We start from the raw sequence: 71,206 nt of genomic DNA, 5'->3' as shown, positions 1-71,206 counted from the left end.
TCTTCCACTCCTGGCCTGTGCTGCCTCTAGGGAGCTTAACACCACCACCGAGAACAGAAAACCAGTCTGTCCATTAAGAATGAGCTCAACAGAAAAACATCACACTTCCTAGGCACTTTGCACAGGCGGTGAGCGGCTATTCACAAACCTTTGAAGATTCGCTGATCTTGTAGGGTCGAGACACTCGTGTCTGCCGGCTTCCCTCCATGATAAAAGAGGTCACAGTCCTACAACAAGAACAGGATTTCTGAGCACGTAGTGATAGTAATGACTCCAGGTTGTTCATTAATTGCAGGCTCTCCTGGACAATAGCAATGACAAGGGTGAAAGCAGTCACGTGGAGAACAGAGGGAGAGAAAGCAGTGTACTATCAATACAAAGGACTCTTATCCCGAGAGTTGAAAATATCAGGTTGTTAGAATCAGAACATTTAATGAGGGTTCCTTTGGCATCTAAAATCCAACAAAACCATGTCTTTAGCTAAACTACCTCCTATAAATACTTTTTGAGGCTTGATCTCACATAGACCTTTTGGCTAGACCAAGGTTATAATGACAAGAGTTATTTCAGAGCTCAGACAATGACCCTGGAACCAAGCTAAGGGATTTATTTACATGTGCTGTCTCATTTAACCCCCACAACGACTTGACCAGGCTGATGTCACTTATCCCATTTTACAGATGAGGCTGCCGAGTTAAAGGTCACAAAGCTAGTAAATGGCCGGGAAGCGAATCTGAGCCCTTCTCTGTGATGCTCTGCTGCGCCTTTGAGAGTGTCATACTTCTAAAATATCATGATGAAGTTAAAGATGTGGTGCAGTGATGACTGCCACATGTAAAACATGTTCTAGACATAGGTACTGGTCTAAGTGCTTCCTTCATTTAATCCCTACAACAACCCCCCATGAGGCCAGCACTATTCTTTCCCTCATTTGTGGAGGAGGAAACTGATAGCAGTGAGGGGAAGTAACGGGACAGCCTCACACAGGAAGGAGCCGACAAGAGTTGGGATTCCAACCCAGAGTGGCTTCCATGCACTTAACCCCTAGGCTATTTCACCTGGCCATACATTTTTTTTTTTTTTTTTTAAAGAAAGAAGAAAGGGGAAAAAAAAAAAAAAAAAGCCTGCAGGCAGGAAACCTGCTGGGGCCTTTGCCCTGCTTGGGACATTCAGGATAAACAAGCATGTTAACCTCTCTTGACCTCATGGTCTGTCTATGAAATGGGCTGGTGTACCAGGTGATGTTAAGGCTTCTGCAAGCTTTGAAATGCCAAACAACTCACTGATAGTACAAAACCAGGCTCTGGGGGGCTTCAGGGAAAGGGGGTGGGGCACAAAGAAGAAGGACTAAGCCAGCAATACAGGCACAAGTTACATACTGGAACTGAGGGTTTAAGCAGGATTTTTTTCCCCTGCTATCTGAGTTGAGAAGAGTCAATCTGTTACCTACTGAACAAACAGCCTTTGCTAATTTAAAAACAAAACAAAACATTGTAACAAAAAGTCAGCACTGTTTCAAAATAATTTGGGACACAGAGGGGGCTACAGTGTTCCCAAGGAATAACTTCGGGCCCAGCCCACGCTGTCCAGCTCCCTGGGGGAAGGGAGGAATTAGACTTCTTTTGACAAATTAGCAACTTTGTGACAATGGCCAGCTGTACCCACCCCTGTCCTTTCTGACAGACCCTCAGCAGCTTGGGGGCTCAGAGAGAAGGGAAGGAAACCGCATTCATGCAGTGCCTGCTGCACACTTCCTTGTTTCACCTTCACCCTCTGAGGCAGGTGGCACCATCACTTCTGACACCTAGGCTCCGGTGGAAGAGGGGCTCACCCAAGGTCACACGACAGAAAGCTGCAGGTCCCTCTCTCCACCACTCCAGGCAGCCAGCCAAGGCTCCGTTTGCCCTGAGTGCTAAAGGCTTTCTTTTCTAGGCCACGATTTCAAGAGTGTTTCCCCTGTGTAGGTTCCCTTTTGTCTCCGGGCAAGTGGGTTGGGGCCGATTTCTACAAGTGTTGAGTGTCCGCTGCCTTCATGATTTCTGGAAGCAAACGAGGGGGATCAAGGCCATCCACACGGACAGGGACGATCCCCAGTTATACATAAAAGATCTTTTCGTAAACACGGGAACAGAGGGCACGTACGGACAGCAAGGTCCCCAGAGAGCCTCTTCTCCAAGCTTCCTTACCCGGGTTTCGACCCTGAACCTGCTCGCCCTAAGCGCTCGGGTAAACACAACGTTGTGGAGATGAACACGGCTGCCCGCCAGCACTCACCCGTCTCCGGCAGGGTCTCCGGGGACGCTGCTGTGGCTCGCTCGGACTCGGCACCCCCTGGCGGAACTGCCGGCACAACGGCCGCCCGGGCAGGCTCTAGCCGGCTACGAGGAGGCGGAGAGGGCGGAGTCGGGACGCAACCCGGGCCGGCGCCCGCGGCGGGACGCGGGGACACTCACCTGGGCCGTGAGGGCCGGCCGCACAGGCCGCACCTGTCCCGCCTACGGGGGCAGCGGCGCCCCTCCCCGGGCTCCCCCCGCTCCGCTGCACGCCTCCGCTCAGCACAAAGGGACGCTCCGGGTGAGCCGGGCGGGGGTCGCACTCGCAGGGGCTGGGGTCGTTCCCAGGCAGGCCGACCCCCCCCGCCCCCCGACGGCGAGCGGCGCCCGGCCGGTCTCCGGCCGGAGGGCGCGCTTGCGGAGTCCCACCTGGGAGGCGCGCTACGGCCGCGGCGCTGAGAGCCCCGGCGGCGGGGCCGGACTGGCGAGGCGGCGGGGCGCGGGCGCCGGAGCCCCGCGGCCGAACCGGTGCGCAGCCATGGCTCCGCCAGGAAGTGCAAGGCCGAGGGCGGAGGCGCGCGCGGCCAATGGCGGCGGCCGGGAGGAGGTGGGCTCAGGCGGCGCCGAGGCGGGGCCTGCGCCCGGGGCGGGAGGCGCGCGCTGGGCTGCGGGGCCGGGTCCCGGCTCGGTCCGCGGCCCCCGGATCGCCACGGCCGCAGCGTGCGAAAAGTCTACTCGGTGTCACCCACTGTGCCAGGCTCGGAGACACGACGTGGAAGTGACAGGAAAGGTCCCGGCCCTGGGGACTGATCAGTGTCTAGGAGCTGAGTGCTGGAGGGGGCGTCGCGACGGCATCTTCGCCCTCTCACCTGATTCCAGTCTTAAGCTGGGATGTCCCCTGCGTTCACCCTAGGGGCGAGGCCTTGCTGACCTTTCTGTTTAGTCACATTCTCTCTTTCTTCACCCTACTTCCAGCTTTACATCTTACTTTAGCTCCTGCCATCATGTAATGCTCTAAATCATCCCCCCGCCCCACCCCCCCCCCCGTTGCCTTATTGTCTCTCTCCCCCTGTAGAAACCTTCCAAGGCAGGGTCTCTGTGTGCTCAGCCAGGGCTGGCACACAGCAGGCCTCAGTGAATATTTGTGGAATGAATGAATTTAACCATCGCCAATCAACCTGGTCATTTGTGAAACATCTCCTGCTACAGCATAGATGAACCTTGAAACACTATGATTAATGAAAGAAGCCGGATACAAAAGGACATACATTATATGATTCCATGTATATGAACGGTTCAGAATAGGCAAATCCATAGAGACAGAAAGTAGATTAGCGGTTGCCAGGGGCTGGGGGGAGGGGGGAAATGGGTGTGTGTGTGTCTGGCTGTTGAAGAATAAGGGATTTCTTTGGAGGGTGATGAAAATATTCTGAAATTAGATAGTATTTATTGATGATCATGCAACTCTGAATAAACTAAAAACCACTGAATGTTATATGGAACTTTTATCTCACTAAAGCTGTAACAAAACCAAAAGCAAACACAAAACTTCTCTTTCTGTTTTTCTATAGAGCATCTTTTCAGGGCCACACAAAGCATGGCTGGAGGCAGCCCCTGACAGTGGGACAGGACAGGAAAGGGTAGGGAGTCTGCATGACCAGGCACATCCTCAAGACCTTTCTTCATTCCTTCTGTTCTAGACACAACACTCAACCTGTCTCCTTCCCCCAGATGGGTCCCACCAAGGTACCTCATAGCCCCTCAGCAGGCTGGGCCTGGCTCTGCCCCCACCCTCTCCATAGCACCTCTCACCAGAGTCTGCCTCTAGTGCCAAGTAAGGGTACTTGTTAGGATCCTTGTTAGGATCTGTGCAATGATGGCAGGATTGTGTGTCTCTAGGCTATAGGAGGGGCAGACTGGCAAAGGGTGAATCCCATCAATTTCTTCTGAGTGAGCTTTGCCTCTGAGACTCAGTGTCTTCATCTGTGAATGGGGCCTTCCCATTCCTAGTTCAGTTCATTGCCCATCCACATCAGCATCTTTCTGAAAAGTGTTACATTTATGGGATTATTATTATTATTATTTTACTTTTGATGTCTGGGATTTGTATTAAATATTAATTTGTTCAGCCCTGACCAGTGTGGCTCAGTTAGTTGGGCGTTGCTGCAAAGCATATGGTTGTCAGTTCAATTCCCAGTCAGGGCACATACCTGGGTTATGGGCCAGGTCCCCTGTTGGGGCATGTGCAAGAGGCAACTGATCAATGTTTTTCTCACACATCAATGTTTCTCTTCTCTTTTTCCCTCCCTCCCCGTCCCTCAAAAAATAAGTAAATGAAATCCAAAAAAATTAATTTGTTAAGAAATAAAAGTATAGAATATATATATATACACACACATATATATGTATATATGTGTGTGTGTATATATATATATGTGTATATATATATATATATATATATATATAAAATTAAAGAAGTGAGCCTGAAATTACATAGAGGATCTTTTAAATGATGTTGTCACTGCCTGGATTGCTGTCCCCTATCTCCCCTTTTCTATGGGGACAAATACACATTCACCCTTCAATACTTTATTCAGGAATCATTTGTACTCTGAAGACTTACTTGCCCATCTTTGACCCTTCTTTGACCCCTTTCCACCCCAAACAAAGCAAATCCCACACCTTGTTTTATGCCTGTATCTTGACACACAAATCTCTACTATTACACAAATTCATGCACTCCTTCATTTATTAATTCATTCAACAGACTTTTAGGGAATTTCCGCTGTGTGTCAGGCACTGTGGTAGCTGCCAGGGATAGAAAGAAGACACTTTCAGGGATCTTAGGGAAGGAGGCAAACAAGTAAATGAGCAAATTGTGGTTGGTCTTGTGTTAGAGTTATATTCAGAGTTCTTGGGTGGGATGCATTTTTTTATAGTTATAGTTAAAGATTCTCTAGCAATAGATAAATATAAATATGAATATATAGCTATATATATGGATATATCTATATCTATCTATCTAGAGAGATTTAGATAGAGATATTTTAAGAGCTTACATCTTGGCATTGATATTTGTCTCCCAGAATTTGGGTTCTTCATGAATGGGAAGATGCACAACCTTGGAAGGAAGCCTGCATTAAGGGCCTGGGGAAAGCTCAGGAATCCTCACATGACCTTGACCTGAAAAACATGCAGACTTGGCTAAACTGACTTCATCCTGTTTTCCCCAAATACAGTACCACTCAGTGAACTACCCTTTCACTTTCTTTTCTTTAATGAACCTTTTCTCTCTCAAATGATAAAAGTAATGCATCGACTTGAGAAATACAAAAAAATCCCAAAGGAAAAACAAACCATCTACTTTTGCACTATCCAAAAATAATAATCATCAATATTGTTGTCTCTTCATATTTTCCCCTTATATACTGTAACACTTACATGTAGCTCATTATGTGCTAGACTGCTCTAAGCTCCCTGCACATGTTAACATTAAATCTCCTTGACTCTCTGAGGGCGGTACTATTAATTTCCCTATTTACAGATGTGGAAACTGAGGTCCAGAGAAATTAAATCACTTCCCAGGGTCATAGAGCTTATAAATAGCAGGGCTGGGCTTTGAACCCGGGCAGTTGGCTACACAGTCTGCTGGCTTAACCTTGCTCTCTGCGCTATTGTGCCTCTGCACAATGATAAAAGGGGTGCACGCCCCATGCAGAGAACTTGGAAAACACAGACATGTTCAAAAGAGAAAAAAACCACCCACCCGAGGAGAACAGCTGTCAGTACTTAAGTGTATTCGGCCTGGTATTTTCCCCGTGCATATATTCTTCATGCATCTATGACAATGAAGTCACGCAGTGTGAGCCTCCTGGTAACTGCTTTTTTCCCCTTTTGCAAATATCATGAGTTTTTCTCATGTCAATAAGTTCTCTTTCACGATATGATTGTAATAGTGCATGCATCTGATCCCTGGATTTGGGTCATACATTCATCTTCCCGCATTGTTGGGCAAACGGCTGGTTCCACATTATAAGTAATGCCAGGGGAATATTCTTACACAAGCGCCTTTGTACACATATCTGATGGTGAAGTGGAGTTGCTGGGTCAAAGGAATACATATTTGTAAGGCTCTGACCTCTCCCTGCCCCCAGAGGCTATACTAGTAGGAACCCCCTGACAGTGTCTTAGCACCCTGCCACTTCTGAGATTCAGGCACCATCAGATAAAACCGGGGCCAGCTATATAATTGCCAGGGTCCAGTACAAAATGAAAATGGGAGGGTCCCTTGTTCATAAAGCAGGAGGAAAGCTTTTTCTTTTCTTCCACTGTGTCTCTCTCAGCCTGTGGTAGTGCATTTTATTTGCTGCTTCATGTCGTGCTCTCTTTGGTACAGGGATGCGTGTGGGACTTGTGCAGACCCTCACAGGCACCTGGGGCCCCAAGCCTTCCTGCACCTGCGCCCAGGCCCCCTTTGGGTGACGCTGATCACAGGGCAGGGACAGAGGCACAACTGGCCAATAACCATCCTGAGGAGGCAGGGACGTAAGGAGAGGTGGGATCTCATATGAAGCAAGGCTCTAATCTTCTAGTACATGCTCAATTGTCCCATTGGGCTCTGCTTACACAACAAATTCAAAAGATAGAATCATTAAGGATTTTAAGTCAACAGTCACAGAGCGTTAAACCTCAAGTGTGGGGCCTTTCTGAGTGTGGGGCCCTGTGTGACTGTGACCTTAGATGGTACAATTGGAACTGTCACCGAAGTGGAACACATGAGGCTCATGCTGTTTCCATCCTTAATACCTCAGTACAAAAACAAATGTCACACTATTGTAAAGAAGCATGTCTTCTGGACACACAAAATGGCACAAAAAAGGTGAGGGGAGAGGGTCTAGGCAAGCTAGGTGTGGGTTAGTCATGGGTGACGCATAGGCCATGTGCAAATACTTTCTTGATCACCTGTGGAGTCCTCACTATAACCTAATTGTCCATGCTATTATCCCCGTTTTACGGATGAGGAAACTGAGGTTTTGAATGATTGGATGGCACATCTAATATCATGCAGCTGATAAATGCAGCAACCAGCATAAGAAACTCAGGCCATTGTATGCCAGCCTACAGCTAACCAGTTAACCAGCATGCTGGAAGGTTCACTGAAGGGCTGCAAGCTGCTTTTTTTTTCCAGGCCATTGAGTTGGCTCTGACCTGCCTGGTGCCCAACAGGTGGCAGCTAGTACTAAGGTGGCAGGAGAGATGTCAGCGAACTGCCAGCCAGGCTCCTGTGACCACCAGAGACAGAGCCATGAGAACTGCTACTTGCAGCTGCACCTTTCCCTCCCCCCAGGGAGCTTCCTGGAGGAGGAGGGAGGAAGAAGAAGGTGGGGCCTGTTCTCGAAACACTGTTCTCACCAAACGTTGTCCTTGGCTCAGCTTCCCTCCCAGAGGCTGAATAATCTAGAAAAATTGCAAACAAACAAACAACAACAACAAAAAAGAGCAGGCCTAAAGGTCAACCCATATCACGTCCACAAGCGGAGTTCTTGGCTCACTCATTCCTGTAAGTTTGTAACTTTAGACCGGAGGACAAAAAGCAATAGATACCTCGGGAGTATCGACGAGCTAATAGGCAGAGCCACAGTGGGATCCTGGGCCCCACCCTTGGGTCCCTAATCTCAAATGGAAGAACAAGTGCCTCCCTCAATTGGCACTTGTTGATTCTTCCTTCCTTCTTCTCCCCAGTGCTCTGGCCTGGCTATTTCCCAGGTGTATGAAGAAGACCAACTACGTAGCTTTGTTGTGCCTCAGTTTCCCTATCTCCAACTGGGGTAGCATTTGTTCCTCTCTCATGGTATTGATGGAGAGTTAAATGACTCTGGTACATAAAGCTCCATAAATACGAGTTCTTGCGATGCTGCCTGATATACTTGCAATTAAAGAGCTGTCCTTTGGCTTAAGCCTTTGCTTCCTGTTACAATAGAAATCATTTGGAAATGAACCCTTTTCTGTTTGTCATTTATATCTTAGTGTTCATCACCTTCAGGCATATGATCTCCCTCAAGGTCATGTGGTGAGTGGAGGGAGAGGAAGATACCAGCCCCCAGACAGAGGCTCAGAGAAGGAGCGAGGGGAAGCAGGTAGCAGGTATAGTGCGTACAGGAGGCTCTTGGTACATCATGATTTGACCTGTCTCTGTCTCAGAGCCTCTTGGGTCAGAACTGCTCCTCCCTTTCTGCTGAGGTCCCTAACTAAGCTGGTATCGCTCACAGCCCGACCCCTCCGTGACATGCCAGGCTGATCACGTACTTTTCCTTCTGACAGCTGTTAAAACGAAGTGCTTGGGGTGCCAAGGTTTTCAAATTTGGCTGGGGTCCAAGGCCAGCAGCTAACCCTGTCCTCCTCTGGAACTTCTAATCTCCCATGTGTAAAACTAGACGAGGAGGGTAAAAGTCTTCCCAGGATTGCTGGGGCTGGAAAAGCACTAATGCAGTAGCTTGTAGAGTCATGCATTGGTCACACCCCCTGCCCTCCCCCATGGGATTATGACTTGAAATGCCTCTGTGGAGAACCTGGGCAGCATGTTCTCCGAGTCTCGAATGTAGTGTCAGCCTGGGGGAGTCAAACCCTCAGGCTCTAGAACTGTGTTGTGCCCGATGGCTGCCACCAGCAATGTGGCCGTTTTAATTCCACTTAGTTAAGATCACCTAAAATTAAAAATTCAGTTTTTCAGTCACCCAACCCACATTTCAAGTCCTCAGTAGCCACATGTGCTAGTGGCTGCCGTACTAGAGAGCAGAGGTTACAGACCATTTCCATTGTTGCAGAAAAGTGCTAGTGGGGACTGTCCTTGAACAGCTCTTACTAGCTGCATGACCTTGAGCAAGTTACTTACCTCTCTGGGCCTCAGTTTTTTTATCTGCAAAGTGGGAGTTAATCTATTCAACAGCAAATACTTCACTGAATGTCTGCCCTATGCCAGGTACTCTTTTAGGTGTTGGGCATTTGGCACTAAAGAGCACAGATAAATAAAGTCATGGTCCCCATGGAGCTGACCTTCTAAAGGAGGGACAAAAACAACACTTAATCTCTTAGAATTAGTTTGAGAATTAAATGAAATAGAGCAGGAAGAGCATTTATATATGTTAGCTGCTATTATTACTAGTAACATGCCCAACCCCCTTCTCCCATAGTCCTACTACCTGACATAGTAAACATGTAACATTCATGTCCCCACTTCCAATCCCGTATCCTTGACAGACATAGCTAATCAATCACAGCACACTTTCCCACAGAGCCCAGAAGTACCTGTGAGATTCTAGGAACAGAGCAAGAGGCAGCACTCTCAGGCACATCCTTTCGGAACTCACAATCACCCTCTTCCACATTACCTCTGAGTTCCCCTACTAACTGCCTTGCACCCACAATCTTGAATGCTGGGATCCCCAGGTCTTAGGTCTGACCCTCCTTAGGGGAAAGAGCAAGTGCCTGGTCAGTACCTTGTCCGTTGAGTAGCTGGTCCTGCTCCAACCTCGTGCCAGTAACTGGCTTCTTGCTTCACTGCTTCCTGGAGTGGGTCTGGTCGTGTTCTCACCAGGTCTTCTGGAGTGATGAATGCTGTCCCTCTCCTTTACTCAAGAAAAAATGGGTTGTTTTGAGGCTGGGCAAACAAGTTCTGGCCAAAAAGGGCGGAGTGAAACCTGGCCGTGCATCTGTAGTGAGAGGCACAGACATGTGAACACTCAGTTGCAATATGGTGAGATAAGTGGGGAGGGTGAAGGCTGGCCTTTAGCTCTAGGGACCCAGGGGAGGAAGGAGCACTGGGTCCCTGGGAGTCTGCTTCACGGAGGTACCCATCCTGGGTACCTTCTCCACCATCGGCAGCCAGACCGTTGGGATTGTCTGTCCTTCCCTTTCTCTCCCCCACTGCAGGGGTTGACTTGCATGTCCTGACTTGACTCAGCAAAGCTGTCCTCTCTCTGGATCTTGTATCATTTTGGTTTTGTTGGCCACATTCATTCAATCACTCATTCAGTACAGTGTTTGGCAATGACACACTATGTAAATGGTTTGAGTTCACACTTGCTTCTGCCACTTACTGACTGTGTGACCTTGGGCAAATTCCCTAGCCTCTCTGTGCCTTGCTTCCCTCCTCTGTGAAATGTGGTTTACAATAGAGCTTACCCCCAAGGGTTGCAGGGGGGATTTCGAGAGTCATTGTATGCAGAGGGTTCAGCGTGGTGCCTGGGGCACAGGAGTCAGTGCGGGACACTGGCGCACAGCAGCTGTCAGTCACACACATCTCCACTGTCCGAGAGATTTAGAATTCTCTTTTACTGTGTTGCCGTGGTGAATTCTATGAACTGAACTTTTTTTCACACACTAGACTTTCCTGGAACCCTTGGGATAAAGCTTATCTGCTCATGACATACAACTATCTGGACAGTGTCTGAGCTGTGTTTGAAAGGATAAGTGGAGATCGGCAGGCAGAGGAGAAAGGAAAGGGGATCCCAGACAGAGGGAACAACATGTGCAAGTGTCAGGAAGAGCTCAGCTGGCTGGAGCATGGGGTGCTTGCAGGAAACAGTGGGAAATGGGGTCAACAAGGGAGATTGTGGGCTCCATGAGGACAGAACCCCTTCAGTATTGAGCTGGGTGTCTGGTACAGGGTAGCTTTATTTTAAATTCCACAAGTGCACCATGAACTTTGGGAAGATGAAGCTAATTTATTCTATTTTTTTGTTCCACTAAATATTTAAAGTATTTGTTGTCTGTGTCAAAAGTTTCAGCAGCTTTGAGGCTCCTTTTTCCTATAACTTGCAATCCATGGGCTGTTTGAACCGGATCCGGATCCCTGCCTTCTGTGAATATTGGCACCTCCTATCCTAGAATGCTTGAAAGGTTTTAGCACCGCCACCCAACCCCCAGTTGAGGGCAGCCTGCAGCTAAGAGTTGACCAATATCAGGTTGTCAAGGTCTGGCTTCCTTGCCTCAAGGAAGAAGGGACAATTTTGTGGCTCTATTCATGCTCCAGAGCTCCATCTGGGATTAAGCTAAAATCACTCTTACCCAGCCAGACTTTCTCCTGCCCTGTCTGCTCCCTTAGCTCCTTATATGTTTCTCCTGAGAGCTCTCAATAAACCACTGCCAGAGAATCCAGGTCTCCGGGGCTGATTTTCAGACACCCGACCTAAGACACAGCAGATGAACCAATGATTGAAGGGGCAGGGCTGTGAGTGACTAATCTTGTTTTTGTCCTTCTTATAAAGCAATAACCCTGCCCCTACCAGTCCTCCCCACCCCCAGCCTGGGTTCTCCCAGAAATAGACCCTGAGGCTAGGATTCAAGTTCCAGTAGATAATTTGCAAAGTGTAGTAAGTAGTGACGGGGAGGAGGGCAGCAAAGGGAAGGGGTCCTAAGAGCACTGAGGAAGCCTGCTACTTCTGAGAGTGGCTGGAGCTCTATCCACAGGAAATTCTGGAAAGTAGTAAAAAAAACAAACAAACAAAAAAAAACCCAACACACCACTTAGAGCCTTCCCACCCAAGGGGCAGGGCTGACAGGGTACATATAGAGCCTTTCTGGCTCTCAGTTGCTCACAGGCTTAATCATCTCACCCTTCCTGCCTCCAGTAGGCAAAGCATGTTCTGTGAATCTGGGATAAAGCCCTCAATCCAGAGCTGCAGATACTGGCAGCTGGAGAAGTAAGCCCTGAGGAATATGAATGGAACACTGACAGCATCTGCTGCACCTTCCTTTAGGGAACTATTTCTCCCCAAAGTCTTTTCCAAAAGCTTCTGTTGAAGCTGTGGGTCTGAGGGTTTCTGTCCTCGTGGAGTCCAAATGCGGGCACATGACCCATGTCTAGCCAAACATAGTAGCTGATTCCTTGGCTACAGTGATTGGCTCGAGGGGTGGACATGCCATTTAAGCAGGGCCAATCAGAATCCTTTCCTGGGATTTTTTGCACACTTGCTAGAAGAGAGATGTTCTCTCTTTTCTCTGTCATTAAATGGATAGAATGTAAGCTCAAAGTTCTTTGCATGGAAGTAGCTCATCTGCAATAGAAATGAATGTGGCCAAAATGTGGACAAACAGAACTGAGAGATGAAAGAGACAGAGGGAGAGGGTGACAATGATGATATTGTGCCCCTGGTCCAATTGTACCTCTGATTTACATGTGCTAATAAATTCTCTATCTTTTTCCTCCCTGAAGCTATTGGCTTAATTTAAGCTGGTGTGATTTCTTTTTCCTCACTTGCAACAAGTGAGTTCTAACTAATGCAGAGCCTATTGATATTTTAATCCCTCAGATTTAGAAGTGGTGGCATTTTAGGGATGAAGACAATATTTGTTGACCAAAAATCTTGCTTGGATTACGAGTCTGAGTACTAGAGGCCAGGCTGTTCCCATGTTGTTGGTTCCCAGAAGGCTGAGCTCAACTGGAAAGCTTCATGTTTTTCTTTTCCAAGTTACATAATACATATGATTCCAGGAAATAGGAATGCAGGATGGGGGCATGGAACAGGTTGCCGGGCTGGGGACATACCAAGTTGTCCAATGCTGGGGTGATTGTGTGGCGGATCCCATGAAACTTCCTGGGAGTCCAAGAATTTCATCTCAAAACTGTCCACCCAGGAGATGAAAGGGGACACATTTATTTATCATTTCCTGCACCCCTGCTGGTCAACTGCAGCCATGGGCGTTAACCCCACTGCCAAGTTCTGGACTGTGCATGTGGGAGTCCCGAGAAGGCTCTGTGGTACTGCATGCCATGTCTAAGGAGTCCAGGAACTGAAGGTAAGATGCATGTGATCCTGGCTGGGGGTCCCCATTATTTGGCTTTTGCACAAAATAGCGGAGGCCTGTGCAGAATTGCTAAGTGTGCAAAAACAGGGGTGAAGTGTGGGGAGAGAGGGTTTGAAGGGCTTGCACTTCACTAAGTGACCGTTTTTCATCTAACAGATTGAAGACCACTTACCAACACTTTCTTGACTCAGAATGAAAACCAGAGAGTTGTTTTTGCTACACCTCGTTGAACTCTAATCTCTTGCAAAGTCCCTTTTCTGGTCTAGGTGTCATCTTCTGGGAGTCAAGAGGTTTGGCAGGGCTAAGTCTGCCTCTCAGCTCCCTGCCCCTGCCCACTCCTGACCCCCTTGGTGGGCTGGCTCCAGTACTGCCCTGGCTGGCATATCCTCCCCCTGCCACTTTTTAATATTGTAAAGGAGAATTGAATTTTTTAAAAAATGAATCCCAACCTTATCAATGACACCACCCATTGGCAAGCAAGTGGTCTGGTGATTTCCCATTTACTTGCTCCCCACATCCATGATCCACCTGCTCTGTGTCCTGGAAGTCTGGTTTTGATGGATGGCGTCACCTGGGCTTCCCCCCTTATGGCTGCCTGTTCAGTTCAGCTGGAGATTGGAGGGTGGGAGGAGAAGAGTTGGGGCACTTCTCCTGCACCCTCCCTGCCTGGGGCTGAGGTCCTGTCACTGGCTGCTTCTTTCCATGGACATGCCTCCTGCCAGGAGATTCTGTTAAAGAGAAATTATTCTGACACTTGTTGAGGATGCAAGATAGACTTTAATCAAGACCATTGTGATAGCAGAGAGAATCTGAGCTCGCCTCTGAATATAGCAGAGACAGCTTAGGTCAGTGGATGGAGGATCACTAAGAGGAGACATCAAGGGTAGGGAGAGTCTTGCTAAACAGACTTAATAGGATTCTTGTTAAAGACAGGCCAAGGGTACCAAGGGTGGGGGGAATTCTCTCTGAACTTAGTTAGCATGATTCTTTGCTAAAACTGGGTTCAGGAGGCCAAAGACAGAATGGGGCCCAGACTGAGGCCTCATTGAGAAGGGGGCCGAGAGAAGCCTGACTCAGGCTCAGTTAAGGAGTCTTTGCAGTCCATAGCTCCAGCACCCCCTACCCCCTACCCCACCCCCCCAGTAACACCCTTTTCTGCCTCTGTGTCTTTAGGCCTAGGGTCGTGACAGCTCCATTCTTGCCAGCCCCTGAGAGCCTCAGGCCTTGTTGGGTCTTCTAAATTGGTTCTCTAAGTAGTTTCTTATTTAAATTCTCTTCATCTGATGTGACTCTGTTTGCTCACAGCACTCTGGCTCCCTACACTGGGAAATTTTGCCTTTCCATCCATTTATCTGTTGTTTTCCAAAATGGCTTTTAGTTGTATGCTTCCTACCTCCTACTGTCAACATGGAGAACCCGAACTTCTGGTCTAAGGAGAAGATAAATCTGAACCTACAGCTTTACATAGTAGGAAGCAGCTGAGGATCTACAGTCAGGAGTGCTGAGTGTGAGGTCTGGCTCTATTACTTGCCATGTGTGTGACAATGAACATATGATTGAATCTCAGTCTCTCCATTAATAAAATGAGCACAAAAATACTGACCCTGCCAATCAGTCTGCAGCAAGCACTGTGTCTAGTACTGTGCGATAAGGGAAGAAATACTTATTGAAAGAAAGAATGAATGAATGACTGAACAAAATGAACTAATGCAAAAAAGTCACTTCTAACTTCTAATGTCCAAATATTAATTTTTTAAGTATATTTTATTGATTATGTTGTTACAGTAGTTTCATTTTTTCCCCCTTTGCTCCCCTCTGCCCAGTGCACCCCTTCCCTCCAGCAATCCCACCCCCCTTAGTTCATGCCCATGGGTCGTGCATATAAGTTCTTTGGCTTCACCCTTTCCTATATTATTCTTAATTTCCCCCTGTCTATTTTGTGCCAACCGATTATTCTTCTTAATCCCTGCACCATATCCCCATTTCTCCCCCTCCCCCCTCCCAGCTGATAACCCTGCAAATGATCCCCATACCTATGATTCTGTTTTTATTCTGGTTTGCCTAGTTGGATTTTATTTTTATTTTTTAGATTCAGTTGTTGGTAGTTGTGAGTTTGTTGTCATTTTAATGTTCATAGCTTTGATCTTCTTTTTAAGTAAGTCCCTTTGACATTTCATATAATAATAGCTTTGTGATGACGAACTCCTTTAGCTTCACCTTGTCTGGGAAGCACTTCATCTGCCTTTCCATTTCAAATGATAGCCTTGCTGGATAAAGTAGTCCCAGTTGCAGGTTGCCTTTCATCACATTGAATACTGGTTGCCAGTCCCTTCCTGCCTGCAAAGTGTCCTCTAGGAAATCAGCTGATAATCCTATAGGCAGCCCCCTGTAGGCAACTCTCTGCCTCTTCAGGACTCTGTCTTTATCTTTCATCTTTGGCATCACAGTCACGATGCATCCTGGTGTGGTCCCCTCTGGGTCCAGCTCATCCAGGACCCTCCGTGCTTCCTGGACCTGTATGTCCATTTCCTTCGCAAAACTTGGGAAGCTTTCCTCATTTTTTTTTCAATTTTTGCTTCCTCAGTCTGCACTGGTTGAGTGTTTTTTTCTTCCTTATGTTCCAAATCATTGATTTGAACCCTGGTTTTCTTCCCTTCACCATTGGTTTTATGTGGATTTTCCTTCGTTTCACTTAGCATAGCCTTCACTTCTTCTCTTATGCATTTGCTGTGCTCAAGCATACCTGTCAAGCCCGTGAGTATCTTTATCACCAGTGTTTTGAATTGTGTGTCTGTTAGGTTGTCTATATCCTCATCTGTTAGGTTGGCTATCTCCTCGTCGCTTAGTTCTCCCATTGGAACCTTGATCCATTCCCCATTTTGGGACATACTTCTCTGTCTCCTCATTCTGACAGGCTTCTGTATTTGTTTGCCTCTGCATCCCAGGTAGAGCTGTCGCTCCTGTTACATTGTAAGGGGCGGGGCCTTAGGGATTTGTCAGTACAGGGCGACCCATTTCACCACGTTGTGGCACTGTATGTGGGGGAGGGATTTGAGAGGGAACAATGCCACCTGGTCAGCACTCGCCCCTTTTCCAGGCACCTCTGCCACTTCCGCACTGGACTGCCGCCCCTCTAGCTCCTGCCCTGGCTGTCATTTCCAGAGTGGGTGGGTCTGCAGACGTTCTAGAACTGTGGGGGTCCTTTAAACAAGCAGATTCTGCTGAGAGACCAGCAGTTTCTGCCTCCACCCCAACCCCCATGCGTCTGCACAGTCAGAAGCAATGAGGCTTGATTTTCCCTGGTGCTGGCACTGTGAGCTGCGAGATCTGGTAAGGCGCTGGGAAAGCTCCCCGGGTGTTCTTCCTGACTTTTTAAAATGTGTGACTGCTTTTCGGCCGGCCTGTCGCTGCCGCCCCTGTTGGCACCACCACACCGAGTCCTCTCCGCCCCGGCTCCATCCCTCTTCTTTATATCTTTATTTGCGGGACTTCCATGCAGTTTGATTTTCTGGAACTTCTGGTTGTTTCTAGTTTTGAGGAGTTGTATTCCTTCTTAATTGTGAAGGGAGATGCAGCATGCCTGTCTACGCCTCCATCTTGGCCAGAAGTCCCAAATTTTAATTTTTTAACATTTTCTTTTTAATATGCTCTCTCAACCAACTTCCACTTAATTGACTCACTAGATTAACAGATTTGTTCATTTCTTCTGGGAAACACACTAGCATGCTGAACTCTCCACCAATATACTTCCTCTCCTACCAGTTGACCTACATGCTTATCTGGAGTCAGTGTTTGCTTCCAAACTTGTTGATGACAGTTGTGTTTATTATTGTCATTAATTATTTTAATTAAGTGCTACAGCAATTGTGGGAACATGAGAGTAAAAAGGAATATTTTCTCTATGAAAACTAAGATGAAACTCAGAAAGACTTGAAGTGAGTGACTAAGGAAATTGGAATTGAATTTGCTGTGGAAACTGGCAAAGACTGGGTGGATGGGACTTGCGAGCCCTGGGTGGAGAGAATGATTCTGCACGTTGGTTACTCTGAAAGCATCTTTCGGTTCTCCATGTGAGAAACACTCACAATAAAATCACCAGGACACAGGACTTCAGCAGTAGCCTAGGCGTTGTTTATTCATGGGTCTGCAGGGCTGGGCACAGTCAGGGGCATGCGCACCAAAGCAGACAAAGCAAACTGGTTTTATACTAATACGAGTAGCCCCCTCCACCCCCATCTTCCCCTTTCTCCATTACTGGATACTCAGGAGTTACAATCTAACGTGATTAACTAGGGGTAAGGGTAATTTATTGAGGGGTCTGTTTCTAGCTCTTCCTTGCCTTGTGTTTGGGTTTGGTGATAAAGCTGTCCCTAACTCTCCTTTGAAGAGTCCCAGAGTTCCTGCGTTTGGGTTGAATAACTTTCCCCTTTGATCTTAGAGACATTTGTGATGAGCTGCAGAATGTTCTTTCCTGACTTGTATGATAATATTTTCCCTCGCTTTACTGTTGACTCAGAGACCGACCCCTTAATTCAAGATTCAATTACATATGTCCTTTGCTGTTGATTACTTTCTACTGGTTTGAGAGTCACTGGTTTCTTTGTCTTGTGCATCCAGCCACTGCAAACAAGGGGAAATGGGACATTGTAGCAAGAGGGTCATAGATGTGGTCTATGCAAGAAGACACAAGGCCATGCCCATGGAATGTACACTCATATATATTAGGTCAAGCAAATTACATATGGTATAGATGAATTTAAAGTGACTCCCTGAGATTACTGACTTCTTAGATTCATAATTAATTGATTGACCAAAGTCCTGATTTTATAGGATAAGGAAGCCTCCTCATCTCTCTGAAGTTTTCTGTCCAGGTTCTTTTTTCCTATTCTTTTAGTTTCTCTTTTTCACTGCTACTTTTTCCTTTTTTCTCTGTCTATTAAATGTCCAAATACGGAACTGATTTTTTAATTTTTATTTATTTTAAAATCCTCACCTGAAGATATGTTTATTGATTTTAGAGGGAAAGGAAGGGTGAGAGAGAGAGAGACAGAGAGAGAAAGAGAGAGAGAGACATATCAATGTGGATAAGAAACACTGATCGATTGCTTCCTGTACATGCTCCGACTAGGGTTTGAACCTGCAACCTAGGTATGTGTCCTGACTGGGAATCAAACCTGTAAACTTTTGGTATATGGGACAATGCTCCAACCAACTGATCTACCTGGCCAGGGCTTATTTAATTTTTAATTCTTTGTATTTATTGAATTGAATGGAGTATTCTCTGTTAATTAACTTAAACAAGATTTCTTTATCCACTGCATGCTGCTATTATGGGTCACTTAAAGCCAAAGAGATGCTTACTTTAACAAATATTGCAGACAATTGTGGCTTTTTATTTGCATATTGTCCATATTAAGTTCTTTCTTTCTGTGGACTTATAATAATTTCCCTTCTCCAGCATGAAATAAACATCTCAGAAAAAAATCTTATATAAACCTGAATGTATATTTTAAACATTCTAGGGAAAATTATTGTTAAAAGGACTTCTATGGTAGATTTTGTTGTGGTTTGTTTATAGTAAAACCAAGAACCAAGGTTTTTATATATTGTGTTTGCTTAAAGTCAAGCATTATCTACAAACACAGTGCTGTCTGTGAGGAATTTACAACCTGTAAAGGGGAAATAAGACCGAGTTTTTACAAAGCAAGTTGAAAAGTTTAGTGTACGATACAAGATCCTCTGTGTTACTAAAATCTCTTTGACATGCCAAAAGTAGAAAGTAGTTCAGAATAGCAACAGTCACTAGAGCAAGAATTAACTCTCTCCCTGGTCGGTTGGCTCAGCGGGTTAGAGCATCATCCTGATACACTGAGGTTACGGATTTGATCCCCGGTCACGGCACTTACAAGAAGCAACCAATGAGTGCACAAACAAGTGGGACAACAAATGGACGCTTCTCGCTCTCATTCTCTCTCCTTTTCTCGCTCTCTCAAAAATCAATAAATAAAAATTAAAACAAACAAAATTAACTCATTATTCCTTTGTTGTGATGGGAACTCACTAGCTCACACAGGAGCCTATTCCAGCTCCATCAGAAAGAACTTCTTTATATTGACCCTACGTCTGTCTTCCTATAACAGCTGGCTTTGATCTGCTCTCAGGGGGTTCACCTAAGAGACTATCATGGCTGCAAGAGAGAGCCCCTTCCAAGTGGAGAGGCAGTTGTCCTGGGGTCACTGCAGTTTCTTTCCTGCAGGATAACAACACGTGTCTGTGGCTTGTCATCCCCTCCCAGACTGAGCACTGCCCCGATTAACCAGGATCCTCCTTTAAGCCTGATCACCAGCCACATCCGAACACAATTCTCAAAGTGTGGCCTGACCAGTGCAAGGTAGAGCTTTTTCTCTTTCTTTTCCTATTTCTTCCCTAAGTTCTGGGCATAGTGCTGCTCTGGAGCCTGCTGATGTGCTTCTTTCTCTGGCTCTCCTCTGCTCTGAACCACCATGGGGGATGGGTGCAGTGAGGGGAGGGCCTCTTCCTGGAGGCTGTACATATTTCCCAGGCTCCCTGGCCAGTGGCTTCCTGTCACTGGGTTTGGCCAAAAGGAGACACTGCTGGGAGGTAGGAGGGGAATATCTTCCCCTGTCTGAGCACGTCTCCAGCAGCCATACCTACTCTGTGCCAGCTTTCCCTGGGTGACCCCAGCCTCAGGACTCTAGTATCCCCTCCTCCTCTCTCTGTCCCTCCAGCCCAGAGTTGGTCGCCAGTCTCTGCTGTGGCAATCTTCTGGGTGCTTCACCAACCTGTTCCTCTTTTCCCTGAGGCAGCCAATATCCTGCATTCAATTTTTCCTGCTTATACATTTAACTAACTACACATACTCTCATAGTTTTGTTTTGTTTTTTTCCAGTGGACTCTTGTGCAGTGTGCTCCTTCTCGTGACGCTGTTTCAGATTGCATACTGATCTGGGGGGCTGGCACTGAAATACCCAGCTGCTGTTACATCCTTTTACATGCTTCTTCCACATGTGCTCCCACCATCGTAGCTATTTCATGGGAGAAGAAACCGAGGCCCAGGAAAGGCACAGCAGAGTCAGGATTTGGGTAAGCTGCTGTCCAAATCCATCACCATTGGACCACACTGCCCTGCTCACCAGCAGCTAAAACTCCAGATTACATGAGCCCTTCCAGTGTCTTCCAGCGGCGTGCCTGGAACCCAAGGAGAGTTCTCTCCGGGAGACCTGTAATGCCTGAGACAGACCACTCAGGAGCTCTGTTTAACGCTCTCAGTCAGTGACGCAGCATCTTCATTTTTCAAACATTCCTGGGAGCCTCTCTTCAGAGATTTGACAATCAGTGAGCTCTGCACTGATTCTATAAATATCATCTTCTATAAATATCCGTTTTTGGTAAGGCACCTGCTTCAGAATAACAACCACCTTGCTGAGAACAGCAAGTTTCAGGGTTATGTTTTATTCCCATCTCTAATTACAGCTGAGGTGGGATGTCTTTCTTTTTTCTTTTAAATTTATAGCCCCAAGGAAAATGTGGAAACCAGGACACTGATCTTAACATTTCTGTAAGGTTTTTGCAGTGAAAAAAATAAAGCCTATGTAAAAATGATAATCTTAAAAAGCTAGCAGCAATTTTTCTAGTTGTCTCAGAGCACAGGTAGCTGAGCTACTCTAGGGCCAATGTCATAGTCTCCAAACTCTGCTTCTTGGTAGAGGGGCTCAGACCCCTGAGGTCAGGCTGCCTGGGTTCAGATAGTATCCCTGCAATGTTCTAGCTGTGCAGCCTTGGGAGACAGTTTCACCTCTTGGGACCTCAGTTTCCTTATTTATGTCAAGGGGTTAGTGACAGTGTCTCCTCTAATGATGTGAGGATTATCTGAGATAGTAGTGGTAAAGCGCCTAGAGTACAACCCATGGGAAGACATTACTGTTACTAATACTGCATAATCTAGTTACTATATAATGTATATGGTGTGAGTTATTATTACTAATATATATATAATATTATCATGCTTCCATATATATTATTTAACTTGCCCAGCTGGTCAGCTGGTAGGACTCAAAAAAGGCAATAATATGAGGGAGTTCAGGTGCTTACACATACTAGTCTCTGTCTATTGTTTATTTCCGGGGTTGATAGCAGATTTAAACATTTACTGTGGGGAGACTCCCCTCCCCACTTGTAAACACCCCTCTTCTCCCATGGCTAATATTACAGAGGTGGGCCTAGCTTGTGTGTTGCTGATCATTCCCTCTTTCCGGAGACACTGTCCCCTCCCTTTCTGGAAAGTATAGCTCAATCTGCTTTGTAGGCTTCTTTTCCTTTAAGGGCTAGTGATCCTCTGGGCTATGTTATAGGCCTTTTTCTCCTGAAGCATTCTTTCTTGGCCATCTCAAACACCCCTGACCTAATCGCCACCTGTAGACCATGGCTTCAGGCCTGCTTTCTGACCCAGTCTCTGTCCTGCGGGTCTGCTGGGCATCTCCACATTGATGTCCCACCAACCACTCAAATCCCACCTATCCCAAGCTGGACTCTTCTCTACCCACTCAGATGCTCAGGCCCCAAACCCAGGAGCCTTCCTTCACTCTTTTCAAAAAATTTTCATTTAATATATTTTAAGTATACAGTTCAGTGATTTTTCAAGTTTTTACAAATTTGTGCAAACATTATGATAATTTTATTCCAGATCATTTTTTATCAACCCCCAAAGAAACTCCATGCTCATTATCCATCACCCCATGTTCCCCCTCCTCCCAGCCCCTGGCAGTCACTATTCTACTTTCTGCCTCTGTGGATTTGCTTATCTGAATCTGACACTATATGGTCTTTTGAAACTGGTTTCTTTCACTTAGCATGGTGTTTTCATGGTTCATCGATGTTGTAGAATGAATCATTCTTTTTAATGGGTGAATAATATAGTATTCCATTTTATGCATAGACTACGTTTTGTTTATCCATCATCAGCTGATGGACAGTTAGGTTTTTACTTTTGACTATTAAGAACAGTACCACTATAAACATTCAAATATAAGTTTTTATGTAGGTGCGTGTTTTCGTTTTTCTTGGGTATACTCATAAAATTGGAATTATTGGATCATATGATATCTGTACATTTATTATGAGGAACTGCCAAACTGTTTTCCAAAGCAGATACACCATTTTATGTAACTACCAGCAGTGCATGAGGATTCCAATTTCTCTGCAGCTTCACCAACACTTGTTATTGTCATTTTTATTGTAGCTGTCTTAGCGGGTATAAAGTGATATTTCATTGTGGTTGTGATTTGCATTTCCCTAATGACTAGTCCTGTTGAGCATCTTTTCACATACTGATTGGCTGTTTGTAAATCTTCTTTGGAGAAATATTTATTCAACTCTGTTGCCTATTTTAAAATTGGGTTACTTGTTTTTTTATTGTTGAGTTATAAGTGTTTTTTTTTTTTTAATGTGTATTCTGGATTCTAGATTCTTATTAGATATATGATATTTTTACCACTCTGTGTACTCTTTCTTTGCTTTCTTGATGGTGCCCTTTAAATCACAAATATGTCTGTGATCCATTTTGAGTTAATTTCTGTATATGGTGTGAGATAGGGGTCCAATTCATTCTTTTACAGTTAGTTGTCCCAGCATCATTTGTTGAAAGGATTATACTTTCCCCATGAAATTATCTTGGCATCCTTGCCAATGATCAATTGACTGTAAATGTAAGAGTTTATTTCTGGACTCTCAGTTGTATTCCATTCATCTATATGTCTATTCTTATGTGAGTATCACCTTCCTTGACTCTTCTCTCCCTCACTCCACATCTGTTCATGAACTGTGTATCTGTCAGGAACTGGAGCTGGGTTGGAGAGAGGCATACAGTTGTGAGCAATATGGACACTGTTCTTGCTCTCATGGACCTGGCATTCTTCTGGAAGTAGATAGGCAATATGTGAGTAAATAGACAAATGGAAAAGGTGGCTTCGGGTAGTAACAAGTACTATGGAAAAAAAGAAGGCTGTGTGATGGAGAGTGACTGTTGGAGTTTACACAGGGGGCTACTTTATACTGAGATGCTAGGGAAGACCTCCCTGAAGGGTAACGTTTGAGGTCTGAATGAGAAGTCAGACATGCAGAGTACAGGGTAGGGTATGCCAAGCAGAAGGGAGGAATTTGCCTGAAGATGAAACTGATGCTCAAGGGAGGGCAAAGTAGAAACATGCAGGAAGATAAAGGCAAAACAGATGGAAACATATCTGAATCCCTCTTAGCCCTGGGCTTTTCAGTCATTGAGCCATTACTATTCCTCTGATATTAAGTCTATTTTAGAGTTGAATCTTCTGTTGTTAACAACCTATAGTACCCACATCAAAGTAACTGCTTGTCTCCCTCACTAGACTGTAAGCCCCAAGAGAGCAGGGAGAGTTTTTGTTTAGTTCAAATTTGTAAGCAAGCAGCTCTTATATGCCGCTTTTACTGCCCAACTATAATAATTAAGACATTTCCAAAAAAGATTCAGATCGTTTGTGTTTCTTAGACTTTTGGAAGGCTTGGCACTTTCATGCTAAGCCTCCTGCATGGCCATTAGGACAGAGCTGAGAACCAGCAGCCCCCTTTAAATGTCAGTTCTGAAGAAGACACTGACACTCAGAGAGGGCAGGCCAGAGAGGATCACGACTCCAGAAAAAATTTTCTTACAAGTGCATTCTTGGCTCATTTACAATACATGTCTGCCCCCTACAGGCAAGTGAGTTTGTGAGCCCCTTGGATGCATAATCGGCCCAGTGTCAGAAATGAATGAATGAATGAATGAATGCGTAAATTTAAACCACTCCCTCAATTCTCAATACAGTGCATAGCACATAATGTCAAATATTTTGATTTCTTTTTTTTAAATGAATTGAATTAGATTGATTTTTATATTGTGTGGGTCTCAAATATTTACACACAATATTAATTTCTGGTGCACAGTTAATTTTTCTGCCTTAGTTAGGCAGGGTTGACTCAAGTGCTCAAAATCAGGGTTTTCTTTAAAGCCAAACTTTTACATTTTCAGTCCGGCAGAGGGCGACAGGAACAAGGACCAGAAGAAGAACAGCAGTTACAGGTGGAATACATCCAAGGTCTTCCTCCAGCAATGCTGAACCTTGGGAGTCAAATTCAAGATGAGACCCTTTTTGTTTGTTTGTTTGTTATTTAATATTTTAAATAGATAATACATTTATATGATTCAAAATGAAATAAAATAGTATATGGTGAAAACTCCCTCCCACTTCTCTCTCCCTGTGTCTGGCTTCCTATCTAACCTCTCCCACAGATACAACTGTTATTTTTCTCTTGTGTGCACCTCCAGAAGTTTGTATGCACATACAAGCAAATATAAATATCTATTCACACCTTCCTCCACTTTATCCAAAAGGTAGCGACAACAAAAGGTGTTCTGAATGTACTGTTCTGTACCTTGCTTTTCTTTATTCATGATGTATCTTGTAGAATGTTCCATGAGGTATCTTGTAGAATGTTCCATAGAGAGAAGTTTCTCTTTCTCTCCATCATTATCTGTTTTACAGCTACATAATTCTCCATGGCATACTTGTATCATTTTCTATGCATCCAGCTCCCTACTGATGGGCATCCAGGTTATTTCTATGCTACTAGAAATAAAACTCAGTGAATAACATTGAATATATTTTGCACATACATGCAAGTGTATATATAGCAGTGGCTGTCAACTCCAGCTGCACAGGAGAATCACCTAGGAGGACCTTAAAAATCCCAATATCCCAGCCGTACTTCAGAATCTCTAAGAGTGGGACAAGGGCATCCTGGTGATTCCAGTGTCCAGCCAGGGATGTGCACCACTTACCCTTTCCGGGAAATTGATTGGTCAAAAGCACATAGATTGGTAAATTTGCTAAATATTGCCTAATGGTTTTCAGAGGGGTTTGTGCCAACTTGCCCTCCCACCTGCTATGTACCTGGGTCTTCATAGTCTCACCAACCAAGCAGGCTTGTCACACTTTGATTTTTTGCCAACCTGTTTTTTTGTTTTTTTTTTAAGGTATCCCAGTCCTGTTTAATTTTGCTTCCATTATTAGGGCTGATATTGAGCATCTTTTCATATGTTTAAGAGTCATTTGATCTATCTGGTTATATCCTGTGCCTTTTATTTTTTCTTTTCTTTTTCTTTAGGTTGGTTTCTCTATATACCAGCAAGACTAATTCTTTGTGATTTGAGTTGCAAATACTTTTCACTGTTTTGTCTTTTGTTTTCACACTTTACACGAGGTAATATTTTTTTCCCTTGAAGAAGACTTTGAAAAATAAAAAGAATGTATCTGTCTTTTGTTATGATTTCTGAATTTTGATCATGTTTAGAAAGTCTTTTCCCATTCCAGACTTATAATGGAAGCTTCTCGTGTTTTTTTCTGGAACTTTTGTGGTTTCCATTATTTACATTTAAATCTTTGATCCTTTTGAAATTTACCCTGATCAATGGTGTGATGTATAGATCTGTTTTTGTTTTTCTTTCCAATGGCCAATTGTTCTATTACCTTTATCAAGGAGTAAGGTAGGAACTGCTTTGAGCTACCTCAAGTTGGATTTTTTTTTCTTTTATTTATAGTGTGAGGGTTTAGAACAGTCATCCCAAGATATGCTTGTGTGATGTGCAGATTATTTTGAGCAAAGGTAACTGTAACCTCAGGCTCAAGAAAAACTTCCGCCCCTCTCTTAACTACCTAGAAGAACTTGAATTAAGGGCCTTATGCCATTATCAGAGATGACCTTTTTTGACTTATCTATATGGCAGACAAGCATCTGCTTTTCTTATCATCCTGTAATAATCCTTTGAAGCCTCCAAGGCATCTTACCTCATCCCTAGCTCGGAATGTCTTACATACCCATGTTCTCTGTCTCTGAACCTCTTGTATATGTGGGGTCTGACCGTCTCATGTATGTGGGGTTCCCATGCATATGTATGTATTAAATTTGCCTATTTTCTCTTGCTAAACTGTCTGATGTCTATTTGATTATTAGACCAGCTAAAAGAATCTTGAGGGTAGAGGGAAATTTGGTCCTCCCTCACAAATAGTGACACCTGTTCCTACTTTCCTGGTAATGAAGTTCCATCCACCCATTGATGATTAATTGATTTATTTATTGATTTTTTTTTGTTTGCCACTGAGAAATGTATTATGAATTGCACCTCATCCTTGACCTTTTGGGTTTCTATTTAGGACTTATTTAAATTACTTAACCAACAGCAATGACCTTTTACTGAACATCTGATATGCTTGTTTACACATATTTCAATTAAACCATAAACAAACCTCATTTCAATTAAACCATAAACAAATCTATAGTGTCAGTGCTTCTATTATTTCATCCAGGAAAGTAATCTCAAGAGTTTCTGAGACTTGCCTAAGGACCCACAGTTAGAAAGTGGCACTGCCCAATGCAATTCAAGAGGCTGGTCTCCAGGGTCACCCCTTTTACCTGCCTTCACACTGTAATTGGTCTTTGTCGAGTGACTGCATGAGGGAATGAATGAGTGAGTCAGTGAGGAAATGAAGGAGACAGAATGAGTCAGTTCTCGCTCTCAGAGGAACGCAAAGGGGGAGATAAGACCTGAATGCAAATAACCAGAATACAAAGTAAACAGTGATCCCACCAGCATTTTGGAAGCAGTCCACTTTCTATCCCTTCCTATTTAAAATGCCTAACTCCTCCCAATTTCTCACCACCTAGAAACCTCGGGCCAAACACTGGTGAGTGGCTCTCTCCTTTAGTTTGATGCATTAAGTCGTCCACTTGGAGGTTCCCTGTGGAGACGTGGAGCTCTGCAGCTGGTGGGGGAGGGGCGGCTGAGGGACGAGGAAGGGGGGAATAAGGAGGAGGGAGATGCAAGGTAAGGGCAGAAAGAGTAGGGAAGAAGCGAAGGGGAGAGAGGGGAGGAGGAAGAAGACAGCTTGAGGAAGGCCGTGTAGGGAGGAGGAAGGAGCTGGGGTGGGGGTAATGAGAAGAGGAGAGGAGGAGGTTGGAAAGAGGAGAGAGTGGGAATAAGTAGTGGGGAGAGGGGTACCAGCAAGAAGGGGAGGGGGGGAGAGGAGGAGGAGGAGTGACTAGAAGGAAGAAACACAGAGGGGAAGAAGCAGCGAGCTGAGTAGAGGATTGGGAGGAGGAAGAGGACTTCGGAAGGAGGAAATGGGGGAAGAAAGAGTTGGGGGCGTGGGAGAACAGGGGCGGGGTTGGGAGGAGAGGAGCAGGAGGACAGAGGAAAAGAAAACGGGATAGGAGAGAGGAGAAGAGGAGGGAGGAGGGAGAGGTTGGAGCAAAAAGCCCCTTATTCAGCCCCCACTGCGGAGTTGCGCAACCCGCCCGGGCTGAGATTGGTCGCCAATGAGTAAAGATGCCCCGCCCCAGGAGCCCGACGGCCAATGAAAAGTGGGGGGCGTGACGGTCGCGGCCTGGATGACCAATGATCGGAGGGGGCCTGGGCTGTAAGGCCGGGGGGCGGTGCGGTGCGGCCCTGGTGCAGGCGAGCGCTTGCTCTCACTCGCAGCAGCCGAGGCGCTTGGAGCTTGCAATCCCTCGTCGTTAAAGCCGCCGCTGTCGCCCGCCCCGGTCTCTCGCCAGCTTTCCGTGCGACCCCGCAGCGCTCCGATCCCTGCGGCTGGCCTGGGGCGCGCTCAGTTTCTCTGGGCAGAGTGTCCCCGCTGCGGCCCCACGGCGATGGCCACCAAGATCGACAAAGAGGCTTGCAGGGAGGCGTACAACCTGGTGCGCGACGACAGCTCGGCCGTCATCTGGTGAGGAACTTTCCATTGCTCTCCAGGCCCTGCTCCCCGAGCTTGCGAGGGGCTGGTGCATTGAGCCGTCTTCCAGACGGGACGGATTAAGGGTCATCCCTGCTGTCTTCCGCAGCCTTAACCCAGGACAGCGTGGAGAACCAGCGCTGGCTTCTCCCGAGCCAGAGCATCTTTTAGATTGTCCTGCTGGAAGCTCGGCACCTTGCAAGCTACCAACGCTGATGTGTGTGTGTTTTTTCTTCTCCCAACCCAAAGGGTGACTTTTAAGTATGACGGCTCCACCATCGTCCCCGGCGAGCAGGGAGCGGAATATCAGGACTTCATCCAACAGTGCACAGGTAGGAGACGTGCGTTTTGGGGGAATTCCTGATCTTTTGGAAAATCGTCAGCCTCTCGAGGAGGAGCGGCAGAAGCCAAACTGGGAGGAGCCTGTGGCCACCTTGGGTGCCTCTGGCGCTGGAGGAACCAGTTTTGAGCATTTTAAAGTCTCAGAAAGCCTTCTCCCCTCTGGATGTTTAGAGCAACCAGAGGTGACTTCCTGGCTCCTGGCTCCTTATTACCTTTCCAGGAAGGACAGTTCCTTTGCCCCCCTGCGGATCACTGGTTTTCCACAGTCAACTGACAAGTTTCCAAATGCCAGTGTTCAGCTCTCCCACCTTCTTCCCCTTTGGTCTGTCAGTGAGCCAAAACAAAAACAATCCTGGGGCTTACTGCAAGAGAAACAAATTATCAGCTGCACCTTCCTTTCAACCATCATCATTGTCAGTGTTCGGTATGTATATTATTTGAAGAATATAGAGCCAGGTATGAAAGACTACGCCCCATACGATTCCATTTGTATGAAACTGTAGAAAAGGCAATGCTGATTTGTGGGGTGAAAAGTCAGAATAGCGGTCACGTCTTGGTGATAGCCACTGATATGGCAGAGGCACACAGAAGGCTGGGTGGGGGTGGAAAGGTCCTGTATTTTGATCTGGCGGGGGAAGTTACAGAGGTGTGCACATATGTAAGAAATCATTAAGCAAAATACTTAAGATTTTTAAACTTTGTGCACTTTCCTGGTGTGTATTGAACCATTAAAAGAAAAGGACACGTGGTGTGTATAACCATAAACCCTTCACTATAGGCAAAGGCTCAGCATTCTGGTAATAGGACCTTTGAAAGCTGAGTTTGGATCTTTGGCCTCTGTCTCTAGCTTGGAAGCACATATACTCAGACAAAGACAGTGTAGCCTGAAGGTTTGGGTGGGGACTCTGGGCCATTTCCTAGCTACGCGGCTTGGGGCCAGTTACTTCACCTCTCAGTGCCTGGTTTCCTTACCTGTAATCTTGGAGGGCTGTTATAGAATGAGTCAATGTGTGCCAAATGCTCATGACTGTGTCTGTACAAATTACATGGTCATTTGTGAAATAAATAAAAGTACAAAATTGTGCCAAGCATCACATGACTGCTCCTTACCTTAACTGCTTCCTTAATCAAATGGTATTTTGCATTTAGTCTAATTCAAAGAATATGAAGTATATGCTGTGGGCTGGGTGGTATTAGGTTTTTTAGAAAATGTTTTCCCAACTAAAATGTCTCCCCAAAGCACTGCCTCATTGTGTCAAGTGCTCTAGCAACTCAACATTTCATAAGGTGCACAGGGCCTCTTGTAGAGAGGTGGTGGGGTCAGGGTTTGGCCCCAGGCCCCTGCCTCAGGGTTTCCATCCTTCCACCACCGTGGTGAATGCTTTTGCAAGTAGAATAAGCGCAAACTCTTGACTTTCCCCATATTTTGTGCACAACTTGAAGATTCAGCAGTAATTTTTGCCTTGCCAGCTCTGAAGCTTTGTCTCCTCCCTGAACTTGAGGACAGTAAACTAGCCAGTTCTTTCCTCCTGCTGTCCATCCATCACCCCTCCCTCACCCCCATCAGACTGGGTTCCACCTCTGAAGCTATTGTTTTCTCCACTGAGTAGGAGAAGGTGACCTGGGGAGACAGACCATCCGGTCAATAGATTCCTAACAGATGCTTCTGCCAGCGGGCCTGCAAAGCTGGAAAGGGTTGTTGGGGTCAGAGAACACTTCCTTCCTCCCTTAGTCTTTGTGGTTTTCTACTCCGACCCTTCCCCCGAGCACAGGGATGGGAGTGGGGAGTGTCTGGCTGGGGAACTAAAAATGCTTTCCCTGTGGCTTGTTGATCTTATGAATGGACTGTGGGATCTGAAGGCTCCGTCTGCTTTGGCTGGAAGGCTGCCTTCCTTCCTCACCCATCTGTTGGACAAATGTATAGGCGAGTTATGGTTGCTGTGTCTGCTCTTGTTCCTCTTGGAGAATCTTGTTCCTTCCCACTGTCGTGTGCTTATAACACACTGACAAAGGAATCAGAACACCAGCTAGTAACTTTATACATTGGTTGCTGCACTTGGCATGCCCTGTCTTTGTAACTGAGATTTGTTGCCCTTCTACAGATATGTAAACCAAGGCCCAGAAAAGTTAAGTGACTTGCCTGAGATCACACAGCTAAACTGGCTCCAAGACCCATGCTTTTGGCCCTTTCACTCTAAGGAAGTGGTTTAGATTCTTATCTCCAAGCCATGAGGCTTCATAAGTGGTATAGAAGGCTCTGATTGGGACTTGTATGATACTTTGCAGTTACAAAAGACATGTTTACCCACTTGTGTGATGCAGGGAAGTCTCTTTGTGGCCCTAACTAGGCTTCCTGTTTCCAAACATCTAATAAAATGCACAAAGGATGTGGAAGTCTGGAAAACATACCTGGTCTCTGTCTCCATTGCTCTAGGACTATAGGGATGGGAGTGGGGGGTTTCTTCCTGGCTCTCTCCCCTGCCCGAAATGCCCTCCTTCTTCTCTTTCCTCTCTGGCTACTCTCTTCCTTCTTCTGTCCTTCCCCAGCATTTCCCAGAATGGAATATGCCTGTCCAGCCTCCTGCTCTCATCTCTTCTCAGCCCCCAGCCTGGCCTCTCCTTGTCCACTGCAGCTGTTTTCTGGAAGGCTGCCGATCTGGGAAGTCTCTGAGCCTCCTCTCCTGTTTCTTTCTGCTGATAGGATTTGGATCCTCTGTGGCCCTGCACTGGCTCTTCTGGTGCGTAGACACACCTGGCCCCTCCTGTGCTACTTGCTCCACCACCATCTCTACTCTTGCTTCTGCCCCATGCTTCAGGCTTAAGAGCAAAAAAAAAAAAAAAAAAAAAAAAAAAGAAAGATCTGTATCTTTTACCGTTGGAAAGTCCAGGGGAAGTTCTATCTGCAGGTGAGGCTGCCCAAATTCAAGCCCCTTCTCCTCCCATCTCTGCCTTCCTCCTTGAATGCCCTTCCTGCATTCAGGAGAATAGGTTAACCCTGCATGGTGATACAGATGGGCACCAGCCCCCCCAGCTTCCAGGACACCCCGATGGGGGCGAGAGCCCCTTTGCCAGTGATTTCAGAAGGCTCCAGACTGACAAACTCTCCTTGGCCTGGCTGGGTTCATGTGCCCATCCTGAACCAATCAATCCCTGGGACTCTGGCTGGCTGGGCCTAGATCAGTGCCCACCCTTGGAGTGACTGAGGGGTAGCCCCACCCAACACCAAAACCAGGAGACAGAGTGGGGGAGGGTGGCTTCCTAAGGGAAATGTGTGTGCGGGGGAGTGGGGGTAGTGGGTGCACACTGCTTCTAAAAGAGGTACAAACCAAAAGCAAGTCCATTGCTCCTCGCTGCCATCCTTTTATTGCAACAGTCTCTTAGCCCTTGCTCTTTCTGGTCTTATATTCATTCTACCCCCCTACCCCCCCCCCCCCCATTGCTGGATTAACTTCCTGGCACACATCTCTGATCAATTCACTCCTCTGCTCATTAAGCTTCTATAAGTTCCTTCTGTCCATGGAATTAAAGCATTAAAGCACAGGCCCTCTGATGGGCATTCCAATCAGGTTGTCTCCATCCATAGCTCCCGCCACCCAGTAGTTCCCCACACCCTCCTGTGTGCACCTGCACACAGAAGCAGCTTGATGCAAACACTGCCCACCTTCAGGTCTTTGATTTTGGAGATTCCTTCCAGGTGGAACTCCTCTTCTCTAGCTCAGCCTATCTAAATAGGATTCAGCCACCCACCCAGCCCAGTTCGAGCCCTTTTTTTTTTCAACATCTAGGACACTTCAGAATCAGAAAAGCTCTAGATTCACATCCCAACTCTGCCTTTCATTTGCTGTGTGGCCTTGTGCAAGGACATCCCTTCTTGTGTGCCTCAGTCTTCTAGTCTGTAAAATGGGAATCCTGACAGTCCCTATCTCTGAGGGTGACTGGGAGGGCTAGAAATATTACATCTAAAATGAGAGCACAGGCCCCTGAGGTACATTGACTATCACTGCTGTTACTGTGTATCACTGATTTTACTCTTATAGCGTTTACAATGGCATTCTGCTTTCTGTTCTGCGTGCCCCAGCTCAACATGCAGTAGGCACTCATCCCCAGGTTAGCCCACAGTAGGCACTCGAGCCTAGGCTGGCATGCAGTAGGCATCAGTTCCATGTAGGTGTGCACTAAACCTTTGACCCCGGTCCACATGCAGTAAGTACTTTGTGCATCACAAGAGGTGGTTAGCCTCATTGGACGGCCTGGGTTCCAATACTTGCCAGTCATGTGATCTGGAGCAGGTGAGTTACCCACCTGGTCATCCCTTCCGCTGTAATGTGATCATTAGGAAGAATAAGGAAGCAAGTCTGTGGTACCTAGGACATAGTAAGTGCTCCATAAATGTTAATCACTATGATTGTTTTCTTATTGGTGGGGCTTAATCAGTGTTGAAATAGTGTATGTGGTCTGAGAGCACCAGAAAGGTGGGAGGGTGAAGAGATCATGGGGAGGGAATGGATAAAGCTGCTGGAGGGTCTCTGGTTCCTCTGACAGAGCCACTGAGAGGCAGGAGGAGCTAGGGCTCAGCCGACAAAGGTCACAGGAAAGGGACCATTTACCAGACTCACTGGACACATGATCCTTCTGATTGAAGCAGAAGGGGCTTGCAGATCACATATGTGTGACGAGGCAGTGGCTTGGACTATCTATGAGATCACATTCTGTTTTTGTACCTTACATGCAATACCTGTTCCTTGTAGAATATTCAGAAACCAAGACTAAGAAAAAGGAAGAGAACAAAAATCAGATAGAGTTCAGATATATCCATAGTTTTACTCTGTGAAATTTGTTCACTTGTTTGCTCATTTCTTCATTCATTCTCTTCTTCCTTTCTCTCCCCTCTTTCTTATCTCCTTCCCTCCCATGGACATGCTGGCTGCTCTGTAGGGGATGTTAATAGGCACTGAGAATAAGTGTAGAAGCAGAGAAAGCCCCTGTCCTCATGGAGCTGATGGTTTATTGCCCTCACCCATCCTTTAAAGTGGCTACATAATGTTCTCTCATATAAATGTAACACTGTTTAACTGTTCCTTTATTGATGTACCCCAAAGTACTCCGTTGTAAGCAGTTTTATTTTGGGAAGAATCCAGGCATCTGGGAATGAATCCAGTTTTCTGTTGGTGCAAATTTTAGAGCTGATCGGTTAGAGCATCAACGGTGGAGCCACGGTGTCTTGCCTTGACTTGTACCCTTGCTGTGCTGTGTGACCTTAGGCAAATCTCCCAGATTCTGTATTTCTTTGTCTGTAAGATGGGGATAATGATTCCAGATAATGCCCAGGGTCATTGTGAGGATAAATTGACATGCTACATATAAAAGGTGTAGGGCAGTTCCTGGTATAGGGTCAGTGCTCAATAAATGTGGCTGCTGTTAAGGTAGCACCTTCTTGGAAGGTGTTGCACCTCAATGAATAAGTTGAAATAAACTTGATGTGTGGGGTGGTTACCAGAAAAAGTGCACTCATAGAAGGTGGTGTCAGCATGGAGCTTTATTTGGGGTAGATGCCCTGTGATGTTAGCTGGATGATGATCTGGGTGCAGGTGATATTCCCGTGATGCTCTGGTAAGCCTGGAGTGTTCAGCTCAAAACATCACTCACAGAGAGATGTGAAATTGGATGTTTTTGTCTGCTCAGCATCCCATCTTTTGGGGAAAACTTCTCCCTCCTATTTCACAATAATCCTGCTCAGCCAATGTAGTTCCAGTGTGTCTGACTCTGTCTCTCCCTGCTGGGAGGGCACACATGACCAAGACCTGGCCAATTAGAGTAATCTACCCCCTCTGCTAACTGATTGGTTCGGAGTTGAGCCCATGTGACTCAAGTCAAGCCAATCAGATTCATCTTTGGATAGAGTTATTCAGAGAGAATCTGTCTTCCTCTGGTGTTAAGACCTATAAGCATAATGAAGGCTTGGTACTGACAGGACCTGTCTACCATTTGGAGAGAGAACCTGTCTGAGAACTCAGGAACAGAGCCAAAGACGGGGAATGGAGATGAGATGACATAGCTTAAAAAAACTCTTGGATTCAGCCATTTCAAGTTTTTTGAGCCAACTAACTTTTTTCCTTAAGCCAGCTTGACTGAGTTCTTTATCATTTCTATTTAAAAGAGTCCTGGCCATAGTTCCCAGGGTAGGCAGCTGGTAGCAGGCTAAGAGAGAAGAATTCAGGTTGGGTGAGGAATTCTAAACCTTTCATGTGAGAATTGAATGAAGAAATTGGGCATATTTAACCTGGAGGAGTGATACCTCAGGTGGACATGAGTGTTGTCTTCAGATGTTTGAAGGACTGTCATTTGAAAGACATGAACTTCTTCAACCCTATGCGGTAGAAGAGAATCAAATAGTAGATATTTTAGGGATAGATTTTGGGTTCACCTGTGGAACTGTCCTCAAGTTAGATTGTGCTGTCCGTGGAGGTAGTGAGGCTAAGAAAGCGGTTGAAAGAGGCCCTCCTTGACTGTGCACTCTTCTCTGCACAGCCCCCTTCTCTGGTCTATACTACATCAGGAAGGGTGACAAAATCCATTAACGTGGGCCTGGGTGATTCCGCTCTAGAGTAGAGTCAGCCTTACCAGGTCCTGAGAGTGGCAGTGAGATGTTTCCTAAGAAGAATGGGGGTGTGTTTACCGTTAAAGAAAAAATTACTTATACTGACAGTTGTTAAAGAATGGTAAGGCAGCCCTGGCAGGTATGGGTGTCTCAGTGGATTGAGTAGCAGCCTGTGAACCAAAGGGTCACCAGTTTAATTCCCAGTCAGGGCACGTGCCTGGGTTTCTGGCCAGGTTCCCAATTGGGGTGTGCGAGAGGCAACCACACAGTGATGTTTCTGTCCCTCCCTTTCTCCCTCCCTTCCCCCTCTCTAAAAATAAATAAATAAAATCTTTTAGAAAAAGAATGGCAAGGCAGACTTTATTCAGAGGGACAGTTGTGATAGGTGTAGGGACCACTGCAATGAGGTTTTGCAGTAGAAGAGAAAAACTGTTCTCAACTCTGAATACAACAAGGAGAGGTGGGAAGTTATACTTGAGGAGCTGGGTGGAGGGTCAGTAGGTGGAAAATTACCAGGAGGAAACATCAGGGCTAAGAAGCATTCTGGCTAAACCAACTAACCCAAAAGATTCTTGCTGAAGGCAGGCCAGGGTGATCAGAAATCCAGGCAATGGTGGCGATGAGGAACATGCTCAGATATCAAGGGTGATTGATCAGATATGGAATATGGAGGATTCTGGCTAAACTGAGCTGAAATCAGATCATGCAGAGATGAACACATAAGTCCACAAGCTGAAACCTGTTGAAAAAAGTTGAGAAGAGCCTGACTAGAGTTTGGTCAAGTTGAGAATCTTTGCCATTCCTGAAAGAAGGGGGATGGGGCACCATGCCCTGAGACAGATACACTTGCCGTCCATGGTTCTGCACGTGTAGCTGTACAACACACGGACAGTTGGCAGTCTGTGTATCATGCACTTCTGCACTTGGATTTCCCCCACCAGCTTCACATACACGTACAACTTTCAGAAATTTGAGTGAGAAGGAAAGGGGAGAAATCATCTTAGGAGTCTAAGGGAATATGAGGTCAAAAAAGGAAGCTTTAAATCTGTGGCAGTGCTTTGGACATTGTAAAGTGCTAAATAGCCCGTCAGTCGTGCATTTAACAAACATTGGTTAAGCACTGGCTTTGTTCCAGAAAGAATGTTGGGTTATGACTTAAGTAGAACCTTGAAGGGCTATTGAGCCATTGCCTTCATAGTTTTCTGCAACGTTCAGTCTTCCATTGCCTTCTATTCCATGCACCTGTTCTGGGACGTCCTGAGCCACATGGCATGGTTTATGTCATAAGGTGCATGGGCTTGTGACAGCTCTTTTTTGGATTGTCTCTTGGTGATATTTGTGCTTGCTTTTGAGTTTGTGGCCACATCTCCCATGAGAAGGTTGCTAGATGTCCCCCTGAATAAAGTCTGCCTTACCATTCTTTTTTGGCATCTTCTTGGTAAGGAGGGTGTTCCTTGTTCAGAAGAAGTGTTCAGTTAGTTGAATTGAATTGAGTTTTTGACCCTTGAAAATCTTTAGGAGTACATAAACACAAACTTTGAAAGTATTGCTTGTGGGTTGTGTCGATATTATGTCCACCTGCTCACCTCCCCTCCTTTCTTTACCTTGTTCTATGTATATTTTAAAGATATTACTTATTTATTTATTTTAGAGAGAAGGGAAGGGAGGGAGAGAGGGAGAAAAATATTGATGTGCAAGAGATGCATCGATCGGTTGCCCCTCACACACCCCCAACTGGGGACCTGGCGCAAAACCCAGGCATGTGCCCTGACTGGGAATCGAACTGGTGACCTCTGTTAGCAGGCTGGCACTCAATCCACTGAGCCACACCAGCCAGGGGTATCTTGTTATATTTTGATGTACCCCCATACCCAGAGCATGAAACCCCATGAATAAGTCTTTGGTTATCTTCTGGTTGCTAAATTTAGTGGCCATCTCTTTGTCTTTATCCCACTTTACCTCCCTCAGGCACTTGTCAGTGACCTGTACTTACTGAAAATATAATTTCCTTCCCTCTGCTGCTGCCCTGCAGAGCTCGCTTTGCTTTCCCTCTACGTCTCTCATCTCTTGTTCTCACTTCTTTCTGCTGGTTCTCCTTTCCCTTCCTGCCCCGTAAGTGTAGGTGTTTCCTAGGGCTGCACCCTTGTTCATGGTGTTTCCTTCTCCGGGACACTTGTTGAGTGCCTAGTGTGTGCCAAGCCCTTTGCTGAACGCTGCGGTGGGCACTTTCTGTGACTCCAGTGAACATGCAGTCCAGGCCCGAGGTGTCTTTCTAAACTATGCATCAGGCTGCATCAACTTCTCCACTTAAGAACCTTTTGTGGCTTTTGTCCAAAAGGTCCAAATGCTTAGAGATGACATGGATGCCCCTTATGGCAGGATGCTGTTAGGCAAAATGGTTTCAAGTGCTTGATGTGACCAATGCCATTTTAAGAAGTGAGTTTCTTTCAGTGACTTCCAGGTCATCTCAGGAGGCGTAGGCATTGGAATATGCAGTCCTTAACAAGCACATGCCCATTGGCTACAAGCCATCTGTGTTCCTGGAGGCTAGGTATATCAAGCCCCTGTCCCCTTTTGGGTGGTGGAGATCCACCATCTTGCGGCTGCCCAAGTTGTCTGTAAGTTCTCTCTGGTTTAATTCTGGAGTTGTCAGCCTCTTTCTTTGGTCTCTTGGCTATGTCCTTCTTTGGAGGTCAGTTCCAGTACACCTGGTGATTTTTCCAACAGATGATCATCAGCTACCCCCGACCCCCTGCAAAGGCACATTCCCAACACCTAAGACTCTGACCTCATGGACGAGCAAATGCTAGACATGATGTGGGTGCTGTGCATGTATTACCTCTGACATTGTCCTCACCCATGAGGGATATGGATGGAATGAGTGCAGTGACACCTCTAAATAGGAGTTATCCCCATTTTACTGACGAGGAACCTGATGATTTCCCTGTAGAGTCAAAAGTCACTTGCTTAAGATGGCGCAGATCTGTCTGAGGTTCCCAGCTTTTCCCCTATTTTGTGCTGCTCTCCCCCTTTTTTAATCCTTGCTCACGGATATGTTTATTGATTTTAGAGAAAGAGGAAGGAGGAAAGAGAGAGACAGAGAGAGAGAGAGAGAGAGACAGTGAGAGAGAGAGAGAAACAGAAACATTGACCAGTTGTCTCCCGTACGCGCCCCAACTGGGGATCGAACCTACAACCTAGGTATACGCCCTGACTGGGAATTGAACCCTGAGCCTTTTGGTATATGGGATGATGCTCCAACCAACTAAGCCACCCAGCCAGCGACCCTCCCCCTTTCTTATGACTCGTGGACAGTCTTCCTGCAATGTCCTCATCCATTTTGCTTTCCTGGAGAACTTCTATGTATCCATCACAGCTCAGTGTAAATGTCTCCTCTGCTCAGATGCCTTTCTTGCCTTTGTGAGGCCACCACATTGTGCAGTGGTTGTTTGCTTGTCTGTTTCTTCACTTCCATGATGAAGTCCTGGAAAGAGGCACCTTGTCATGGTGGTGGCAGTGTCCTTAGTGGAGAATTCCTACCTGTCATGGTTAGCCAGTACCAGTCTCTTTTGCCCAGTGGATGTGTTGCTCCCTTGTGTGGGCCCAAGTCATGGGCTGTAGCCCTTTCCAATTTCTCAAGTTTTGTGCACATGAGCATTTGTGTGTCTGTCTGTCATCTGTCTTCGTGCTAGAGTGAGTTCCTGGGGTGAGGGTAGGGTAGACTCCTGGTCTGCTTGGTTCTCTGCTGTACTGTCAGCACCTAGAACAGCACCTGGCATTCTCCCCAGATGTTTGTTGAGTTGATGAATGAACATAGATGAGTGAGCGCCAGTCCCCGGGTGCAGGCACCTAGGCTCCCTGGCTGATGTCCCTGCCTCCACGGGCCTCTGGCTCAGGTCTTTTGCCCAGAGCCAGTGCATGGCTACATTCCTCACTGATTTAGTTTTATGTGTTTGGCTTCTCAGATTCAGCTCAGTGGCCACAGCAGGGTTAGGCCCCTAGAGGCCTGAGTCTGAAGGTGCTGTTACTTCAGCATTTTGTATTTTATTTCACCAGTGCATTTTGAAATTAACCTGCTTTAGATTCTGTTTTAGTTCTGGACTTAGTTTATGGCCATCTGTCTCATTTCTTTTTCTTGTGCACTTTTTCTTATTTCATCTTCTATGCATTTGTATTATCTTCTTTGCCAATAATAGGTAAAAATAATACTTTACAAAATAATGGTGAGCACTGAACCTTTAATGTGCCAAGCATTATGCTGAGGTCATTGTATGAGTTTCCTGTGGCTGCTGTAACAAATTTTAACGAACTTAGAGGCTTAAAACATCATAATTTTATCATCTTATAGTTTGGGAGGTCAGAAGCCCAAAATCAGTTTTGCAGGGTTAAGATCAAGATGTCGGCAGGGCTGGTTCCTGCTGGAGGCTTGGGGGGGGGGGGGGGAGAATCTGTTTCCTTACCTTTTTAAGCTTCTAGAGGCCACGCGCATCCCTTGGCTTGTGGCACCTTCCTCCGTCATCCAGGCCAGCAATGGCGGGCTGAGTTTTCTCACAATGCCATCTCTGTGGTTCTTATTCTCCTACCTCCCTTTTCTCCCTTTGAGGATGCTTGTGGGTCTGCCTAGATCATCCAGGATCATTTCTCCATGTTGAGGTCATTAACTTAATTACATCTCCAAAGTCCCTTTTGCCATGCCAGGTCATATAGTCACAGGTTCTGGAGAGTAGGATGCGGACATCTTTGGGGCCAATATTTTGCCAGCTACAGTCATCTAATCATGATTTCATTTAATCTACACCATGACCTAGTGTGGTAGACCCTGTTGTTGTTCCCACTTCATAGGTGGGAAAATTGAGGCTCAGAGACATGAAGGCACTGGCCCAGGGTGGCACAGAGGCTGAGCTGTGTTCCTGGCCACCACTCCTGACACCCTGCTGCTCTCTGACCCTTGCAGATGAAATTCTTTTGAAACAAGGGGGGAAGACCACGGCAAGCTCTTTTTTTTTTTCTTTTTCCACTTTTATTGAGAAATAATTGACATGCATCATTGTATAACTTTAAAGTACAGCATGATGGTTTAATTTTCATACAATTATGTGAATTGATTACTATAGTAGGTTCAGCTAACATTCATCATCTGGTATAGATACAGTAAAAAGAAAAGAAAAAAATTATTTCTCCTGTGATGAGAACTGTTAAGATCTACTCTCCTAGCAACTTTCTGTAAGCTCTTTTCTTGACCCCTACGGGACAGCCCTAAGGCCTGTGCCTCTGGCTGGTGACATATTAGTGGGAGTACATAGCTCAGAGGTAATTTTTCTGCGTTTGTTGAAGTGGAAACTCTGGGATGGTCTCTGGGGAGCAATACTCCGTAATTCAAAGGCCTTTATCCTTCCCAGTGTACAATTCCGACTTCACTACTTTTGTCTGAAAGGATGTCCCTTGGAGTCATCTAATCTGACCCAGAAGTAGTTTTCTTCTCTTTTTGGCTATAATTCTACCCTGGCTGTAGAATGGAGTATATTGTTCATGGTTTGCAGATGAAGGAAGCTGCCGCCTCAGGCTGGCCAGGGTCTGCTCTGGGTCACACTGGGGCTTCTGGGGAGGAGTGAGAAGAGCCAGGCTCTGGGCAGCCCCTGTGTGAGCCCAGGCGCCCTGTCCCCTCTGGCCCCTGCTCGACAGAGGATGGCCTGTGGTCTCTCTGTGTGCTCTTGCTGCCCTGAACTGGATGCCACTTGCTCTGTTTCTGATTTGGCAAAACCTAGTGTCATGTGTCTTGACTCTAGGAAAGTAACTTACTCTCTTCTTTGGCAATTTGTAATTACTCATTCATCCAACCAATTTAGATTGAGGACCTACCATGTGCCAGAGACTCTGGGTTCTGGGAAGTTGAGTGATCAAAGTCACAGAATTTACATTCTTTTGGAAGTGCAGGGACAGATAATAGAGACGAGCTAGCAAGTGAGATAATTTCAGGAGATGAGCATCATAAGAAAATGAAATGAAGCAATGGGCTATAGACTGCAGGGAAGCCACCATGAGCAAGACTGGTCCGGGGAGAAAGAGGAGATGACACCAAGGAGAGAGACCTGAATGAGAAGGACCCAGACAGGCAGGTATCTGCGTGGGGGGTGGGCCCAGCAAAACCCTCAAGTCATATATATGATAATAGTCTGGTGTCCAGAATATGTAAAGGTCTCTTACAGCCCAACAATAACAAGACAACAACCCTGTTAAAAAATGGGCAAGGGATTTGAATGGACATTTCCTCAAGGAAGATATACAAATGGCCAATAAACACATGAAAACATGCTCAACATCATGAGTAACAGAGAGATGCCAATCAACCCCCAATGAGATTTCACGTCAGATATCCTAGGAGGCTGTGATAACAGGTGTTGGTGGGGATGGGAAAGGTACCTGAAAAGGTACCTGAAAAGGTTAAGCCAAATAACTCCACTCCTTAGCATATATGCCCAAGAGAAATGAAAACACACATCCATACAAAACCTTGTACGTGAACCCTCACAGCAGCATTACTCATGATATCCCTAAGTTAGAAACCATCTAAATGTTTGTTAACTGATGAATGGATAAACAAAATGTGGTCTATCCACACAATGGAATATTATCCATTCATAAAAAGGAATGAAGTACTGGTTCATGCTACAACATGGATGAACTTCAAAACCATTACACTTAGTGAAAGAAGCCAGACATGAAAGGTCACACATTGTAGGATTCCATTTACTAGAAATTTTCAGAAAAGGCAAATCCATGAAGATAAAAAGCTGATTAGTGGTTGACAGGGGAGGGGACAGGAGACGAGGAGTGGCTGCTATTGGGTACAAGGTCTCATTTTGGGGTAGTGAAGTGTTCTGGAACTAGATGATGATGGTTGCACAACCTTGTGAATGTACTAAAAACCACTGAGTTGTGCACTTAAAGGGTATAATTCACAAAGGGGTGAATTTTATGGTATGTAAATAATATCTTAATTTCTAAAATGTAAAGAAGAGAAGGGGTGAGCAGAGGGAGAAATCAAGAAGGCCCGTGATACCAGGTGTGCAGGGAGGTGGGCCAGGGTGGTGGGCAGGGCCCAGAGCCTGGCTGGCCTCACAGGCCATGGTGAGGACTCTGGATTTTACTGCACAGCATGCGTATTATTCCCACTACTTGTGTTCTATGGCCTTCTAGAATTTCACTGTTGCCCTTTTAGCAGTTATTTCCTCGGTCAGCGTTTTTAGTTCTGTCACTTCCCTTCCATTTCAGACCTGCCCACCCTTAACCACACTTCCTGCTGTGCCGCATGCCTGCGTGGACTCGATCACGTGTGTTCTCATTTCCCCACTGCCTCCATCGTCCTCGTCATCATCGTTGTCTAGCGTTTTTTACCACCTGTCTAGTTCTGAGGGCTTTTCACTATCTACTGTTTCTGATGAGGACTGACTTCCAGACACAGCGTGGTACCCTTGGCTGTGTTTCCGTCTTCCCAGGCCAGCCATCATGGAGCCGAGCTGAGGATATCTTTCATTGTCTTAGTCCCCCACGTCAGAAATGAGTACTTAAAGAAGAGTGGAGCCCTGGCTGGTGTGGCTCAGTGGATGAAGCACTGGCCTGTGAACCTAAAGGTCGCCAGTTCGATTCCCGGTCAGGGCACGTGCCTCAGTTGCAGGCTGGGTTCCTGGTTGGGGGCCTGTGGGAGGTTGGCAACTGATGTGTCTCTCTCACATCAGTGTTCCTCTCCCTCTCTTTCTCCCTCCCTTCCCCTCTCTCTGAAAATGAAAATATTTTTAAAAAAGAAAAGTGGAAAGCCGTGGCCAGGTAGCTTAATTAGTTAGAGCATTTTCCCAATACACCAAAGTTATGGGTTCAATCCCTGGTTAGAGCACACACGAGAATTAGCCAAGGAGTGTATAAATAAGTGGGATAACACATCAGTGTTTCTCTCTCTCAAATCAATAAATTTAAAAAAAAAAGAAGAGGAAAGTGGAGATTTTGTCTTGGACATTAGTGTGAGTTAAGAAATAAGTGAATCCATAGAGTAAAATGAGTCAGCTGTAAATGTGAGGGCAAATTCAAGGGCTGGGAATATCATTAACAACCAGGGGGATGGAGGGCTGTCTGTGCGTCTGTCCCCAGCACTCAGGGGCTCTGAGGCAGAGATGAAGAAGTCATCCTCCAGCCCAGAGAACTGGGGATCCGAGAGGGAAGAGGCAGCTAGGACACAAACCCGGTCTCTTGGTTCCCTCAGGCTGCTGAGGGTTTTAGAGTGTGCTTTCCTCCTCTGGGTATCATACTTGGCAACGTGAGCATGAAATGTAAAGAATCCCCCCACCCGCCCCTATAACACAGATGTTGCTAATTCTAGGAACACCATGTTGTTGGTCTGCCCTTCTCACGTGCTTTTCTTAATGGACAGTTTGTCCAGACCAGTTATTTGTTACCTGTCTGACCACATCTCCTTAGCTCTGTGGGTCTATTCACTCCCGTTCTCTGCAGGCAGAAACCACACCTTTAAAATTCATGAAGGAGATTGGTTTTATTTTATTTTATTTAAAAATTTTTTTCAATCCTCATGCGAGGGTATGTTTATTGATTTTAGAGAGAGAGGAAGGTGGGGGCAGAAAAAAAGTGGGGGGAACATCGATGTGAGAGAGAAACGTCAATCAGTTTCCTCCTGGACATGCCCCGCCCGGGGATCGAACCCATAACCTTTTGGTATATGGGACAGTGCTTCAATCGGCTGAGCCATGCTGCCAAGGCTGGTTTTATTCTTATAAAACGGCATCTCCCACTGAACTGAATGTGGCCAAAAATTGGGGACTGAAAAGTGGTTACAGAAGATGGAACAAAGGCTCTTCATTTACTACTCAAGAAATGTTTTGTGTCAGGCAGCACTGTGGGCCCTTGAGGTATAGTAGGGACAAGATTCCTGGAGTAGGGGCTGAGCAAGCTGAAGGAGCCCTTAGGGAAGTCATTCTGAGCCTTTAAACTCTTACTTTACACACAATAATAATAAGCTAATTATATGTCCTACCCCCGCCCCCTAGCCTGTGGCAAGTCAAAAAGAGAAGGGCTGATGGAAGCAAGCGTTTTGAACTTGTCCACAGAAGCTGTTGCTTTTGTCCTTGGAATTCTGTCAGTCTCACTCAAGCTGTAATATGAGCCTCCTTTGTACTTATCCTGTAATGTGATGAACTCCAAGTCATCCTTCAAGTCCCATATCAAACATCACCTCCTCTGTGAAGCCTGCCCTGATCACCAACCCCCAGCAGAGTTAATTTCCTCCTTTCTTTATGTTCTTAGTCACCCTGTGATAACTTTTATTGCTATAGCACTAACTACATGGTGTTCACATACTTTTTTTTCCAGGCTAGATTTTGTGTGTGTGTGTGTGTAAATCCTCACCCGAGGATATATCCATTGATTCCAGAGAGAGGAAGGGAGCTAGAGAGAAAGAGAAACATCGATCTGAGAGAAACATTGATTGGTTGCTTCCTGCACGTGCCCTGACCAGGGACTGAACCTACATCTTAGGCATGTGCCCTGACGATGCGCCCACCAACTGATCCACACTGGCCAGGGCTAGATGTATATAGTTTTTGAGTTTAGGGATTGTGTCTCTGATCACAGATTGTCAATAAATGTTAGTCAAATTACTAACTGACAGCAGTGGAAAAGAGCAAAACTATACAAAACAGATGCAAGAATGCAGAGCAGTGCACACCAGGGGCATTTCATGTTCAGGCAATCAGACCCTGACTCCTTCAGTGTCCCCAGAGTGTCTCATGGCAGATGCTGTAATGATGTACTCAGAGCCTCCAGGAATTGTTACAGCCACTGATCTCTAAGTTAGAAGGTGGAGTGGTGTAGAACACACTCACTGACTTCCATTTAAGGAAGTAAAAATCACCATTAAAAAAAAAGGTTCTGGTGCTTTGTCATTGGGGGGAAAACCACTGGTTATCCTGATAATTTGGGTCTCCAGATCAGCCTGTTCCCTGAGGGACCTACTGAAGTAATCATCTTTCTTTTCCTCTGGCTATCCTGTACTCCATTTTCTGGTGTTCTCAGCCAGGCTAGGAAAGCTGGGTCATTCTGAATTTAATGTAACTTAAGTGAGGAAGGAATCATTTGCGAAGTCTATACTTTGAGGAATGGGTAGAACAAAGTATCAAGCTGCATGCACAGGGGATCTATCTCAATGCAGACTGTACTATAGGCATGTATGCAGGGAGTATACATCACATCCATAAACAAAGTCTCCGTTCACCCTCTCTGAGGAAGGAGCACACCAAAATGTGCATAGGGCTATCATTCCTGGGATAACTTTTCTTTATTTTCTTATGCTTTTTAATATTTTCAAAAAAAAAGACATTTTTGAGTGGGACCAGAGGGTTTTTTGTTGTTTTACCCATTAGGACAAACCATAACAATCACTTTGAAAAAGAGAGTGAATGATATGGGGCTTTTCAATAATGACAGCTCTCCCTTCAAGAGAGAAAGCCGGCTCCTTTCACCCTCAGGCTGTGTCCCGTGGGTGGGGGGTGCACCCAACAAGACTTCCGGGTCCTCTTTGTCCCTGAGAGGACGTTTTCTGCCTCCTAAGTTCTCTTCCTGTCGTTCCATCCCTGCCTGGGCTCCCCCCATTTGCAGCCTGCTGGATGTGAGCGCTGCTGTGGCTACTGTCCAGCCATCGCCTTGCCCTGGGTGGCAGGATGTTGGAACTCATTCCCATTTCCTTTCATACCTCCTCCAGGGAGCTCAGTTGGTGAAAGCTGACAGCTCAGCTCTTTGCTGTGTGGGTTGTTTCCTCCTCACTGAACCTTGTTTGCTTAACTTCTTAGAGACTATATAAGGTCAGGTCAGCTTTAGAGCAAGCCACAATCTTATAGAGCTCTGGAGCAATTTCCTCCCTGGGTTCTCCTTCCCCCTTTCTTTGTCTTGCTCTGAAGTTCAATGTTGGATGGAAATTATGAAACAATTAGTTCTCTCTCTCACTCTCTCTCTTGCCTTTCTGTTGGCCAGCAGATATTTATTGGGTACCTACTATGTGCCTGGCACTGTTGGATATAACAGGTACTAGAAAAATATGAAAGTAGTTAAAAAGATCCAAAGGACATGCACCAAAACGTTTACAGGGGTTACCTAGGTGGCAAGACCCTTATTTTTGCTTATTTATGCTTCTAAGTATTCTATACCCAGTATGTGTTTTGTGTGTAACGAAAAAAATTGTTGAAAGTATTTGCGAAAGTGTGAGAAATTTGTACGCTGCTTGGCCCATTGTGGATCCTCACTCTCCTCTGGCTTTTGTGCTTCTCCAGCCAAGGCTGACTTAGGGGGCAGGCAGAGGGGAAGACTAGGTCCCTTTGGGGAGAAGTCGGGGGCCCTCAAGTAATGTGGATCCTGTTTTGAGGTCACCCTGGTGAGAATAATGAGAAGCATTGGGCAGAATCTGCCCCCCAGGGGGGATTCCCTGAGTCTTGAGAGAAGTCACATCTGGTGAGGGGAGGCAGGGGAAGTCCCTGAAAGGTTCGTGTGGATTATATGCCATTTATAGTTTTGGGGAAAGTATTAAAACATCCCATCTTTGTGATCACCTCCCCTCTTTGTGTTACTGTTTCTTGCCATGTTCCCTGTACAACTGTTTAGCAACCCTCCCTCCGTGCCCCTGCCTTCTGTCTCTCTGCCTAAATCCCTCCTCCTTTCTGGTCCTAGACAGAGTGCAGGAGGAGGGAGGAGAGGGGAGAAAGAGGCATAGATGGGGGGCAGGTGAGGGGGTGATAAGGCACGAGAGAAGAAGGAAGTTATAGGGTCTTGGAGGGAAGGGGGTGGGAGGAGAGCTAAAGGGAGGAAGGGGCTGCAGGGGAGAGAACTCGACACAGGGACAGCTGGTGCTTGCGAGCGCTTACTCTGGGCCAGGCAGTGTCTGCGGACTTGACCTGTGATGACTTTCTGCTGCGTGTTAGCTTACTTAGTAAATGAAAGTGAGGAGCCTTGAAGGGAGAAGCAGGACAGTGAACCAGCTGGGCCCTGCCTAGTGTTTCTAAGGGGTCCTTGAGGCTGGGGGTTGGGCTGATCCAGGAGCTCTTTCACGCTGATAATCTTTCATTGCCTGTGATGAGGCTGCATAGGCCAACCAAAGGGTCAAGTTCTTTTGAGAGTGGAGTTTTATTAACATCATGTAAGGACCATCTTTTCATGAACAAGACTTTCACGGGGTGGGAGGGGGAGGGTGCCCACAGCCTCGAATCAGGGACATGTAACATACAGTCAACCTGGACTTTGAGCTCATGGTGCTGGCCAAAAGGCAGTGCGCAGTGGTGTTGACCATCCTCAAGGCCGGGACTCCTGACCTTGCTTTGTTGTTGGTTGACATTTTCCCTAAGACGAGGCTCCATGGGATTTTGTGATGCATTTGGGAATCCTTGCTAATGATGGCTTATGTCAAATAGATGATTTTACCCAGTGCCATGGTTTAGCAGCTTTTTTTTTCTTTCTTTAAAGCGAGAGAGAGTGAGCAAGAGAGAGCGAGAGAAAGAAACATCGATTTGTTGTTCCACTTATTTATGCATTCACTGGTTGATTCTTGTATGTGCCCTGACCAGGGATTGAACCCGCAACCTTGGCATATCTGGATGACATTCTAACCAACTGAGCTATGCAGCCAGGGCCTCAGTAGCTCTTGTTCTAAATATGTCTCTGCTCTTTCTTGGGTTGTGGGATATGGGCAGAGAGAGTCTCTGGAGGGGGGACAGTCCTGATGATCTTTGATGGTGAGATACTCAGGAAACACACATAATGCATCTAATTCTGTAAATTGTAATGTTGAGAAGCCCGGCCACACAGGAAGCTCCTTTAGATGATGGCTTCCTTAAAGTAATAGGTGTGCAGGTGGGAAGGAAGGGGGTGGAGGCTGAACTTTGAGCACTTCAGCTTTTCTGCCCATGAGACCTTTGGCCTCACCCCCTTGCCCTGCTAGGAGTGGAGCAAGCTCTCCATGCCAAAAGCCTCGTGTTTCCTCTTCCTCTAGGTCAGCGGTTCTCAAGGTTTGGGGGAATCAGAATCTCCCTGGGGGCTTATTTAAACTCAGTTTTCAGGCCCCAGTTGCAGAGTTTCTGGATTCATATTCTAATGTGTTCCTGGATGATGTTGCCTTTGCTAGTTGGAGGGCCACACTTTGAAAACAGCTTCTCCCGTGGGCAAGGAAGGAGGCATCCAGCTCATTATCACCTCACTTCTCTGAGCCTTAGTTTCTTTGCCTATAAAATGGGACTGTGAGCAATGCTGATCTCACAGAGAGGTTAAGGTAAAACATACAAATACGTTTAAGTGCCTGGCACATCATATGCGCTCAACCCTCCTTGATCTTATCTGTACCTCCCACTGCTTAGCTGGGCTTGGCATGTAGTAGGCCCTCAAGAAATACTTACGGCCCTGGCTGGCCCGTGAACCAAAGGGTCACTGGTTTGATTCCCGGTCAGGGCACATGCCTGGGTTGCAGGCCAGGTCCCCAGTTGGGGGCACACGAGATAGCTGAAGGCTGAGAGTGAAGGCCCAGTGAGCATCAGTGGTAGATGCTGTGCCGAGGCCTCTGGCAGAGGGGCTTGGAGGGCGTCTTCTGATGTGAGTGTTTGGGCTTCTCCCATTGTGGTCATCTGGAGCTGAACCCTCAACTCCTGAACCTCAGTCTGAAGAGATGTGCCATTGGCCCCACTGGGGACCAAGTGACACCATGAGGGTGACAGCCACGTCCAGTATCAACTGCCTCCTTGCCAGTTTTACCATTTTAGTGTACACACATATACATATACATGTACATACACACACACCTCCCAGACACATGAACACTCAGGTGCACATGCACACACGCATGCACGTGCACACTATATACATACATGATGAGGTGTAGCTATGCCTTTCTCAGACGGGATACCCACGTTTTCCTGTGTGAGAGAGTGGGATTAGCGGTGACAAATGACGGGATGTGATGTTTCCCACTTCGGATGTGGTGCCATAGCTGTGTGTTTGTGTTTGCTCTGCCTACTTTGTCCAGAAGAGGGAAGACAGCCCAACTAGTGTCCAAGAACCAGAACTTTTCTCCTGCACAGACCAGCGTGAGGTCAGAATGGCCTTACAACCTCCTTCAGGGTGAATGGGGAGAGAGAGTCTTCGGGTCTGTGTGGGCAGCTATGAAGATGACTTTTCAGTGTTGGACCAAATCTTGAGCAGCAAACATTTGTAAGCATATCGGGACTCTTCGATTTTTCAAAACATCAGCAGTCTTGTTGGTCAAACCATTGTCAGATAAGTGGCCAAAAGCCACTCAGGAAAACAGCCTTGCCTGCCATGGTAATTTGAATGACATTGGCTTGCAGTTTTGGAAGATCCACAAAGGCCGGGTTCCCCCTGTCCTTGAAGGTGGGGGGTGTGGCTTACCTACCTTGTGCCAGGTCCTGAGTTGGTCCTTTGCAACTTTCCCACACAGGCTTTGGCCAGAGATTGGGCAGTTGGGATCCAATGGCTGTCACAGAACCCAAATGTCCAGGCTGACCCATGTGGAAATGGTAAATAGAGTGGTTCCCATGGAAACAGACTGCCTGGTTTTTTGCTGCTTTTTTTTTTAGCTGTGTTGCCTTGGCATCCGATGTGGGGCCCCACCTCCCCCTCAGGTCAAGGCTGCAATTTAATTAAACACTTTGGTACTGGTTCTCCTTTTCCTCTAGTAACACTACTCAAAACAGTGTGCTGGCTTCCCAAACACTGCTGTGAATGCCGGGAAATGGAATGCTCTGCAGCTCACCCCCACTCTCTGTCTGCAGCACCCACGTGTGGCTGGCTGTGTGGATTTCAGTTCCTCAGTCCCACCCCCGTCATTTCCTGTGCTCACTGCCCACCTGGCAGCTCCTCCCCGTGGCTGCAGCTTCAGGGGAAAGATTCTACCTTGTCAGAGCCTTGAAACCCAGGCAGGTCTCACAGCGATCAGATTTAATCCTTATGACCAGCTAATGAGGATGGTATAAAATCTTTGCAAACATCCCACATGCCCATCAACACATGAATGGATGAACAGATCATGGCATATCCATACATTGAAATATTATTCAGCCATAAAAGGAATGAAGTACTAACCTCGCTGCAATGTGGATGAACATTGAAACCATGCTGACTGAAAGAAGCCAGACACAAAAGACCACACAGTGTGTGACTCCATCTGTTTGAAATGTCCAGAACAGGCAAATCCAGGGACAGAAGACAGATCAGTGTTGCTTAGGGGTGGGGGAGGGGAAGATGTGGAGTGATTGCTACTGGGTATGGGGTTTCTTTTTGGGGTGATTGTACTAAATGCCATTGAATTTTGTGCTTTAAAATAGTTAAAATGGTGAGTTTTACGTTATGTGACTTTTACTTTAATAAAGAAAAATAATGGGAAGGACAAAAAAATCACCTCATTTTACAGACGAGGCAGCTGTGCTCAGATGTTTGGGGACTGAGTAAGTCAGAGTCCTTGGGAGTAAGAGACAGAGCTCTCAGCCCCATGTAGGCTTTCCTGGACTCCTCCCTCTTTACTTCCCATGGCTAGTTGGTCACGAAGCCCAGTTGGTTTAGCCTGTGAAGTGTTCCTGAAACTATCTTTCTTCTCTGTCCCCCTGCCTTGTTATCCACTGCCTCGTGGTCAGGTCCCTCGATGGGCACCCACTGAACTCCCGTGGCCCGGTAGGCAGACACACCCAAGCTTTCTAGGTCCTTGGCTTCAAGCCTGGCTTGGTCATTAGTATGTTCCTTTGGGGATATCACATGACTTCTGAGCCTCCTCTATCGAGCGGTGATTTGGATGTTGATGAAGGTGATGACAGTAACCTCCACTCTCAGCCCCCGCCCTTAGGATTGTAATGAAGACCCAATGCGACAGTAAAACGTAAGTGGGCTTTATAAACTGAGAGGTGCTGAGCCAGTCCGACCCGTCATGATGATATGTTTCCTTTAAGAAATACACACTGTGGAGTCCTCTGGCCTGGACTGTAGAGTCTGAATCAGGAGTCTGTGGCCGGCTGAGAACTGTTTCTTAGTGTCCCTAGGACAGGTGATTCCATATTAGACAGCAGAGCTGAGGTACTAACCAGGCGATGAACTTGATCAGCTCCATGCTGTGTTTCCATTACACTCAGAGGGCCAGTGATCTTAGTGTGAACTTACTGTGTGGGATTCAGCCTGGAGGCACCTAGAAAGAGTCTAGGAAGAAAGGCACCTTGATTTGAAAAATAATTTAAAAACCTCGCATGCATCAGCATTACCTGGGTGCTCGTTAGAAATGCAGACCCCAGGACCCATCCTAGATTTGCTGAATCAGAATCTGTATGTTCGCAAGAACCCCCAGTGTCAAATATGCACAAATATTTGAGAAGCACACCTCTACGCTGTCAGCGGGTACCTGAGAGATTCCAAAACTAGCACCTGAAAGTCATTAAGTACATCAGTGCTGAGCAGAGCAGCTGGTACAACAATAGCCCAAAACAGTAGCACCCCCAAGAGCCAGCCTTCGCCAGTTAGGGACTCTAATGAGATCTCACTGATAAGTACCATTAGAATATGAACTATTTAGAAATTAGGCAGAGCAAGGATATGTGATTTCTCAATGAAGAGTGCAGCGTTTTCATGGAAGACACAAAAGGGAGGTCCTCATTAAATGGGGACACAAACTATATCTAGAAATTCATTCTCAGCTAGGGGTGGTTCTGCCTCCCAGGGGACGCTGGGCAATGTTTGGACACATTTTTGGCTGTCATAATGGGTTGGGAAGTGTGATACTGGCTTCTATGTGGAGGCCAAGGGTGCTGCTTAACATTCTAATGCACAGATTGCCCCACAACAGAGGATGATCCAGCCCACTAACCTCGTGGGACGCACACGCGCGTGCACACATACACACAAACATGGCACTTCAAAAATGCAAGGATGTTTTGGTAACCAAGAGTAGTGGTCAGGGGAACTTAGCATGGTGGGCTGTGGAAGAGATTCCAAAGTGACGGTAATGAAAAAAGTGTGGTAATGAAATGAAATGTAAATGTAGATCAATGGAATAACAAAACCTCTAGAGTCATTTTACTACAAATCAATTTATAAGCTATAACAAGCAGAACACAGCTAATGGGAGAATATTCAGGAGTCTTAATGGCCTAGTTGTCTAGCCATAAGCCAAACATGACCAGTGCGCCCAGAACTGTATCCCAGGCCAAAATAAGGGCTACTTCCTCCCCATCCTACTCCTCCCCAACCCAGTTCCTATCTCCATGTAGCTTTCCTCTTCCTGTTCCTAGTGGGGTCTCAAAGACTGGGGATAAAATTAGTTGATGAACTTCTCCCTAAATAAGATCCAGAACTTGAGCCTTGGCTGTAGAAGAGTTGGGAGAGTTGCAGGTATAACAGCTAGAAAGGCTGGGTTCATATCCCAGCATGGCTTCCTACTACGTGTATGGCCTTGGGAGTGTCAGGTGACCCCTATGAACCTTCATTTCCTATCTGTGAAATGGGCATCAAAGCCTGGGTGCTGTTGTCAGGATCAAATGACAGAATGTTGGCAAGGCCAGTGTTGGGCCCCAGCTGCGCTTCTCCGGGTGCACTCATGGTTTATTGCCCCTCCTTGGAGATGTGGTTTTGGGGTGTTTTAACCAAACCCTGTGCCCTCTTTTTGCTGTTGGCTGTAGATGACATCCGATTTTTTGCCTTTGTGCGCTTCACCACTGGGGATGCCATGAGCAAGAGGTCCAAGTTCGCCCTCATCACGTGGATCGGCGAGAATGTCAGCGGGCTGCAGCGAGCCAAAACCGGCACAGACAAGACCCTGGTGAAGGAGGTCGTGCAGGTAATTGTCCTTGTGTTCCTTCTGGATCTGGAATCACACCCAGAAAAGGTCACTATCCAGCAGGGACAGAGAGGGCTGAGTTTGGCTCCTGGGTCTGTGGCTTGGTTGTGACTTCAAGCAAGCCATGCTTTGTCTCTGGACCACCACCGCCACTGGTGAAAGGCTACCAAAGTTGTTCTCAGCGTGCAGGCTAGGAGTCAGGTAGCTGCGTTTGTGATCCTGCCTATCACCTGCTGGAAGCATGGTGACTGGGAGTGTACCTCTGAAGTGTGGGCAGGTGGCTTGTGGAGAAGGGGGCTGGAATGGTGGCCGCTACCTGTTTGCATCGTGGGTGATCATGGTTGACTTCCAGCGGTGGCCATGAGGAAATGTGAAAATTCATGTATGCCCTCTCTGAACAGTGCCCAGCACACATTAGGTATTTGATAACACTTGTTGAATGAATAAAATGTCAGCCTTGTGAGGGCCAGCGGGGGCTTTATGGTAATCTTGGTGGCTATAGAATGATAAAGGCTGTATCAGCAATGGCACAGACTTCTAGACTGGAGAGGTGGGCACTGCTCAGGGCTGACTTACTCCCAGGTCCCTCTTTGCCTGAAAGGAAAGAGGGAAAGGTGGCTATGCCCCTGGTTTTGACTCTGAGCTTCTGAACAGTTCTACTTGTAAAGCACTCAATTTTAAAGTATTTTTCATTCTGGACATAATGAAAATTGACACTTGGAAACTTCCAAGGTTGGGACTAGGGCATGAGGGCATGCTGAGAAAAGAAAATCGAAATTCCAGAAAGAACAACCAAGGGGAGAGAGCTGAGGGAGGGAGTTCTCTTCTTAACAAATAGTTCTCCATTCTGCAAAAGGATTTTTGCAAAACCATGATAGGGAGGTGTGGAACCTAATAGATAGGGGTTTCTTTTTCAGGTAATGAAAATAATCTAAAATTGATTATGTTGATGGTTGTACACATCTGTGACTATACCAAAAGCCACTGAACTGTAAAAAATAAAATACACACACACAAATAGGCTGTAGGCCATGTGGCATCCTGGATTGGATCCTGGAACAGGAGAAGTGGGGAAATCAGAAAGAAGTCTGGACTTTAGTTATAGTACTGTTCCAATGTCAGCTTCCTCGTTGTGACAAGTGTACCACAGTAACACAAGAGGTTAATAATTGTGAAATTGGGTGCAGGGTATATGAAAACTTTTGGTACTGCCTCTTGCAACTTTTCTGTAATCAAACGTTATCCCGAAATAAAGATTTTATTTAAAAAATAATAAGAAAGGGAAAAATTCCTATCATTCCATTATCACAGCCTATTTTTCCATCTTCCCTACCAGCTCTGTGGGCGAGCTCACCCACCTCTGCATTGATGCAGACGCAGCCTGCAAATCACAGTCTAGTTGGCTTCTTTTTATTTTTCACTTAATTTCATAAATTATGCGACTGCAGAGCCTCTGTAATGAACATTTTTCTGGTGGTTGACTGTCTCATGTCCCAAGTATACTGTAATGTACTAAGTGTTCCCCTGTTGTTGGCCTCTTGAGTTGCCTCCCATTTTTATTTTTATAAATAATGTTTCAACCAACATTCTAATACACACAGCTCCTTCCTCTCTTCCAATGAGTAGCTTCTTTAGAATAGATTTTCAGGAGGTGGGGTTCCACAGTTAATAGGCATGTTGATCATTTTTTAAAAGGTATGGGTTGTCAGCCCTGGCTGAGTGATTCAGTTAGTTGGAGCGTTGTCTCGAACACAAGAAAGTTGCAGGTTCAATCCCCGGTCGGGGCGCATATGGGAGGCAACTGATGGATGTTTCTCTCTCACATCGATGTTTCTTTTCTCTCCCTTCCTCCCTCTCTAAAAACAATAAATATACCCTCAGGTGAAATTAAAAAAATAATAGTAAAAACGAAAAGGGATGGGTTGTCAGGTTACCTTCTAAAAGGGCTATTACCATGCCTGGGACATAGTACGTATTCAATAAATTGTTTTAATGGTTAACCAGCTCTCACAGGGTCTCCTTCATGGCAGCAGAATGGAAAATGCAAAAGGATGCATGTTCTATGGCCAACATCTCCTGCTGAATTCTGCCATCCACCCTTAGTTAGCTCTCTTTGTTGGCCAGCCCTGGGAGTGGCCAGAGAAAAGGGAAAAGCAGGGAGAGTGTTTGCCAGGATGTGTCCCATGAAGGCAGTGTTTTGAATCTTGCAAATTGTATTGATAAAATACAGTAAGAAAATGGATCATTTTAGCCATTTTAAAGTATACAATTCAATGGTATTAAGGGACATTCACTGTGTTGTGCAATCACCACCATTGCCTAGCTTCAGAACTGTTTCATCACCCCCAAAGAAAGCTCTGTACCCGTTAGCAGTCTGCTGAGTTCCTTTTAATCTAGAACTCGCCTCAGTTTGGTTAAGTGGGCCAGTGAATAAGAGTGATTTCAGTTGATAGTGTTATTTTGTCTGCAAACTCAGTACATTGCAGCCAACATGGAAATCGTCTGGCTCTCTGGCCTGGGATATGCAGGGTTTGCTGGCTTTGGGTGTGGCTGGATCCAGGGCTGAATCAGGATCTTCCTTTCATCTCTTTTCTCAGGGTTTCGCCTCAGGTGGGCTCTGAACAGCAGGAGGAATGTCCCAGGCACAATGGTTCTTCTTGTCTTGATTCCAGGGAAAGAGCAAGCCCTCTTCCCCAAGTGTCAATCATTCCTTTAAAATGACCGCGACTGGCCCAGCCTAGGTCACATGCACATCCTGTGGGGCAGAGAGACGGGTCTTCATGATTGGCAGCTCTGGCATGATTCCAGTTAAAAGAAAGGGATGCCGGTATGTAGATGAGGAGCACAAATGTCCACTGACATCTTGAACTGCAGGTGCAATGTAATATTTTGACCATTACCTTTTGCATTTCCACCTATGCATTTAAAAAGGTTTATTACCTAAAACTATTACAAAACCTCACATTTATACTACAGTTGCAAATATAGCTGTCAAATTACAAAGGATCAGTTATGCTGGCATAATGGTGTCTTTTGACAGTCATAAAAATCATGCTGATGCTGGCATATGTGTATGTTTCCCCTTTGTTTAATGGGGACTCAGACCAGATGTGCTCTAAAGGACCTTGCAGATGAGCCATTCTGCATTCCATGTTTTGGGGACTGGATTACTTTCCCAGATTTTGCCATGATTTCCGCATTAAAAATAAGTGGACTAACTTTTAGTTTAAGGTTATTTTTATTGTAATAGAAGTAGTATACCCACATCCTTATGCTTTGTGTGAAATGTAGAGGATGTAAATAGGTGTGGATACAGTGAAATCAAGAAGGTAGGTCTTCTACTTGCCTGATCGTGAGCAAGTCTTCCTTCCTGGGCCTTAGTTTCCCCATTTATAAAATGAGGTGGATGAGTTGGCTTGCTGTGTCATATTCTGTTTCGACATATTCTGAAATTTTTCTTTTTTTTTTTAATGGGGTACTTTGTTTATGACAATATCTTACCTTTAAAGGAATCTTATTTTACTTTGTCTGACAAAGAGACAGGGTGTACAATGGTCTGGAGTGTAGTCTTTTGAGCCAGATGGTATGGGTTCAGATTTCAGCTCTACCACTTACTGTGTGGCCTTGGGCACATTGCTTACCCTCTCTGGGCCTCAATCCCCTGAGATCCAAAACAGGTAATATAGTATCTGCTTCTTTGGGTTGTTGTGGGGATTAAATGAGTAAATATAGGGAAAGTGTTTAGAACTGTGTTTGGTGAAGATCCAGAAGGAGTAGTTATAGTTATTTCAAGCTGTCCTTTGTAGACCCGGGTGTGATGCCCAGCTTTCTATGCTGTGAATTATTTCCTTAGAAGGTGGTGAGCCATGGGTGCCGGGCATGAATCTTGATCCGAGTTGCCTAATTGTCTTGCAAATGGCTTAGACCTAAGTCAAAGCCTTACCGACACAGCCAGATCAACTATTAGCTTGAGGACTTTGGTTAAGTAACTTTATCTCTGGATCTGTTCTCACTTATGAAGAAGAGAATATGAATTTTCACAGAGCTGTTGGCAGGACTGAAGAAAAGCAATGGCTGTGAAGAGTTTCTCCATTTTGGTAATTGGTGAACTCCTATTCATTCTTCAAAACCCCAACTCTTTACCCCACTCCACCAGCCTCAGTCAGAATTAATTACTTCTTTATCTATGTTTCAACTAGGATCCAGATTCCACCTATTATAAATTATAAATAAGTGTCTCTAGAAAGTAATCTTGAGGTCAGGGACCATGACCACTTTATTATGTGCTAGGCACATAACAAGTACTAAAAAAAAAAAAAAAACAAAGACGAAGAAATGACTCTTCACATAGGCTCTAGACTGTGTCTGATTCTTTCTGTATTGCTAGGACAGAGGCTTGTAAATCTTCAGTAGATGTCCTTTGGGTTGAATTAAATTGTGGGAACTGGTTACACTCAGGGAGGGATATGGAGGCTGATTAAAATTTCCGAAGGCTCTGCTTTTGTTTAAATAGAAAGCAGAGGTTAGCACTGATTGGGTCAGCTGGGAGAACCTACACACCTCCATTTAATTAGATTTACAGGCCGCTGCTCTCCCATGCAAAGTATCAGTTGTCACGCAGCACTTGGGGACCATCCATAGACTCCTCACTGCTCTCCTGAGGGTTTCAGCTGTTTGTTTTTATGCTTCTTCAAGCCCGTGGTTCATAGTAAGGCCCTTGTTCTCCTCAGAGCCAGAAAGGGCCTTTTGTGTTGGTTCATTTCACCTGGGCCTGGGCTCAGGCAATGGGGCTTTGTTGCTCATGTAATATATGTATAATTTTTATTTTATTTTATTGATTGATTGATTTTTAGAGAGAGAGAGAAACTTTGTCTCATGGTTCCACTTTATTTTTTATGCATTCATTGGTTGATTCTTGTATGTGCCCTGACCAGGGATCAAACCTGTAACCTTGGCGTACTGGGAAAACGCTCTAACCAAGTAAGCTACCCAGCAATATATTTAAAACACAACCACCTGATGACAAATACAGAGCTCCTCAGCAGCCTGTGATAGGTGATGCCAGGAGTCATGTTTGGAGGGCCAGGCTTATTCATCATGAGCCATGTGCTGTTACTACCCCCAATACACAGATGAGGAAATAGAGGTTTGGGGAGTGTTGAATCAGAAGTCAGACAGTAGGGCATTGGAGACCTCTTTAATGGGGAGGTGGGGAGTCAGCCAGCCCCGCAGCCAGGTCTGTGCTCAAATTCTTTTAACCAAGCTCTGAAAATTTGGGATGATGATATAACTAATGGATTTTTAAAAGTTAAATAAGATACCGTATTTAATAATTGTCTGATGCATATAAAGTGTTCCATGTAGGTACTATTTACTTACATATTCAATGTTTGTTGAAAGTGAAAATAGTTTGGTATTTACTGAGAGTGAACATCTGTGAGTCTAAATTGTCCTTTAAAAAAAAATTATGGAATTATTTCTTTGGGAAAAGTTCCCCAAAGTGGGTACAGCTAGGGCACAAGAAATGCTAGGTATAGTTTTGACCAGGTAGAAACTGAAGACCTAAACTTGGATTTAATTTTGCTTATCAATTGATCAATAGCGGGGGCTAGTTGGAGCTCTGGGTTAAGAGGATTCTGAGGTTAAGTCTGAACTTAGTGGGAAAGTGCACGATTGATTTGTGATATCTGCCGTGGGTACAGGAGGAAAGAGCTGGGTATGTTTCCCACATTCTTGCCCTGATCTAGCTGGAGCCCTAGACAGAAATCAGGCAAAGTGGAGTCAGGGCTTCTGTAACCGTCTGTGGTCGGGAAAGCAGGGGCCAGATTCCAAGCAGTCCCCCAAAAGCTAAAGCGGTGGGCGGGCCTGCAGGGTGAGGATGTGAGGCGTATGGATGGCTGGCTGCCTGTTTTTGGCTCAAAGCTGTCCACACTGTGCTTCAGGATGCCGCTCCTCCTGCCCTCCATCTGCAATGGACAGCTGTCCTGTGCCCACCAGAAATGTGCCTGCATGCCTCTCCTGCCCTCTGTTCTCCCCTTGGTGAAGTCAGGTCTCATCATTGCTGAGCTATGGTGGTGATGCAGATGCCGTTGTTACTGAATCTGTCAAACACGAGACCACAGCATTTTGGTGTTTGTTTTTTGCTGTTCTGTGATGACTCAATGCCTATTGTAAGAACCTGTTCTTTTTGAGTAAATTACATCTTGCTGGAAGGAGTTTTTAAACCTTGCTCTTTGAAGCACTTCTGAAGGTTGTAGAAGGGAAGTGTGGGAGGCCCAGGAGGGGTTGGCAGCTGAATGCCCAGCAGGTCTGAGGCTGTGCATTTTCATCTGGCTCATGTTCCAGCTGCTGGGGACTGGCTGCTTTTCTTCAGTGCACCGAGGTCTTTGGTTTATAATTTAATCTTTGCCCACTTGCGGAAAAGATGCATTATTGTGGCCAGCATGTGTCTCGTCCACCCTCTGCTCCATCTCTCACAAGTGGGAGAAAGAGTCTGTCCCCCGCATTATATGCAAGGGTTTGGGACAGGCCTGCAGCTAGCACACAGCTTTCCTTTAGAAAGCCAAATTCTGATCCCAAAGTTGACTTTTCTGTGCCAGTATTCTCCATTGCCCCTTGGATTCTGGTGTCCAAATCAGAGCTTTGTCCTGCGTGCTCTCGGTGCAGATCCATGGGTGACTGGTGGGAAAAAGGCCTGGAGAACCTGCTGAACCTGTTTCACAGAGACGGAAACCAGGGCCCTGAGCCATTGACTGCTTCCTTCAGGGCATTTTAGAGACCCCTAAGTACCAGAATTTTGACATCTGAGGACTTAAAAAATTGTCTGACATATAACAGGTGTTTGGTAAGCATGTGTTTGCTGGAAGAATGAATTGCATTAACTCACATTATCTTTGGATACAGTGAAGATCACATTTGCTACTTGGCCCCACTTTGTAGAAATGTGCATTGCTGACATCACACACTCCCCACCCATTTTCTCTTCCAGACCTTCTCCTGCATTCTCTGCGTAGGTTAGGCACCCACCTAGACCTAATGTTCTAGGTAGAAGACTTGACAGTTCTGCCCAACAGACCTTGTCTTGTCCCTGTCCTCCCATGGCTTAACCGTGCCCCCAGGTTTTGGGTGTGCAGCTGGATTTGGTATCTTCTCTCCTTGAGGGCAAGGAGATAGAAGCGTCATTGCTGTGGTTATTCTGAGGATTCCCCAGTCTTCCCTTCATTAAAAAAAAAAGAAAATGGTAGGGATGGAGAAATCAGTATGGGGTGAGAGAAGAGGAACCAGCCACTCCCTGTGCCTTTATCCTGAGTGTTTCAGAAAACTCCTCTATAGCTTAGACTCCCCTAACAATCTTGAGAATAAAGGTGAACTGAGGATCATTTAAAATCTTATCTAATCATCCTTGAGCACTTACTCTGCACCAGGCGCGTGCATAGTTTCTCAGACCTTTGCACACTCATCAGATCCCCACGACGGCCCTAGGACGAAGGTTCTCTTATTGTTCCCATTTGCAGATGAGGAGACTAAGGCTCAGGGCAGGTAAGTCAGGCTGCTGGAGATGCACATGGACAATTGTCCCTGTTTGTATTGGGTCCAAATCTACTCCCAGCGTGCTTTAGGACTGAAGCTGGGGTTTAAACTAGGCAGTTGGGAGCCATTTTAAAAAATGAGATGATTTAAAACAAAGAATAGAAAAATATTTAGCACTTTTAAAATCAACCTTGCAAATAGATTCTTGACTATGTACAGAACCCTGTTGCTAACCCCAGTCCTTCTCTAGAGTTGCTTTCCTCAGAAGCAGAATGGTATCTGTCTCACATCTTTGAAGCATGAGCATATGTGCACTTGAGAAAAGTCACGGGGACAAAATGTGTCCTGAATTTGGTTGGTACGCGTTTCCAAGCCATCTTGGAGTCATATTTAGTCCTGCTGTGCAGAAAAGGAGGAGGCCCTGCCTGAAAGCTATTAGCCAGGGACACAGCATTCCTGGACATGACAAAGATCTTTCTAGAACCACAGGTGATGTTGTCCCCAGACTGGTATATTTTGCTTAGAAGTGTGTGACATCTGGCTTAGGCAGCTTTGACATGCTGATATGGAGTGCCAGGCAGTCCCTTGCAGCCCAGGAGGGCGGTTGTGGAGGAGAGAGGGCAGGAGAGAGACCAAGGCCAGTACCTCACCCCCAGGCCCTGCCCTTGAGGCTGCCATGTGCTCTGGGGTGAACTGAACCCCTCCTCTCAGTCTCTTGTTGCTTCTCTTTCAAATGCGGAGGCGAATGTCAGGGTTTCTCTTTCAGCTCCATCCCCTCCCCTTTCTTTTTTGTTAACAAAATTATAACGTGCATATGCACAAATCTTAGGTGTAGAGAATGATACAGTTTGAATTTTAAAGTTTTGAATTTTTGTACATACCTGTGGAACCACCACCCAGATCAAGACCTGGAACATTTCCAGCCCCTAGAAGGTTCCTCCTCCCCCACTCAGATCAGCTCCAGTGTTTTATGGTTAATGATTCTCCATGACTGAGCACAGTGTTCTTTCAGATTCTCTCCTGTTCTATCTAGACCTGCACTGTCACCGGCCACCTGTGGCTGCTGAGCACTTGGGTTGTGACACACATGTACCATACGCACTGGCTTTGTGACCCTGAGTATGGCGGGAAGAATGTAGAAGAGCTCGTCGATGCTTTTGTACATTGATCAGGTTAAAAGAGCAATATTTTGAATATATACAGTTAGATAAAATATTATTACAATCAATGTCTCCTGTTTATCTTGCTTTCCTCAATGGGGCTACTAGAAAATTGGAAATGCCCTGTGTGTCAGTGTTGTCCCAGGATCGGACAGTCTCCTTCCTAAAAGGGAATTGTCTGTTGGTAGTGTCCCCTGCATCTGCCCCAGGAGCCATTGGTGGCACCCGGAGAGTGTCAGGGACTGACCGAGATTCTGGAGGTGTGAGCGTGGTGGGGAGGTGGCTGTGCTTTGCACAGACGTGTTCTTGTGGGTTTTAGTGTGGTTAAGTCCTTGCCGATCCTTCAGGTCTTAGGCCTTGCCCCCAAGTCAGGAGCTGGCTGCCCACAGAGCCCTTTTTGCTCATTTATGCCTCTTTTTATTTATTTAATTTTAAAAATGCTCGCCCAAGGACATGCTTATTGATTTTAGAGAGAAAGGAAGAGAGAAAGAGAGAGCGAGAAACATCTGTTGGTTGCCTATGCATGTGCCTGGACCAGGGATTGAACCCGCAACCTTTTGGTGTACAGGACAACTCTCCAACCAACTGAGCCACCTTGCCAAGATGCTGCCTCTTTTAAAAACACACAATGAAGTCCATGCCTGGGGCTGCTGGTGTGTCTCCCTTGCCAAGTCCAAGGCCCACTTTTTGAAGACTGCTGGTGGTGGAAAAATGTGTGGGTCTTTTTAAGTTGGGTTTTAGGCTGACTCAGACCTTTTGGGGACTTTTTTGTAGTCAACTCCTGAGGGGAAGAATCAACTCACTTTTGAAGCCTCTGAGGATGTGGGAAGGCCTGTGAGGCTGGGACTGCCTCTGTGTGGCCGGGACCGCCTCTGTGTGGCCATCAGCTCCTGTCTGCTCTTTTGGGTGCTGGTCCCCATAGTGGGGGTGGATGAGGTTACTTTTCTATGTACATTTGTGTGAGAGAATAATTTTTTGCTAATCTTTTGGTTTTAAACAGATCTCTGGTATGTAGCATAGGGTTTAGGGTTGCTTATTTTGGAGTATGAAACAGCCTTTTTTAAAGGTAATTTTGTTCATTTACATTTATTGTTATATTGTTTTCATTAGATTCTGTTATCCTGTTTGGTTCCTTATTTTGGCCAGAATTTGATTTCCCATATACTTGTGGTTTTAGGTTGGACTGTGCCCGCTGTAGATTTCTTAGCCCTTATCAAACTTACTTCTTAATCTAAATCTTCCAATGGCTAACAGACACGAACAGGAGTGTCCTTATTGCTTTACATGGCCTTATACAGCTATCACCAGCAGCCAGACTTTGAACTTCCTTCTACAGGCACCCTGAGCTGCTGGCTTCCTTCTCCTGAGTCTGCCCTCTGCCCTTCCTCCGTGCCCCTGGGGCTTGGGGTTGAGAAACACTTTCATTCTTGGTTCTCCTTTCTGGCTCCTACACCCAGCTAAGTGTTCACTTGCACTGAGAACACACTCAGACCCTGAGCAGCACAGTAGGGAATAGAAAGGATGTTTAGTCATCCTGGCGAGTTACACAGTCTCTCCAAGCCCAACTGGTCAGACTTATCATAAATAAAAAGCTGATACACTGAGGGAGGATTAAGTGAGAAAATGTGTGAGCCAGTGTCTGTCACAGACTAGTTGCTTGATAAATAGTAACCTCCCCCTCCTCCCTCCCTGTTTATATTCTCAGTGGCTTGGCCTGGCAAACAGGTTGTGGTCGTACTGTAAAACTTGACCTTGAGTGCTCTCCTGGTGGAGTCATTGTACTTGGAGATATGACTTAGGTTTCTATTCAGTGGCATTTAGTACATTCACAATGTTGGGCAACAGCCACCTCTGTCTAGTCCCAGATATTTTCATCACCATCCCCCGCAAAACCTTGGACACATTAGTAGTCACTCCCTGTTCCCCCTCCAGACCCTGGCAGCCACTTATCTATTCAGTTCTTTCTGTCATTATGGATTTACCTTTTACAAACATTTCATGTAAATGGAACTCTACAATATGTGCCCTTTCATGTCTGACTTCATCACTTAGCATAATGGTTTTGAGGTTCAACCATGTTATAGCATGAATCAGCACTTCATTTCTTTTTATGGCAGAGTGATATTTCATTGTGTAGATAGATTGTATTTTGTTTATCCATTCACCTGTTGATAGACATTTGACTTGTTCCACTTTTGGGCTGTTATAAATAATGCTGCTAGGCATATTTGTGTGTGTTTGTGCACATGTATGCTTTCATTTCTTTTGGGTAGAGCTCTAGGAGAAGAACTATGTGGTCCTAATAAAGGGTTTTAAGAATTAAATTTGCCAATATGTGGCAGTGTCTGGTACACATGGTCCTTAATAAATGGTAGTAATTATTTATGTTACTCCTTTGTGGAGTTTTTTTTTTTTATTTTTTATGTGGTTGATTTTCTGACCTTCACACTTGTTACTTATATTTTGGTAAAATTTTTATTCTCAAGTTTTTCTTATTTATTGAAGTCTTATGATCCACATATTAAAATAACCGTTGATTCCTCATGGCTCAAACGTAACTGATAAGCCAGATCACCTGCTTCACTCATTCGTGCCACAAGTATTTACTGAGTGCCTCATGTGTGCCTGGTCTGTGGAGTTTTGTGGTTGAAACTTGTGTACCCGAAGAGGGCACAGTGACTGCGTTTACCTTATCACTAAAGCCCCATCACATGGCATGATGTTTGTTAAATGAGTGCAAACCAACCCCCTGCCTACAAGTAACTGAGTGTGGCTGGGGAGCTCAGTACATACTTCATGCATTCAATATCTGAGCTGGTCGCTCAGACCTGGGACTGGAAACCCTGTACCATCATGACTGGGGGAACTAGTTTATACCAGCTCATGAGAGCCAATCAGGTGTCTCTTCCCAACTCCATGGACAGTGATGCCATGTTGGCAGCTTGAAATCAACCACCAGAGGAATATTTACACCATGAAAATGGGCAAAAGCTAGAAATCAGGGATTCTCCCTGCTCTCTTTCTCTCTCACCTGGTGTTAAACGTTTACCAACACAACAGCCTACTTTTCCAACCTCATCTCCTATTATTTTCCTGAAGATGGTTTTTCACAAATGGGGCAACTGAAGCATAGAGAGTTGAAGGAACTTGTCCAAGGTAACATGGTCCGAAAATGACAGAGCTAGAATTCAAACCCACATCCAACCTTGGCCCATTTCCATGGTTTTGGGACTACACAGTACCTTGACTTTACCCATTTCCTGATCTTTAGTCATGTTTCTTTTTTCGGCCTATTTTGCCACCAAATTTTATTTTGATCATCTCTTAGTATTTTAGGTGTCAAGACCTCCTGGTGTGTTGCATGAGCAATGCTTAGATCTTGTCCCTTCTTACCAGGAACTCTTTGTTTTATTTGTCCTTGCAGAATTTCGCTAAAGAGTTTGTGATCAGTGATCGGAAGGAGCTGGAGGAAGATTTCATCAAGAATGAGCTCAAGAAGGCCGGGGGAGCCAATTATGATGCCCAGACGGAGTAACCCCAGCCCTCCTGCTCCCCTTGCCAAAGTCATTTGCCTGCTCTCCGGGGGAGGGGACCGCGGCTTCAGCTACCAGCCCACCAGCCCACCAGGGAGAAGAGATGCAATGAGAGGCAACACCCACCCCCAGTCTGCAACCCAACTCCCCTTCCCGGCTTCCCTCATGAGTCCTGTTATGTCCTGTCTTGCAAAGCTCATGGAACATCTTTCTTTCATATTCCTTTTTTTTTTTTTTTTTGTCCCCCTCTTTTTTGTTCTGAAGAAAAATCATTATGATGCCGAGATCAGATCTTGGCGCCTCCTGTGGTGACATCATCAAATCTGGGCGCCTGCATGGTGACCCCTCTTCCTGGCATTTCCCCAGTCTGCCCGGCCTCCTCCGCCATGACCTCCTGTTGCTCCGGAGCCCGGGCCAGTGCTGCCATCTTGGCTTTCCTCGGCTTGCCCACCCGCCTAGCGCTGAGGAGGCAGCTGTGCCCAGAGCCATGCCGCTGAGGGCGGCCTTCATAAGCACACGCACTCACCCCCTTGTGTCAGGCTCAGACCTCCTAGAATGTGCTCCAGGGTCCCTCACCCACCTCATTCAAAGTTGCCTAAGCTACAGAGATGGTGCTCGGTGGTGAGAAGTGTAGGCCTGACTCAGATCGAAGGAGAAGAGATAAAATTTGCCTTAAATGTTGCCTGGCGTTCGCTTTCCCACCCTTTTGATTGAAGTCCCGCTATGGCATGGAGTGGGGCAAAGGTCTGAGTCCAGATTTGACAGAACGAATCTTTCAGGGTTAACTTCCGAGGCTCCCCAAGTGACCAGGACGTTAGGGATGGCCGCCTGGGGTGCGGAACAGAAACATAGGTAGAACTGGGAACTGACCTTTTACTTATGGGATGGGCCTCTACCAACAGCAGGGACAGCGTGGGCCAGGGGGCCTTTCTGCCACCTCAGCTGTGTGTGCAGTGGGGCCCGGCCTCGGGGGGACCAGACACTTGTGGTTTTAGTCCTATGTCTGCACCACACATTCAAAGGATTATTATTATTTTTTTCAAAGAAAGATGAGATTGGCTTGGTTCTTCATGAGCATATTTTATATTGTTCTCTCTTTTTCCTTGCTCATTTCGTTTGGGGGGATCTGTGCTGTATTGGGGTTGTGAAAAACATCTGCACTCAAACAGTTTACAGAAATAAATTTTTTGTTTGTTTTTCAAAAAATAGATTTGTTTGATTTGTCTTATAGTTTTTTATTTTTATTTTTACTATAAAAACAAAGGCCATTGTCATCTTCAGATTTAATAGGCATCTATGGAGCTACTGGTGGCTAGGCACATTCCTATTGAGAATCTTATTTAGTTTTTAACAACCACCTTAAGAAATAGATGCTGTTTGTGTCCACATTTTCTGGAAACGGAGGCTCAGAGAGACTGAGACCACCTATAGGTAGAAAGAGGCCGAGCTGGGTTTTGAACCTAGGTCTCCTGATGCCCCTGTGCTGAGGTTGCTGAGGGGAGTGGAGAGGCCCTGGAATTGAGACAGCGGTGTGACAGCAGGGTTTGGATATTTGGACAGAAGGCTCCCCTCTGTCTTTTCAGGGGAAGCTGGACCTTGACATCCTTTCTGAGGTTGTCCTAGAGCTTAAAACCCGGACTTCCAGCATGCCAGACCCGATGGGAACTCAGAATCAGGCCAGAGGAGTTTCAGACTCTGGCAACTCGGTTTGGAGGAGCTGAGTGTGGGGTGGGGAGGGTGCAGGGAATGGGCAGAAACCAAAGTCAGAGCGGGAGGGAGTCCTGCAGGTGTGGGCAAGGCCACGGTTAAGCTGCCCTGCAACAGCACGGAGCTGAAGGTTGACCCCTGGCCCATGCCAGCCAAATCTGGGTTCTAACACCTGCTCCCCTGCCCTCAGCTGTGTGGCTTTAGGTAAATCAGTGAACCTCTTTGGGCCTTAGTTTCCTCATATGCAAAATCAGCAATAATCTCACCTACGATTCTGAGGGTGCCCAGTAGGCGCTCAGATATTGCATCATGCCAGCCACTAGGTCTCACTACTTTTTCTGCTGTGTGCCCCACTTTTTCCTACACCCAGAACAGAGAGAGCCAAACTGGGTCTCTGGCCTCCCGGCCTGTGGGCTTTTAGCTCTGGTCAGAGAACTTGGGACAATTACAGGTGAGGATACCACCCCCTTCAAAGAAAAGCCAGGTTCTGTGGGAGAAAATTACAAAGGGACTAGGCCTGGTCAGAGGCATCAAGGAGAGCTTCCCTGAGGAAGTGACCCCTGGTGACGCCTCAGAACTGAAGAAGAGGACTGAGGCAGGCAAAGGTGGGGAAGGGCAAGGGGACTGCAGACAAAGGCTCCACGGGAGTGTTTGCTGAAGGGAAGAGCCAAGGGTGGAGCTGGGTCTGTGTGTCAAGGAGCTTGGTTTTAAAGATTTTATTTATTAGAGAAGGGGAAAGGAGGGAGAGAAACAGCAATGTGTGAGAGAAACATGGATTGGTTGCCTCTCACCGGCCCCCCAGCTAGGGACCTGACCCTCAGCCCAGGCGTGTGCCCTGACTGGGAATCAAACCAGTGACCTTTTGGTTCTCAGGCTGGCACTCAATCCACTGAGCCACACCAGCCAGGGCAAGGAGCTTCGTTTTGATGATAAGCTACAGCTCAGGGCTTTGCTGAGATTTCAGGGGGTGTTTGTTGGGGTCATGAGGTTTTCAAGGGCAGGGAGACCTTGCCTTTACCATCTCTTTATCCCCTGGAGCCAGCACCTGCAAGGTGCCCAATGTTTTCTGACTCCATCGGTGCCTGGCAGGGGTTAGGGATGGAGCTCTGGGAACTTCAGTCCCCTTGCTTGGACACGCCCTGAATTACTTGATGCATTGCTCATCCAACAGCTGTTCCAGATGACCCAAAATGGAGTAGGATAAAACCACCATTGTATTTTGCCCTGGATTTTGTGGGACAGGAACTTAGGACGGGTTCAGCGAGGCGATTCTCCCTAGCAGGGGTCTCTTGTTTGGTTGCGTTCAGATCGACTGGGCCAGATGTCCAAGCTAGCCCACTCACGTGGCCAGCAGCTGACACTGTGGTCCAAGAGGTCAGCTGGGCTGTGGATCAGAGCACCTGACATGGCCTCTTCTGCATGATGGTGTCAGGGTTGTGGACTTCTTATATGGTGGCTGCTGCCCACAGAGCAAGTGTCCCAGAGGACAAGGAAGAGGCTGTGTGACTTTTTCTGACCATGCCTCAGGAATCACATGGCAGTATTTCTATTGTACTCTACTGGGGAAAGTGGTCATGAGCTTCCAAGTTCAAGGGGAAGAGGCATTGACCCTACCTCTCAATGGGGGGAGTGTCATAGCGTCAAGACCTGTGTGACCTTTTTTTTAAAAAAAAAAAATGAATTTTTAACAAGTTTACTTTATTTTATTTTATTTTTATTTTATTTTATTTATCTGTTTTTAGAGAGAGGAGAAAGGAGAAAGAGAGGGAGAGAAACATCAATGTGAGGTTGCCTCTCATGTACCCCCAAATGGGGACCTGGTGTGCAACCTAGTCATGTGCCCTGACTGGGAATTGACCTGTGTGACCTTTTTTAAAGCACCACACTTGCTGTGACCAGGCACTGTGCTAGGCCTGGGTGCCCTCATGCTCAGGGGCTAGCACGGCGGTTGGGGTGGGGCAGAGCAGACATACAGTAAAATAAGCCAGTAATTGCAGTGGGCATTCCTGGGTCCTCGGGGATGTGGCTGCTCCTGGCTGACTGATCCCAGGGGAGGCATCTGTTTCTCAACTTGGTGACCCTCCTGCTTGGTGCTTACTCTCCCGGGGGCTATCTGAGGCTGGAAAGGGGGGCCCAGCCCCAGGTGCTGCCCTGGTGGGGGAAGGCCTCCTGCTGCTCCCACCCTGCAGAAAGGTTGTCCTATGACAGTCTCCCTGCTGCTTCCTGTTCTGTTTCTCAGTGAGCCACAGAGAGAGGTGAAGACAAGAAGCAAAATGGTGGCTGCAAGGGGCTGACTCCTCAAGGGACAGGAGGCAGCTCAGTGTGTAGGCTGGATCAGGTAGAGGTGGCCGGCCAGGTTGCCTCTGTTTCCTCCTCTGTAAACCAGGGCCTGTCTTAGTCTGTGGCGCTGCTATCAAACCCCATAGTCTAGGTGACCTATAAACAGCAGAAGTTTATTTCATGCAGTTTTGGAGGGTGGAAGTCTGAGGTCAGGCTGCCGGCATGGTCAGGAGTGAGCCCTCTTCTAGGCCGCAGACTTCTTGCTGTGTCCTCACATGGAAGGGCCAAGGGACTCTTGCGGTCTCTTACATGGGCATGAATCCCATTCAGGAGGGCTCGATCTTCAGGACCTGATCACCCCCCTACAGGCCCCACCTATGGCGTCACATTGGGCATTACGGTTCCAACATGTAGATTTGGGGGGACACACACATTCTGACCACAGCCTTACCTTATGTATTTATATGAGCCCTAAACGAGCGAGCTGTGCGCGCTGCTGAACTTTATGATGGCTGCCCTCCATATAGTCCTGGGAGACCATCCTTGCTCTGGGGAAGCGCTGGGCCGTGAGCAGCTTGCAGCCTAACACCAAGGCAGTGACGGAGCATCTAGATCCTTCTGCCCCTGCTGGCCAGCAGCACCGTGGGTCCACCACTATAGTTCTGGGTTTGGCAGTCACCATGTTGAGAACACAGATGCCTCAGGCATGTGTTTTGCCAGAGCAGGCTGACACCCAGATGAGCTTTGGGAAGGGCTCTCAGAACCCCCAGTGGGGTGAGGGGGCTTGTACTGGGCACCAGCACAGGGTGACGAGGGATGGTTCAAACCCTACCTCTGCCATGTGGCTATGTGACTTCAGGTAGGACATTTGACCTCTCTGAGGTGGAGCCAGGTGTTTCAAAGGTGTGTTGACCTAGATGCAGAAGAACAATGGACAGGGCTGGCTTAAAATCTTTCCCTGAAGAAGTCATGGGCCTAAGGCGTGACTACCCACCACGACCTGCGACCCAGTCAGGGATTTATGACCGACCACACTGTGAGGTTGCTTCCCATAGAACCCTTTCTTTTGGTCCACATATTTCTCTTCTTTTCAGCCCCCCAGTGAGTGGTCATTTCCTATAGGAGCCCCAGGAAACATCCCTCTCTCACTGCCTTTACCCCTCCCCTACTAACTGGGAACCTCTTCAGGGCAGAGACCTGTCCTCAGTGCCTGGCATACAGGTGTCAGTAAACTAACAGTGAGTGGGACCTCACCGGAGCAGGAGGGGGCCTGCCCAGCTCTCCAAGCCGCACACAGAACCCACAGCCCTCTCAGGCCAGGATCAGACCTGCTCTGTGCTGAACTAGGGAAAGAAGCCCAGGAGCTTCCTAGCTGCCTCCACCTGGGACCCGGCTCGCACCTCTATCACTGTCCCCAGTCTCGCCCCTGAAGAGGGGGTGTAAATCTTGTGTATCTGTCCCCCTGCTTCGAGCCCTTGTGCAGCTCCTCCGCCTTTAGGGTCTAGAACCCATTACTCTGACTGCTTCCCTCTTTTAATTGTCTCCGGAGACACCACCGGGAGGTTGGAGCCCTGCTGCAGGGCTGGGGCTGCTGTGGGACCTTGGCCAAAGGGCCTTGGCTGCAGAGACTTGGAAATCCTCGGCCAGGGGACACCTTCCTGCCATGTGAGCCTGGGGATGAGGCTCTGTCTGCCTGTGCTGGAGGCCTGGTTTGGGGGAGCTGCCCTGGCAGCGGGGAGTAAGAGAAATGAGGCCCTCTTAAACGGAGGGCTATCGGTCTGCCACAGGCTATCCCGGGTAAAGCCGAGAGAACTGGCACAGACCTCGACATGGTGCTTTCCTCGTTGGCTCACCCCCGGCAGTTCCTGTGTCTCATGTCACCGCCGAGGACGGGCAAAGCCGTGAATGGCGTGCGCAGGCACGACAGACTGCGATTCTGCCGATAAACCCCAAAGCTCAAAGGTGGTGTAAAAGGCAAGCTTCAAAACGGTGACGATTACAGAATGAGAGCAACGAAGCTAAATTTTCAAACAAAACAATATGAATATATATACACAGGAGCAAAATTACATCAATGCCATGAGAACGATGGGGGGCCCTGGGGAGGGAGAGAGGAAGGAAAGAGAGTGCCGGAGTGGGACTCCACTGTTTGTTTTATTTATTTTTGAAAGAACTGAAGGAAATATACACAATAAAATGTAAGCGTTTGTGTAATGGGCAGGTGGGAATTTGTTAGCTTAGTTTCTGTTTTCCTTATGGTTTAGAAGTTTAGAAAGGGTTTTGCAACAGGCC

General features: G+C 46.4%; 2 protein-coding genes across 2 annotated transcripts in view; one reads left to right on the top strand and one right to left on the bottom strand.

Moving 5' to 3' along the window:
- The window catches only part of KLHL36 (kelch like family member 36), an 11,493-nt gene extending 8,724 nt beyond the window's left edge, over window positions 1–2,769 (bottom strand). The window contains exons 1-2 of the mRNA XM_090260995.1: window positions 2,275–2,769; window positions 149–227 (exon numbers count right to left, since the gene is read on the bottom strand). Coding sequence (XP_090117121.1) covers window positions 149–208 — 60 coding nt within the window. The 5' untranslated portion in view covers window positions 209–227; window positions 2,275–2,769. The remainder of the gene's footprint in view (window positions 1–148; window positions 228–2,274) is intronic.
- Window positions 2,770–27,630: 24,861 nt separating this feature from the next.
- On the top strand, window positions 27,631–66,135 carry COTL1 (coactosin like F-actin binding protein 1). Its single transcript, XM_090260617.1, has 4 exons — window positions 27,631–27,892; window positions 28,148–28,230; window positions 52,547–52,704; window positions 64,819–66,135. Exons 1-4 carry the CDS (start codon window positions 27,816–27,818, stop codon window positions 64,927–64,929), a joined length of 429 nt encoding a protein of 142 aa, XP_090116743.1. The 5' UTR covers window positions 27,631–27,815; the 3' UTR covers window positions 64,930–66,135.
- Window positions 66,136–71,206: the final 5,071 nt, after the last annotated feature.

The sequence above is a fragment of the Furipterus horrens genome, unplaced genomic scaffold (genome assembly GCF_987537825.1).
Source record: "Furipterus horrens unplaced genomic scaffold, mFurHor1.1.pri manual_scaffold_13, whole genome shotgun sequence".
Taxonomy (NCBI): domain Eukaryota; kingdom Metazoa; phylum Chordata; class Mammalia; order Chiroptera; family Furipteridae; genus Furipterus; species Furipterus horrens.
Note: the sequence above shows the minus strand (reverse complement) of the source record. Positions and strands in the feature narration are given on the sequence as shown.

What these genes read in the sequence shown, in the direction of transcription:
- COTL1 (XM_090260617.1), top strand. Translation starts at nt 27,816, where the DNA reads ATGGCCACCAAGATCGACAAAGAGGCTTGCAGGGAGGCGTACAACCTG. An exon ending in GACAGCTCGGCCGTCATCTG is followed by an intron (nt 27,893 to 28,147) that starts GTGAGGAACTTT and finishes CCCAACCCAAAG; the next exon opens with GGTGACTTTTAAGTATGACG. An exon ending in CTTCATCCAACAGTGCACAG is followed by an intron (nt 28,231 to 52,546) that starts GTAGGAGACGTG and finishes TGTTGGCTGTAG; the next exon opens with ATGACATCCGATTTTTTGCC.